Genomic DNA, 72,089 nt, shown 5'->3' with positions numbered 1-72,089 from the left:
GCCTGAGACCTGTCTGACGGAGACCCGCAGCCGCGTACGACCCAGGCCGTCACCCCCTCACCACCGCGTATGACCCGACCGCCCCCTCTGAAATTTTTTTGGGTTTTTTTGTTTTCAATTTTTCAGGGCTTAAGGGTCGGGTCCGATGGGGCCCAATGCCCGCCCGATGCCCATCCGATGGGGCAATTTTTGGGGTTTTGAAGTCGGGTCCGATAGGCCCGATACAATTTTTTTGGGGTTTTAAGGTCGGGTCCAAGAGCCCCGTCCGATGGGGCCCGATGCCCCGTCCGATGGGCCCATTGGACCCGACCTTAAAACCCAAAAAATTTGAAATTTTTGCGGCTTTGGGTCTCCGTCGGCGTCTCGGTCGGAGTGGTGCGGCTATGGGTCTCCGTCGAACTGGTCTCGGTCGGAAGTGGGGCTCGACTCATGGTGGGCGGTGGGGGGTTCGGTTCGTGCGAAGTGGGCAGAGAGAATGGTGAGGGTTCGGTTGAGAGAGAAGCTAGAGAGATAGAGGAAGAGAGAGAGTTGGGGTGTTGTTATGTGAGGGTTATTCTTGGATTTTTGATAAAAGTGTCATATATTTTTTATTTTGAAATGTATTGATTTAAGCATAAAATATTAGGGTTTTTAATGTATAGTTTTTCAAATTTCCCTTATGTATAGCTTATTTATATATTTTCATAAAAATTAAGTATTTTTAAGATATATTTTTTTTAATTAAGCGTTTTATATATTACAATGCATAATCTGGGACTCGAACCAGGACCTCCAATGCACACGCACCCTCCTATGGCCACTTGAGCTAGCCTAGATTTAGGAATTTTTTTATCCTATTTTATTAAAAAAAAAATGTATTAAATTTGCGTTAAGTGAATTGTGTCGTGTTTGATTTGTTTTAATTTTATAATAATTGTGTCGACCCATTTTCCACTCAAACATAATTCTTCTGACTCTAATCCAGAAAAAATTGTATAATAATTGATAAGTAGTAGCTTTTTATTACTCGTTTATTAAGGATAGAATGTGTTTGATTATTTCATATCATTACATAAAATGTATGTGTGGGAATATTACAACTAATATGCAGAATCAAATCAACTAAAACTTAATCAACAAATAATTAACAATAATACGAGTAACAATTCACAAATGCTAATTGGAGATAAAAACAGGGATGAGCAGAGTATCTAAAACCAGAAATGATAAAGCGATTAACTCATTTAAATCAACACCAAGATATATATTGGTTCAAGTCTTATAAATCGATGTGATCTATGACTCTACTTTAGTTCTGGAACACCACCGAAATCTTCTTTATTGAATGAGCAAGAACAAAGTACATTAGAGTCAAGATCGATTCTCTGTTGGATCCTCTCAAAGTGTTTAATTATCTCTCACACTCTTACCCAAGAAACTTCTTCATCTATAGAAGCTTCTTCAAACAAAACCCAAACCCAAACTCTCTCTACCTCTCAATCTCTCTCTTCGAAATCACCTCTCAAAACTCGTATGTTTATCACTTACTATAAATGATAAGTATTGGTGGTATTTATAAATAAGGGATATGGATTCCAAATTCGGTGGCTGAAACTGTTAAGTTGTTAAGTTAGTTACGACATAACAAACTTATCGTAACAGAGTCTCCACAAAAACTTAAGTTAGAGCGCTTCTGGATGAGACATACGCTTCTTGAAAGGAAGACCAGAGCATACGCTGAAAGGACTTCCCAAATAGGAAAGATGACAACTGGAGTCAACTATCCGGAACTCCCTTTCAGGAGAAACAAATATCCATCAAAAACTCTTTTTCGGAAGAAGACTAGCTTTCCTTGGAAACTCCTTCTAGAGTGGACAAGATAGACTTTCAGGAACAGCCTTCCGAATGACTTCTAACTTTCCATAAGAAGAACAACTTTTGGAGACCTTTACATTTGGAGGAATTATACCACAAATTTAACCTAGTTTCTTCAAATTAAAAAATTATCGGCATGAAGAAAGAATAAAGCCATCATGGTTGGTGTTCCAAAAATCTCAGTATACTAACTTCTGATATTGATCAAGTCCAAGTAATGCTTGAACTTGTTTAATGTTAAGACCTTAGTCCCAACATCAGGAGGATTATCTTCTGATCTGACATTCTCTAATTCAACCAGTCCTTCTTTTATCTTTTCTCTAATCCAATAGAGTCTTATATCTATATGTTTGCTCTTTTCACGATAAATCGGGTTCTTGCAAAGATGGACGGTGATGAGTCCATATTTATCTTATAAATATGATTAATTTGCGTATTAATATTCTTAAATTGATTCTTTAAATTATTAATTAGTGTAATTTTAATTTTTTAGGTTATTTTAAAGACTATTCATGCATTTAGAGTCTTTTGGAGGGATTTTAGCATATTTTGGTAGAAAGTAGTGGAAGTTGGCGAGCTCGATTGTACAAGGCGGAACTTAATTACAAATTAGGACGAACTTAAAGGCAGAATTGGACTAAGAGCTTGACATGAAAGTTTTATATTTCGTTCTTAGCTTTCCAGAACATCTTGAATCGTCTGATTCCGAGTAATATCGAGAGAGTTATGGCTAAAATACTATCAGTCATCGCAGCAGGAAATTTCTGGAAAACAAAGATAGCGAAAATAAAGATCGCTTTTCAGGTAGAGTTGCGATTTTTTTATCTCTTTTTCAAAAGATGAGTTATCTTTTCTTTTAGTGAGATATTTCCTAGTACTATTATAAATAGAATCCTAATTCTAAGATGATTTATCTATCCACTATAAATAGAATCATAATTCTAATAGGATTCAACTAATTTTCTCATTACTATAAATAAGACATCTTAGACTACAAATAGAGAGAAATCCAAAACTACAAATTAAAATATTATGATTTTTGTTAATGTCTAGTTCTGAGTAGTATTCTTTTAGTTAAGGCTTATTTCAAAACCCAAAACATGAATTCTTAATTTTATTATTGAATGTTAATTTTTAGTTTCCATTATATCAAATTGCTTCTATTCTTCTATGTTCAATGTTATGATTATTGTTTTAATCAGTTTTACTTTAATCTACCGTCATCTTAGGATTACTATTCACCTAATAGTCTAGGATTCTAAGTGTTTGTGACAAATTGCATTTTTATTTGTGATGAAGAATAGAACCTAGGTTAAATGAATTGTATGCTTCATTGATTTGTTGCCTAGATTAGTCTATCTCCATAAATCTCAATGCTTTATCTAAGTTAAATAAATTGCATGCTTCATGGATTTACTGCTTTAGGTAAAAGAGTTAATTATTGAGCGCTTCGCATTGATTACATACAATAGGGAGATTGAGATAATTGACTGCTTCAGCGTTATCTGCGGGATTAATAGTTTGATTGGAAACTGAAAATTACATTCCTTAATAGGAATTAGGAATGATTGTTGAGGGTGGCGAATAACCTTTAACTAGTTTCTCGTATCGTATTCTTTATTTAAATTTGTTCTTTTCTTTAATTTTTAATATTGCAATTTTTATTCTAATCTTCAAAACTCCCCTTTTTCTAATTCTTGTTACTAATTTGTGAATAATTAAATAAACATAGTCCTCGAGGGATCGACCCTTACTTACGATTATACTAAAATAATTGGAAGTATTGGAATTAAAAAAAAAAAGTAAATTTGTTGTGGCTTACGACACACATCAGATGGATAACTGGCTATCTAAGTACACAATCACTCCTCCTCTTAGTTGTTTCAATTCAAACAAAATTCCACGAAGCCATAAAGTTTCCTTGAACGCTTCCGTAGTGGCCATAAATTCTGCTTATGTGGTGGAAAGAGCAACCACGAACTGTAACTAGGCTTCATGTAGAATTATTCAAGCTTGTTCCAAATCCCTTTAGTCGTCTTTTATGCAACAAGTTTTCTTCTCACATTGTTGGACAGATACATGATGATCGTGTAATAAGTCATCTCCTCCATTTCACTATCTCATCTAGTTTCTTCTTAGCCAATAATTTCTCATCTCCAAGAATTTTAGAGACTTTCTAGTGCACTAGGATTCCTTTCAAGCTTTATCTCCATAGCGTGAAGTCTCCTGTTCCATCGAATTTCTCTATTCAAATCTTGCCATTAACAACGTTAATTGTTTTTTCTAGAAATGCAAAGAAAAGAATCTTGATTCTGTGTTCTTGATCGATGACCAAGTTCTGATTTGTGAGAAAATTACAACTAATGTACGGAATCAAATCAACTAAAATTTAGTCAACAAAATATTAGCAATGACACGATTAATCATTCACAAACTATAATCATAGATAAAAATAAAGATGAACAAAGTATCTAAAATCAGAGAAGATAGAGCAATAAAATAATAAAATCAACACCTAGATATATACTGGTTCAAGTCCTATAGATTGAATTGATATATGGCTCTTGTAACGCCCGTATTTTATAATAATAATAATAAACTCGAAAAATTAATTTTTTTAATAATTTATATATTAATAATCACATGGATCGGGATCCCGAGTAACAAAATACTAGTTAAAAGTATTTTAATAATATGTACATATATATATATATATTTTTTTTAAACTTTAGCGGACAAGCATCCTCAAAATACAGACTCCAATATGCTAATAAACCGAAACCCTCCAGGTTGCACTGCCGCAATATGTACAATCATGCCGAGTTCCACCTCACTGTTCCTCCAGCTTTGCTTTTCCTTTACCTACACAAGGTAGCAAACTGATGAGTCAACAGACTCAGTAAGATATGCAAGAAATATATAAAAGTAGCACGCTGCCAGCTTTATGATCAAGCTGCCCTGAGCTTAACAACGAAGCTCACCAAATGGTTAAGAACGTTCTTAAGGGTAGTACGACTACTATACCAAATGCACTAAAGTACCAACTCTGTACTTGTGTTGGTAGAGCCCTAACTGTACTCCCAGGAATTACTAAGTGTTGTACCACGAACACGACGTACCCTGGGTACTCGTGTTGGTAACACTGTAACCACATTAATATTCAAAACAAGCATAAACATTCATATATATATATTCTTACGCTATCTTACCTCGTTCCTTGCTCAAGTGTGCCGGTCAGCCTGAGTGGAAGTGCAGCTCGACGTTTTACAGGGCCCTAAACCATAATGTTTAAAATCCGATGAGAGACTCGCTAAAACACTTATCGGGGATTTAAAATAGAAACTAAACTTAACCCTATCGATAAAAAGGATGCCAACACTCTAATTTACTTAAAAACGGGAAAAACTAGGGCTCGGGAAAAAGCCCCAACCGGCAGGCCGGTTCCCAACCGGAAGTCCGGTTCCTGGGACCAACCGGTCGGCCAGGTTGCAATAGGGCCCCAGAACCGAATTAGGTTACAGCTGGGAACCCAAAAATTCTTCCCCTTAATTCAAAACAACCCCAAACTTCACAATAACTTCCAGAACACCTGTAAACATCATACTAGATCAATCCCAATCAATAAAACTCAGCAATTCACACAGATTTTCAATCTACCATTAGAGAGCTAGGTTTGAGTTCTTAAACTCAAACTTTGCCCAAACCTCAATTCAACCCATAAATTCAGTTCAAATTAACTCAACCAACCTCAAACAACCTCCAGAATACCAAATCAAACCATCTTAGTTCATACAGCAACATAAAACCTAAATTCACATAGAGAACCTAACTTAAGCTAAGAAAATTTAAGAAAAGAAAAGTTACCTTGGATCAAAGCTTGAGGATTCCTACTAACTATCCTTGAATCAAGAGCAATTAACACAACCCTAGCTGCTCCCCAAGAGAATCGAAAGAGAGAGGGAGAATGAAGAGAGGAATGAACACTTTTCTCTAATTTCTTTCTATTCCCTCTAACCTAAGTAATATATGATTTTCTTTTAAAATTATTAACTTATATTCAGCATTAATAAAACCCAAATAAGACAAAAGAAGCCTTAGCCAAAAGACCTTCTTGCCCCCCATCCAATAATAAAAATAACTAAACATCTCAAGGGTAAATTAGTCATTTACCACACCCCGAAAATACCAACTCCGCTAAAACTTAGCAATGATATCCCGAAAAATATTCTAAAACATATAATACAATTCTCTAAAGGCCCCAACGCCGCTTTCCACCGCTTCCGAACACAAACACAGAAATTGGATAATTAAACATAAAATAGCATAAAAACATATATGATATATAAAATATATTTCTAAAATATGCATTCCATAATTATTAATACATAAACCTTAAATAATTAATAATACAAAGTATTATTCATAGGCGGTCTTTACAGCTCTACTCTAGTTTTGAAACACCACCAAAATTTTCTTTATTCATTGAGCAAGAACATAGTACATTACAGTCGAGATCAATTTTTTATTGGATCCTCTCAAAGTGTTTATCTCTCACACTCTTACCTAACAATCTTCTTCATCTACAAAAGATTCTCCATACAAAACTCAAACCCAATCTCTCTCTTTTCTCTCCACCTCTCAATCTCTCCCTTCGAATTCACCTCTCGAAACTCGTCTGTTTATCATCACTTACTATAAATGATAAGTGTTAGTGCTATTTATAGATAAAGAATAAGGATATGAAATAGGGATGGCAATTATACCCGCAGGTACCCGCCCTAAATGGGACGGGTACGGGGGTTGAATTTCGGGGGCGGGGGCGGGTATGGGTTTAAGGATTCATACCCGAGTCAGAAACGGGGCAGGGGCGGGGGAATAGATACCCGTCCCGATATGATATATGTAATATTTAAGTTTTAAAATCATAATTACTACAATTAAAATACCTTCATGCTTTAGGCTTTTTATCTATTATACTTTTTTTTTACTATACACACTATTCCACTTAATTTTATTGTTTTATTAAGTTTTTATGATTATTTTTTTTTAATTCTCTTTGAGACATCATTTTTTTTCAAAAATATATGTGTAATGGGTACCCGATGGGAATCCTTCCCCTGTCGGGTAATTCCCGTCCCGCCCCCGCTTTAATTTAAACGGGTATTGGGGCTGGTATGGGGGTGAATTTAAGAAGCGGGTATGGGGTGGGGGAGCAATCCCCGCACCCGCCCCGCCCCGTTTACATCCCTAATCTGAAAGTCGGTGGCTACAAAGGCTAAGTTGTTAAGTTAGTTACGACATAACAAACTTAACAAAATCCTTGTAACATAATCTCCACGACAACTTAAGTTAGAGCGCTTCTGGATGAGACATACGCTTCCTGGAAGGAAGACCAGAGCGTACGCTGAAGGGACTTCTGGGATAAGAAAGACGAAAATTAGAGTCGACTATCTGGATTTCTCTTCCAAGTGGGAATAACTAGTCATGCATCCGAAAATCCTTTCTGGAAGAAGACTAATTTTCCCTAAAAACACCTTCCAGAGTGGACAAGATAGACTTACAAGAACACATTTCCGGATGACTTCTAACCTCCATAACAAGAACAACTTTTAAAGACATTTATATTTAGAGAAACTATATCACAGTATGCTTATATATGTTTGTGGCAAAATACAATATTATTAAAAATATTATTGAAATTGAATAATTTAGGAGGATAAAAATAAAATGTAAAAATTGAAAGTGTACTTGTAAGTTTTTTTTGGCACAATAGTATTGTGATCGGTCGAGTTCAACTATATGACTTTAATACCAACTTAAACATATAAAAAATAAAAATAATTAAAGAGAGAAAAAAAAAACCGATTGGTAACCATTTAACATTTAACAAATTAGAGTACTGTATTTGAAAAATAAAAGAAGGATATTAATATATATTAACATAAAAATATTTACATGAAGCATGACAGTTGGTTAGGTTGGCTCTAAGAAAATAAATATTTTATTATTGTAAAGGTCATAATCTAGCACTTTTTGACATAAAGAAAATTTGTTTGAAACTTTCGCAATTAGTATCTTCATATTAATTTTTTGTATAATGACAAAGAGAATAATACGATAAAATAAAATTAAATATAATATAAATACAACATATATATACCAAATCAATTAATTATAATATTTCTTTAATACTTTTCAAAAAAAAATAATAATATTTCTTTAATAGATAAATGTATATTATAAAAACCACTCCAATATTGTAAAGGATAATTCCATGATGAGAAATCATACTTGAGGCCAGCTGTTTTTTGTTATATTGTTTATTATTCTCAAGTTTATTTATCACTAGATTCTATTCTATATTCACGAGTGGAGTGACTATTTGTATTTGCATTTGAATATAAACCATATATATTTTTATTTCTTTTGATTAATAAGTTTTGAGAATAATTGATCACATTATATGAAATGTTTATTGTGTAAAAGATTACTTTGTAACAACATATCATATTTTATTGGTTACAACTTACAACCAACATATAAGGGATTTTTTTTTTTTTTTTTTTTGAATTTATTACTTCATCAATAATTAAATTCCAATCAAAAAATAAATAAAAATTGAGCTTAATAATTAAACTAGATTTTATTTTAGATTTCCAAAATGATAAGTCTTTTCATAATTTTTTTCAGTTATGTATATAGTCTTTGAACATCTTATTTTCTTTTTAAACAAAGAAAGAATCTTTTATTTCAACGACCGCAAATCAAAACAACCAAAATTTAAATCAGAAAGTCAAAAACAGAGATATAATAGGAAAGACAACCAGAAAATAAGGGATGAATGCTCAGCTAAAATCATTGCTGAGATTGTGTATTGAATTTATAGAAAATGATTATTACAATGAGAATATTCTAGAGCATGTACACGTCACAGAAATGACAGCTCATAGTTTGTTACATGGTTACAAAAAGAGAGAGAGAGAGAGAGAGAGAGAGAGAGAGAGAGAGAGAGAGAGAGAGAGAGAGAGAGAGAGAGAGAGAGAGAGAGAGAGAGAAATGATTTCCTAATCATTGCATTCCAACGGATCTTCCCTACTTTCGTGGATAGCAGGCTTTGCTGCAGCTGATTGGGCCTCCTTGTATTGGGCTGCTGTAGAGTAAATATTTCCAACATCCCCTCTCAAACTGAGTGGGGTGGATACCACTCCAAGTTTGTCAATTAAGAACCTGAATTGTCCATGTGAGAGGCTTTTAGTTAAACAGTCAGCCACCTGTTCATTTGAAGGGATGTATCTGATTTCCAAGGTCTTCTCCAGGACTTTATCTCTCACAAAGTGAACATCTAACTCTATATGTTTGGTTCGAGCATGATAGACGGGATTGGAGGCTAAGGCGCTGGCTCCCATATTGTCGCACCACGTAATTGGAGTTGAAGGCAGAGGAAATTCAAGTTCAGTCAGCAGCCCTTGTATCCATGAGATTTCAGCGGCGACATGTGCCAATGCTCTATACTCCAATTCTGTACTAGAGCGAGAGACCACATGTTGTTTCTTTGAGGACCACGAGACAAGAGTGTCTCCGAAATAGACCCACACACTAGCAACAGATTTACGATCGTCTAGACAGCAAGCCCAGTCGGCGTCCGAAAAGCCAGTCAAGGGAATTCTCTCTGAGTATCTGATGTGTAAGTCGTGATGAGGGGTTCCTTTCAAATATCTAAGTATGCGTTTTGCAGCGTTCCAGTGAACATTTGTTGGTGCTTTCAAAAATTGGCTAAGTTTGTTCACCGCAAAGCTTATGACCGGACGAGTATTGGTTAGATATTGCAGGCCTCCAATGACACTTCTATACTCAGTAGGATTCTTCATAGGTTCACCATCAAAGAGGGACAAAACTTTTCCTGTAGCCATGGGAGTGGGACATGGTTTGACATTCAACATGTTCATCTTTTTGAGAAGTTCTTCAATGTAGTTGGGTTGACTGAGGTATATTCCAGTCGCATCACGGTGAGCTTCGATTCCCAAAAAATAGTGAAGAGGTCCGAGGTCTTTGAGGGCAAAGTTTAGATTAAGTTTTTCGATGAACTTCTGAAGCTTCAATGGACTGTTTCCTGTAACAATAATGTCGTCAACATATATCAGAACAAGTATTATGTCAGAGGCAGTTTTGAGGAAGAATAATGAGGAGTCTGCCTTTGAGTTTCTAAACTTCCAGCCAACCAATGTTTCTTTCAATTTGTCGAACCATGCCCTTGGAGCTTGCCTCAAACCATATATAGATTTGATCAACTTGCACACATGATTCGGCTTGTCTTTGTCTTCAAAACCTGGGGGTTGATTCATGTACACATCCTCAACAATGTGTCCATTAAGAAACGCATTGTTAATGTCGAGTTGTCGCACTTCCCATGATCTTGACACTGCTATGGTGAGGACTATTCGGACAGTTGAGGCCTTTATAACGGGGCTGAACGTCTCACCAAAGTCAAAACCAGGTCGCTGATTAAAGCCTTTGGCGACGAGTCTCGCTTTGAACCTTTGAAAAGATCCATCTGCATTTTTCTTCTCCTTATAAACCCACTTGTTTCCAACAACATTCATATGAGGTGTTCGTGGTACCAAGATCCATGTTTTGTTTTTTATTAGAGCAGTATTTTCAGTGTCCATTGCACCCTCCAACCTTTGTGTTACAAAGCTTCTTCAACACTACTTGGTATTTTGCTGGTGCTTGACCACTTGGTGTGTCCCAAGTATGTTTTTGGTTTGAAGATTTTTGCTTTAGATCTTGTCACCATAGGGTGAGTTGGTTGTAGAGATTTGGGGCTGCTGGTGTCATCTGTAATTGAAGTCTCAGTGCCAGCAGATATATCAGGCTGGGATGCATTGAGATTTTGTTGGGCAGCAGTATCTGTTGTTCTTTCAGACATGTCAATATCGATAGGAATAGGATCTGTGTTACTTACCTCACGCACATGGCCTCTCGCAAGGGATTCAACAGTTGGCATTCTGTTTGGTGAGCCAAGATGGATACCATCAGTTTGACTTTGAGTTGACACGGGTTGAGGTTCATCTCGAGATAAGGGAGAAGTGGAGGAAGCTGACCAAAAGGGCACAAGGACAGATACTGGTGTTTCTGTTTTGTGTGTATTTAAGAAGCCGTGTTTGAAGGGAAAATCTTCCTCATTGAAGATGACATCCCGAGATATGTAAAGTCTACCTGTGCTTGACAAGCACTTGTATCTTTTGTGGCTTTCACTATAACCAAGATTGACACACTTGGTTGAGTGAAATTGGAATTTGTGATTTTGATATTTCCTTAAGCAAGGGAAGCAAGAAACACCAAATATTTTCAAAAACATGTAATCTGGTTGTTTCTTGTAAAGGACTTCAAAGGGTGTTTTCATGTTGAGGACCGGGGTCGGCAACCTATTTATTAAGTATACGGATGTTTGGAAAGCGTCCCACCAGAATTTTTGTGGAACATTGGCTTGAGCGAGAAGAGTGAGGCCCATTTCAACAATGTGGCGATGTTTACGCTCGGCTCTCCCATTCTGAGCCGAGGTGTGAGGACATGAATGAGTAAACTCAATGCCATGATCACTAGCAAACCGAGTGAAGGCTTGATATTCTCCCCCCCCACCCAATCGGTTTGTAGACGTTTGATATGGCAGTTGAATTGTTTTTCAGCCAAGGCCTTGAACTGAGTGAAGGCAGCGTCTTTGGATCTTAGTGGGTCGATCCAAGGGTACCTGCTGTAGTCATCGATAAAGTGTATGTAGTATCTAAAATTTGTGTTGGACATAATAGGAGATGGCCCCCAAATGTCAGTGTGTACAAGAGCAAGCGGTGAGGTTGCTCTATTTGAGTTAGTTTTGAATGGAAGTGAGTGAGATTTGCCCAGTTGACAGGCATCACAGAAACTAGTTTTATGAGGAACATTTCTTATATTGATTTTGTTTAGAACTACATCAAGAACACGAGTAGACGGATGGCCTAATCTCCTATGCCATCGATCTTTGATTGAACACACAGAGTGAGTAGCCGTAGGCTGTATTACATTGGAATTAGAAGACACTACAAGACCAGAAAAACAGGAAAAACTTGGTTGAAGTTTGGTGTGGTGAGATGTAGCAGCAGAGGGATGCGGAGTGTTAAACTGATAGAGTCCGTCTTTAAGCTTCCCCTTGAGAACCACTTGCTTTGTCCCCTTGTCCTTTATGAAACACAAATCAGAGAAAAACTCAACATAAACATCATTATCCGAAGTAAGTTTTGAGATGCTGAGCAAATTCTTAGAGATTTGAGGGACATGTAAAATTTCTTTTAGAATCAATGGTGAGGCAGATAGAGTGTGGAAAGAGCCAATACCAACATGGTGAATGGGAAGCTTATTACCATCAGCCACAGTTACAGTTTCCTTACCATTGTAGTCCTCCTTCAGTTTCATCTTGTTGATTTCAGCAGTGATGTGATGGCTCGCACCGCTGTCGGCAAACCAGGCATCATGATCCAAACACTCAGATGAGACTGTAAGAGCAGCAGCGTTAGTCTGAGATTTGTTTTGATTGACACCAGTACCACCAGGTGGATTTCCCATATAAGTCTCATCATATCTGTTGTAGCAGTAGGCAGCGGAGTGTCCGTATTTCCCACAGACTTGACAGGTTGGTCGCGGTCCACCATTTCTTCCTCCACGGCCTCTACTTCTAGGATTAGATCCTCTGTTGTTGTTTGAACCACCTCTGTTGTTAGTTCCCCTGCTGGATCCAGGAAAGGTATTTTTGTTAGCAAAGTTTGCTGTAGGAGCATTGATTTTAGTGGTACCTGAGTATGAATGTAGTCTCTCCATTTTGCTGTCATAGCTAAGGAGCATGTCTTGAAGTTGTTGCCAAGTGGTGGATCCTTTGGATTCTATAAGAATAACCATGGGAAGATAGTCAATGTCTAAACCAGAGAGAACATTAGCCACTAGCTGGTTTTCTGGGTACGGCTCCCCAGCAAGGGCAAGAACGTCTGCCCATTGTCGTTTTTGGCGAAGGTAATCTGGCATAGATAGAGCCCCTTTCCTTCTTGTCTGAATCTTGGTGCGATATTCGTCCATTTTTGCTTTTGAATGAGCACCGAAAAGGTCTTCAAGAGCTTTCCACAAGGATGCGGAACAGTCACAGCCCATCACTTCGGAAGCTATTCCTTCTGTCATGGACCCATACAACCAGCCGAGAAGGAGCTGGTCATTAACGATCCATTGTTCAAATGCCGAATTGACCTGCACAATAGAACTAGTAGTGTCGTCAGGCTCAGTGGTTGGTGGTAAGAACTCAAGGGGTTTAGAGAGGGTTCCTTTGAGGTAACCGTCTAAACGGTGTCCGCGAACAATGGCAGAAACCATTGTTTTCCATAGGGAGAAATTGTTACGGTCCAGCTTTAGTGCAAATGGCTGGTTCAGGGTGCTCCCAAATTGAGGCACGATTATATTCGGAGCTGAGTTTTGGTTTGTGGACTGTGGTGTCGTTGTTTCAACGCTGGTTGCAGAGTTTCCATCGCCCTCCATGTCGTACGGCACGCTCCGAGAAACCCGCTCTGATACCAAGTCAAAAACAGAGATATAATAGGAAAGACAACCAGAAAATAAGGGATGAATGCTCAGCTAAAATCATTGCTGAGATTGTGTATTGAATTTATAGAAAAGGATTATTACAATGAGAATATTCTAGAGCATGTACACGTCACAGAAATGACAGCTCATAGTTTGTTACAGGGGTACAAAAAGAGAGAGAGAGAGAGAAATGATCTCCTAATCATTGCATTCCAACGGCTCTTCCCTACTTTCGTGGATAGCAGGCTTTGCTGCAGCTGATTGGGCCTCCTTGTATTGGGCTGCTGTAGAGTAAATATTTCCAACAAAGAAAGAATCTTTTACTTCATCAATAATTATTTCCAACAGAGAAATGATTATTTTTTTTTTTTTGAATTTATTACTTCATCAATAATTAAATTCCAATAAAAAAATAAATAAAAATTGAGCTTAATAATTAAACTAGATTTTATTTTAGATTCCAAAATGATAAGTCTTTCCATAATTTTTTTTTTTTTCAGTTATGTATATGGTCTTTGAGCATCTTATTTTCTTTTTAAACAAAGAAAGAATCTTTTATTTCAACGACCGCAAATCAAAACAACCAAAATTTAAATCAGAAAGAGTTAATCAAACTGATTTCATAAGCCTCTCACCTGTTACAATTGGAAAAACAAAGCACCTTTCAGGCTTTCACTCTAACTTTAATGGCTAAATTAACATTAGCACTAATGACCTTGGCTACACTGTGAGATCAAAGCTACATATCTATGTGGATTTAGTTAAACTTAGTCAAACGAATTAGTTTTTTCAGTTAAAATAACAAGTCAGCTCTTTTAAGCTTCAATCTCGACAATTAAAAATTAATTAGAGACTGTTTATTTGGTCCCTCTAATATTCTTGGACAAAGCCTATATATACCATCTATGTATTCACTATTGAGTCCTCTCAAGTCTAATTTCAATACTCAAAATCTCATGTAAAGACTCTTAAAATCATAGAACTCGAACTGTTATTGTAAGGTTATAGGTGTTTATTACCATTGTAGCACTAAGTGTGAATCAATAAAGATTAAAACCAAAGGTTGTTCCATCCAAAGATAGTAGATAATTGCCACTACCATGCAACTGATCGAACCTTGTTAAATTAGTGTGATTTGATTTCTATTGCTATAGTAGACAGTTGCCTCACACTAATGATTTACCAAGTGATGAACCGATATTTTGGGATACAAAACCTATTCCACAAACCTTAGTATAGCAAACTTTAGCGATAACCGAAGGCATATTGTTTAGCAAAGTGAAATTTAGCAATAACCGAAGGGATATTTTTTAGGCTAAATACAATTTATTATCTTGTATATTATAAAATTTACTTATTGAACTCTATTTATTAAGTGACAATTCAAGCTAATCGGTATTCTTTTCAAAAAAGTGCAAAATTAACCATAAACTCAATTTTCATAAAAATAGAACATAACAATAATCTAATCTACATGTGTTATAGCATAACTATATATATACATATATATATATATACTAAGTTGATGTTACGTGCATTGCACGTATAATTAGTTTTCTTTTTTATTAGATTTAATTAACTAATGTTAATTGCAATACATTTAAGTTCAAATTTTTTTTCATTAGGTAATGTATTTTATTTTTAAATTTTTAAAATAGAATTTGAGATTTTGATCTTTGAGATTTTTTTTTAGCTATTGCGGCTACATTATTGTGCGCTTTAGATGTGATTATATATATGTATTTTATATGTACAATAAAAGAATAAATTTCATTGTTATACGTATTTTATATTGATCGTTTTATATATAAGGATTTTATTAGAAAATATTTTGACAAAATTTGAGTTTAATTAGAGAATTAACTATACTTTTAAAATACATTTTATATATTATGTCCAAATATATATTTTAAAAGAATAATGATAGTGATAGATACATTCTTATAATTTGTAATTAGGAGAGTGTGGTTATAATAAATTGTACAAATTATTAGCAGGACCGGCCCAAGGCATAGGCAGGCTAGGCCTGAGCCTAGGGCCAGCCCTAGGCATAGGTAGGCTAGGTCTGGGCCTAGGGCCGGCCCTAGGCATAGGCAGGCTAGGCCTGGGCCTAGGGCCCACTCATTTTAGGGCCCAAATAAAAAAATACATTTTAAAATATATATATATTAATAATTTTTAAACATATCATTTATCTTTATAGTAAGGGTCCAATATTCTTTTTTTTTTAGCCTATGACCCATTTCAACTTTGGACTGACCTTGATTATAAGAAGTATATATCATTAATCAATTTTTTTTTAACAATATCATTATTTATTTTTAAAACAAAAAGTTTGCGGTGAAATTAAGATTTATATATATATTATATAGATGTAATTTTTATGATTAAATATATATTAAAATTAATTTTTTTTATATAAAATATCTACGATGTTTGTTTTTAAATATATATAATAATTTTATAAAATTAATAAAAAAAAATATACTGTTAAGTAATTGAGATATTTTGCTAAAGTTAACGTAAAAAATCTAAAAACATTGTTAAACCAATAATTCTGTTACATAACCACATTTGATATATAATTGATATACAGTAGAACCTCTATCCAAGAATACACTTGGGACTAAGAAAATTATATTCTAATTGAGAGGTTATAATTATATAGAGGTACACTAGGAAAAAAAATTAAAACACCAATAAATATCAATGTAACAATAATAACATTAAACAATCCTTAATACTATATAATAATAGAATTATTTTTGAGTAAATATAATATTTATACATGTATTACAATTTAGAATAAAATTATTAATTCTACGTAAATAATTTTAAAAAATATATGTATATTTTCTATTAATATGTGATTATTCTTATATAGAGGTATACTTTGTTAATACGGGACTTAAAAAATGTATAACTAATTACAATTTAGAGGTTATTCTTATTTATAATTGGCCCAAATTGGGACTTAATTTTTTTATAACAAATTAGAAGTTACTTGAATAGAGTATTCTTAGATAGAGGTTCTACTTATCTATATATTATCTCTTAGCACAACGAATTAGCTTGAGATTGGTTATAAAGAAAAAAAAAATTGACAAAAATTGAACTCGTGATATTATTTTGTACTATTTTAAAAAATAGAGTCCGAGCTGTCATTAATAAAAGTCCAATAAATAATTTTTTTAAAACACAAATCCAAAATTATATTTATATTAATATTAAAAGAATATGAGTACACACAATTTGATATTTAATTTCCTAATATTTTCCCTTAATTTTTGCTCGATATTCATTAACTTATTTAATAATACTTGACTACTTGTTCCCATAGATTTGTGTTAAATATTTGTTAGTAGTTGCATTAAGGCTTAAGCTATGTGATTTCCCATTAGGTCTAGATTTCTTTATTGGGTAATTGCTCAACCACTATATATATTATATATTTTTATGTATATATTACTAATTGAATAAAATTGCATGTATGTATGCATGAGGCCGTGTGGACTATTCCATATATATTGTCTTAATTTCTTTATTATGACATATAATGAAAACTACATAACCTATAATTGGCTTAAAAAACTCAGCAACGTGTGGTCCCTCCCCTTTGATTAATTTGTATTTCACTATTTTTATTTTAAAAAAAAATTATTGGACAAGGTTTGATTTTTTATTAGAAACAATCAAGAGAAAATTAATTAACTTCTAATTGAATTGCTTTATATCATATGTAAAAAGCAATTATTAAAATATACTTCCCTCAAAAAAAAAAGTAATTAAAATATATATGAGTGACGATTTACCATATAAATTAAATTTAAAAGTATTAAGCTATATATAAGAACATGTGTTATTCTATTCATTACCAATTAGTTTTAAGATAGAACCCCATGATTCTTAACATGGCATCAGAGCCATATTCCTAGCGAGCTTTCAATCCACACATATCCAAATGGTTAGCCAGCCGCACGAGATCCAGATGGTGTAAAGACGCTTGAGATCCGAACAAAAATAAGCGAGCAAATGGTGACTTGTGATAAGGTGATTCAAGATTGGTGAGCAAAAATAGCCATCATCTTGAATGGAGATATTGGAGAGAGAATATTGTCCCACATGAATTAAATGTAAAAGTATTGAGTCATATATAAAAACATGCGCTACTCCATTCATTATCAATTGATTTTGAGATAAAACTTAATAATTTTTAATACAATATATATAAATACAGTGATCGTTTTATTAGAGATTATTAGAGCAATAACTTCAACTAATGATGAAGAAAATTATGAAAAATGAATATTTGATTGTGTACACATATATAGTTTATAGTAATACTATTTTTTTTTCTTTTTTCACAAACGTATGTTTTATATTTGAATCATTCTTGATATCTTTTCAACTATAATGTAAAAAAATCAAAAATATATTAATTGTTTATTCAAATTTTGACAATAGTAACATAGTAAGAATAACGACGCGTGTCACAAAAATATCGGGACTGAATTGATGAAAAATGTGTAATGTTATGATTGTTGGTGTAGACCGTTAGTCATGACTCGTTGGAAGAGAATTCTTACGATCACTTTTCCCCCTAGCTTGAGCAAGGTGGCTGCCTTTAGGGAGAATTTAGACTAACACCCTCATAAATAAACGATCACCACACACTTACGGGATCAAATCAGTCTACGGGGTAGATACCACTACCCCTACCTCAAATTTAATGATATACAAAGGGTGATGAAGTTAGTCTAGGGTGTACTCCTAAACCCCTACATCCTCATGGTCCAAGAAGTTCATTTTCCTACATAAGACACGGTGGATATGCCACATCTTCATGACGACAAGGCTACCCACAACGTCGAAGATCAAGTGGAAGGGGTTGATATCTCAAGGGTAACACCCCGAGATGGCAACTGTCACCCCCTTCACAATGGGTCGACACCCCTAATTAAATATTGGCTACTACCCCAGAGGAGGTTACCGGTCATACCACACTATAGAGGGACCCTCATCGTCAGTGACTAATTCAAATATTCAAACTCCACAAGAAGCTCAAAGATGGTTACGTATACAAACTCGCGAAAATAACAGGATATTATCATAAGAATCGGGTTTTAACTACCTCCAAAAATGAAGGAGACAATTGAAATATCTCCGCAATGGTTGCATCTCCTAAAGCGAGAAGCACCGACATTTTTCCTTATATAAGGGGTCACCTATGACCTAAAAAAGAGATCTAAAAATTTGAGTACTTAGAGAAAAAAGAATTCTGTCATTGTTATCCATTGCATTCAAGAGCATATTTTTGATTTTGTAATTTTGATTAATAAAATATAAAGAGAGTAGGCTATTACCGATATTTGGGGTTGATTTTTTTTTTTATTAAAATTCTAATGTCATTATTTATATCTATTATTATTTTTAGTTTAAATCTCATTTATTATAATTATGTGTCGGTTGATTCAGTTGATTGAAAATTTAGTCAATATATAATCCTAATAAGTGTATAATAAATCAGGTATACATATTGTAAAGAAAATATTGAGTGTTTCTTATATTGGAATCACCCCTAAATCTTATATCTGTTTTGCTTAATTACAACTCTTATTATATGTATAATTAATTTCTTCATTAATTAGAGATAAGCTACATATTCTACTTTATTATTAAGTCTTCATACGCCATTCTATGTAACGAATAAAAACAAAATCCTCATATACATACGTACGCCACATCGCACTAACTTGTACTATTCTATTATTAATTTTCTGATAATTAATTATATACATAGATATAATATAAGATATGATCAAGAATACCTTAATACATACCAGTTGTTAAGTAAGTTAAATTTGGTAATTTTCGTTTTGGCTAATTAGGATTTTTTTCTCCTTGAATTTTGACATATACTAAATCATGTCCTTAAATTTTTTTAGCTGTTAAAAATTCCTTAGAGTGTTAGATTTAAGGACTTTTGTCTAATTTCATTCAATTTTACGCAGTGATTGTTTATGTACTAAAATCATGCTCCCCGGACTTTGATATCTACCGAATCATGCATTTCAAATTTCAATATGTATTAAATCATGCCTCCTGAATTTTCATCAATGTTAGATTTCTTTTACTAAAATTAGATAAAAGTCCTTAAATTCAACAATTTTAATAGTTGAGGGGCATTTTTAACGACCTTACAAGTTCAGATGACATCATTTGGTACATGTCAAAGTTCAGGAGAAAAAAATCTTATTTTTAAGAATTGGGAAAGGTGATTCACTTGTTGAAAATTAATTAATAATACACTATTTTTTAAATATTATTATTAATGATATCATTATAGCATAATATTATTATTAATTTTCACTTTTAATTTTATATATATATATATATTCATTTTTATAAATATGTCTCTAAGATCTTTTAGATTAATATAAATTATATGCTAAACTTTAAGTAAAGAGTAATAGTATATCGAGCAACTCACTTAATATATAATACGATAATATTTTTGATTAATAGATAAAAACAAAAGCATTTTTCAACTTAAGCCAAAATATTAACCTTAACTCGATTCATCGTGACTGAGGACAGGGACACATATGTGGAGCATGCCCCACCTCATATTTACGTATGTTTAAGTTATATATAATTTTTTTCTTCTTTAATATTTACATAGGATCATGTCCATCATACTTTATATAAATATAAATATAATAAAAAAAATCAAATTGGAAAAGAGAAAATTTGAAAGAAAAGATACATATAAAAATTATATTATTAAAATAATAAATAATATATAAAGAATTGATTTAACTAAACTACTCCTTACCATTTTTTTTTTACTTTTTTATATATATATATATAGGGTAATACTATAGTAGGACCTAGCAAAAGTTCTCTACCGGTGGGGAACTTTTTTTCTAACCGTTGATTTTAGATCTTGTGGTTATTATGAAGTAAGGTATATACTCTTACTATAGGACTGCTTGTATACAATTAAAACTTTATACATATTATAATAATATTTTAATAATATATTCATTTTAAAAAATAAAATAATATTAATAATTAAAAAATTATTAATTTTTATTTTTTAATTATTATTATTATTTTTTTCTAAAATTAATTTAAATTATTTTTATATAGATATTTATTTTTAAAAATTCTTCTGATATCGGATCGCTTGAATGATTTTATATGCTCTTTAATTGGAACCGTACCAACTTGTTTCTCTTAAACTCAATTTTTTTGGCAGAAAAAATAATATCAAACCGAATTAATTAATTTTTTTTATAAGTGGCGTCTCAAAAGAGCAGCCAAATAACAAAATAAAAACCACTGAAAAAACAGTCAATAACACCAGAATCACACAGCCTAAAAGAAAAACAAAGAAAAGACTAGGTGTAAACCAAAAAAAAAAAAAAAACCATCAGTAAATTATGAAAAGTCAAAAAAATAAGAAGCCAAAAAAATGAGTTTAGAAAAAATAATTCTTTTTTGAAAATAAATACCAATATAAAAGTAATTCAAAATAACTTTTAAAAAAAAATAATTCAAAATAACTTTTAAAAAAATAATTCAAAATAAAAATTAATAAATTTTTTAATTATTAATATTATTTTTTAAAAAAATAAATATAATTAAATATTATTATAATATGTATAAAGTTTTAATCGTATACAAGCAGTCCTATCGTAAGAGTATATACCTTACATTATAATAACCACACGATCTAAAATCAATGGTAAAAAAAAGTTCCCTACCGGTAGGGAACTTTTGCTAAGTCCTACCATAATCTTGCCCTATATATATATCTTTATATATTAAAAGTGTCTATCTAACGGTATTTCTTGGTTTAACATTCTTGGTTTAACAGAATATACTTAAAAATAAAAGAATATTCTGTTAAATTTAACGATTAAGTTTGATCTCCCGTTAAAAAATAAACCCAATAATTAAACCAAAAAATTAAACAATCTTTTAAATATTAATAATCTCTTTTTTAATTAAAAAAATCATCTTAGCCACATATCTCTCTAACAAACATATCTTGGAGAATATTAATAATTTTTTTATTTATTTTTTAAAAAAGAAAAATATAGATAAAATATCTAAAAAAGATAATATAAAAGAAGATTGATTGTGTTGGCTTAGAGATTTTTGTGCTTACCTTATATGTTTGTGCTTATTTACCTTATATGTTTGTGCTTATTTTTAGTTTTATTTTTAATTTTACCACCAAGAGGAGAAGGTTGAAAAATATTAGAATATGAAAATATTATTGGTGCTTATTAGTAATTTGCAAAGAATGTGAAAGTCTATAAATATATAGTTGTGTAGCTGTTATTAGATATGAAATGAGATAATAGAACTTTTTTCAATTAGAAGATTAATGTACATTTTACTATTAATAACATACATTATTATAACACAACTATGTTTTACTTACTAAATATACTGACACATATTTTATTTTTATAAAACAAATCGTTCAAATAATTATACTATTTTAATTATTAATTAAAATAAAAAACTATAAAATACTAAATAAAACTAACACTACGTGGCTTGGCACGTAACAATCACCTAGTATATTGTATAGATATCAATTTGTTTGTGAATAATAAACTTTCAAAATTGATGAATTAGTAATTTATCATAAATTAAATATTTAATACTACAGTGAACAAAATTCTAACTAATATCAATTAATTAATTGTGTTAAAGTGTTAATAAACTATGTAATATTAATCGCCTTTAAAAAATATGTATTACTCCTTTTTAAAGATTTTTTTTTATAATTTCGATTTATTTTCATATAAGAAATAAATAATATTTAAACTATAAATTAATAATTATAATAATATGCAGAATATATACAGATCATAATTCCTTATTAATTTTGTCTTATAACACATGCTAACTCTAGTATAATTCATAAAATTATCATGTATTATTTGAATTTGATTCAATTTTGATCTGTACGTATTTTTCTTAGACACTAATCACAAATTCGTATATATATAGTTTTTTTATTATTAATTAACTACAAATTCGTACAATTGTTATGTAATAATATTTAACTCTACATGTTGATTTTAAAAAAAATAAAATTCTACATGTTGAAATTTAAATGATCGTATACCATGTGAGTCTCACATATATCAAATCAAAATGAAAATGTATACCAGATCGAGTCCTCTCTCTTTATATAGTCTATACTATATATACTGTACCCACCAAGAAAAATATCCATATATATATTATCCCCATATTTTATATTTGTGGTTGACATCGAGTCAAAAAAGCTATATAGTTTCCATCAAAACCATTTAACCCCCCCCAAAAAAAAAAAAAGAAAAAAAAAACAGAGAAGCTTTCTATTCACTTGTGCTGTAAGAAATGATCAAAAACCCTAAAATAAACATCCTTATATTAGTAATTACATTGACTTATATTATTATATTGTGTCTTGACCAACGAAGCATGACATAAGGGGCATGATAATGTTGTGTAGTGGTGTTATATTATAAATATATGTATATGTGAGATGATGAGACACATGCCTTATATTTCAATCCTTACATAATCTTAAAGCAAATATGATTATATAAAAACATAATTAATTGGTTCTTTTTCTTTTCTTTTGTTGCATAAGTACTCTTTTTTTTTTTTTTGAGGAAATATTTTGTTGCATAAGTACTAGTTCACCATGGTGTAAAAATTAAAATCAAAATTTTCAGAAACTTTCTTTAATTGATTTTACTTTTTAATGGAAAATTAATTTTATTAATCAAATAAATTCGCTACTTATGTGCCACAACAAATTAATTGGAACATTTCCCAAAGTGAAAAGATGGACATAATAAAATAGAGACTCTAACAAATTTATTTGCCACCATATTATTTCACTCTTTAAGAGTACTCTTTTGTTGAGTTAATAGCTCAAATTTCATAATATAACTCAAAAGTGTTAAAAAATCATTTTTATCAAGTGCACTATTTTAGGTTTTTTGTTTAAAAAGATGAATAGTAGCTTCTTTACATCTGGCATGTTTACTTAAAGGGAATGAGAATGAATTGTATGGTATGGTATTGATTTCCATACAATTGTTTACTAAATTTTGGAAAGGAGAAAACAAATTAGGGAGAAAACAAAGGTAAATGTTCTCTCTCCATTTGTATGGAGAATGTCTTTCCCTTTCCTTACTTAATTTATTTTAATTTTAATTTTATTAATTAAAAATGAAAAAGACAAATATACTCCTTAAAATTCTATAAACAGAAAATAATTACATGTTCTAATAATCGCAATTTTGTCAAATTAAAGCATTCCGATTACCTTTCCTAGCTATGTAAACAAAATAATATGATTATGGTTTTCTTTCCAGACAGTTTAGTAAACATCATAATAAAATATTGTTTCCGATTATTTTCTATTTTAAACCGATACATTTCTCACATTGATTATTCTGATGTTAATAGTATATATATATATATCAAAGTAATGAATATTTATTAGAAATATAATATTTAAATTATATAGAGAAAAAAAATAAAAAAATTAATACACATTGTAATGTAAATATTTGAAGTAAAATAAAAAAAATAAAATTTTAATGAAATGAAATAAAAATACTGTTGTGAGTGCCCTAAAACATAGAAACACATTTTAATTTTTTTTTGTTTTTTTAAGGCAAAGAAACTTTTATTAGCCAGCAAATTCAGCTACTAAATAAGGTAGCAAATCAGTTGGGATATCCCCAAACTGAAACTATGATCAGGATGTAAGATGGAAGCTCTTGCAAGACTATGAGCTACTATATTAACTGACCGCTTAACAAAACAAATTGAAATATTTTTTAACTCCGAAATAACAATACCACCGTAAACACTTACAGTCTGAAATAACAATACCAAATAATGAAATCATCTTCACCTGACTCTGAAGTGCTTGTACCACCGTAAGACAATCAGTTTCAACAAAAACTTGCTGCCTTGGTCTTCTCTTCAACCAACTAAAGTACTAAAGTTAAACGTGCTTGAAACACATTTTAATTTTAGTTAAACGTGTAAAAGATAAATTAATGAATTTAGTACTAGAGTTTACACTTTTTAAAAAAATGAAAATAAATAATCTAATTAATTCTGCACTTATACACATCATTAACTAAATGGTAAGCTGTATATGTAAACTGAACTGATTGTTACAACCGATGTTTGAGCAAACGTTGTACTCCATTTATTTTACTTACAAGAAAAGAATGGATGTCAATGTATACACAACAATTATATTATATTATATATTAAGATATATCAAAGCATAATTAGGTCAAAATTTGCTTTAATGGATCACCTTTTTTTTTTACATGTTAAATATCAATAATTACTTTACTATAAATATTTTATATAAAATTGAATTCTTAATAATCATAGAATTATATTTATTGAGTTTTATTGCAGTGTCCAATAATATAATCAATTTTAATGATTAACTCTCATTGTGTCGATTCGCAATTAGTTTTAATTAAATTACTATTTTACCCTTCTAATTACTTCTTTATCCTTAAGTACTGTTTATTCACTAGTGAAAATATAATTTAGATTTCATCTAAATTTATGCACAACTTTTCAGTTCCAGAATTAACACTTAAAGGGAACCAACATTTGATCTGTTAAGAAAGTCAAGATTCTATAATTGTAGATCATGTTCCCAGCCATCCACATTATTTGAATCATAAAACAGAAATTGTAAGAATCATCTTCTCTTAGAAACTTTAACGAGTGAATCAAAGAAATTAATAATATGAACAAGAGTATATAGTTACTCAAGATTTAGACCGATCTATTGATCATCGTTATGATATAAATTAGGTCTTTATAGTAAATGTCATATTTGATAAAGACAATTTTATTCATATCGGTCCTCGTCATATGTAATCTCTATTATATACAACACATTTCACTTAGATGTCATACTACGTCAGTAATCCAAACTAAGATTACTTGCACCGAAGGACAAACATCAATGAACTGTACTAGCAACCATTGATTAAAGATTCTATAGCTTTAATATGCTGCTAACTGTTTTATTCATAGCTAAGTGATCTTAGTTCTATAAAGCAACAAGTCACATCCTCATATATGAATAAGATATTTTTTTTTTATATATTTATATAAATTATTCAATAATAAATATTAATAATTTAATATTCATGTACATATCAAAATGTTCAACTCTTTATTAATAATCATAAAATTTCTTTATATGCTTTTCAAGGCATAAACCCTAACAAGATTTGGGGTCCAGGTCTGGATTCGGGTCTGGGGTCCGGGTCCAAGTCCGGATTCGGATCTTTGGATCTAGGTATTGGTCCTAGTCCGGGCTGGGGTCCGAGGTCTGGGTCTAGAGTCTAGATCCGGGTTTGGACTGGGGTCGGGGTCCAGGTCTGAGACCAGGGTTCGGGTCCGGGGTCTAAGTCGTTGTCCTGGTCTAGGTCTAGGTCCTAGTTCGCGATCCAAGTTTAGTATGTGAGCAAAAAAGTAAAAAGAATATGTTAGATTTTTTAAAAAAATAGAAAATAACACTTTAATGTTTTTTATTTTCTTATTTTATAAAACTCAATTTTTTAAAAAAGTATTCTTAAAAAATTGGATGAAACACCTTCTATTAGTTTTTAAAAGTTATTTTTTTTTGTTTAAAAATAGAAAACAATTCTTAGATTATGAAGCTAAACAACCCACATTATACATCGGAGAAAGAAACATGTGAAAATTATTATACGAGAGTTTTCTTAAACCTTTTTTTTAGGAAAGTTTTCTTAAACTATTAGCGTGCGTTTGGAAAGCCACAATGTAATTAGATTTGTGTGTAATTGGAGGTAATTACACAATTTATCATGTTTGTCTGACCATGTAATTACACTGTAACTGTGTAATTTGAAGTAATTGAGGGGTTCCAATTACACTCGCCAATTCTCCCCTCATGAGAATTGAATGTAATTGTAATTACAAAAAACTTTCCATTTAAACATTAGCTAGCTACTAAAAAATATTATTTTCCCATGTAATTACTAACTATTTTGTCAAACAAGATATTAAAAATTCATATGTAATTACACTACCTAGTAATTACACAGTTACTTCCAAACGCACCCTTAATCCTCATGTAAACCAAAAACACAAACATATTTTTGTTTAACCAAAGGTACAATTTAATTTAATAACGACCATACACATTTATTCAATGAGAATCTTGACAATATATATTTTTTATTATTTTAAATATACCTGGAAAAAAAATTAAATGCCACTTTAATTATAAGTTTTTTTTTTTTAATTTTTAAATTGAATATAAAAAAATGGACAAGATCCTTATTCGTAAAGGAATTTTTTCTTCTTGGTATTAAAAACTAAGCACTAAATATCATTTAATTGAGATGTCATGCCAGTACGTACTCCACATAATGGAACAATTAAATTCCTGTTGTAACTATAATTATACCACACTAATTAATCAGTTGCTAAAATTGATAAACATATATATATAAACAAGGATTGTGTATTACACCCACACCATTACTAAATATGGTTAAAATTAACAAACTAGTTTAATCCATCACCAACCTCTCCAATTACTCAATTACAATTTTTTTTAAAAAAAACGAGAAAGAATATAAATATATACACGAAAAAATCATCAAGTAATTTGTAGTAAGAAGAAAAGTGTGGAAATAAAATATCAAGTTTAATTTTATTTTTGTACGGAAATCAAATTTAAAATTTCAAAATAAGAAACATTTAAATGATTTTAGTTCATTATAAATTTAAAATCATTAACATCTTTAACTTCTCGTGTTTTCAATTAATTGAATTTTAAAAGTATATTAAAAAAAATAATTTTATTAATTTGTTGGAAATCAACTACGTATATATATACTAGATAAAAGTTACGTGCCGAGCCACGTAAAATTAGATTTTTTGATTTTTTTTTAGATTTCAATAACTAAAAATATTTGGTTAGTAATCTTTGTGTAACTAAAAGTATTTTATTTAATGAATAATTTATTTTATTAAAATAATTTTTGTGTCATTGTATTTAGTTAGTAAAATATAGTTATGTATATATAATTATGTTATGTCAAGAGAATAAAGGTACAAATTTTTATAAGAAAGACAATAAATTAACATTCCATTAAACTTTCTGTTTTACATTGCTTAATACAAATAGTCTTTTGGAGCTTAAGATGTTTCTAAATTAAAAAACAAATATTAATTGGAAGAACTTGGTAAGTAAAAGAAGAACCATAAATTGTTACTCCAAAAATGACAACACACCAGAAAATGCCAATATGAACGAAAGCTGCTTAATAGTTAAGGTGGCTTAATTTGATCAATATCCTATAAAAATAAACATTATCCAATTAATCTAAGCGAAATTGAATTTAGGAGTCTCTACAATAAAAGTATATGAAAAAGGTAAATAATTTCTCTTTGTATGAATCAATGAAAACTCTAAACGTAAACGACAAATAAAAGAGATATAAGGACAATAATAATAAAAAAAAAATCAACACCCTCAATTGACTCCTTAGAGAAAAAAAAAATGTACATTTATAAATTCTTAATGGATTCTTACATATAATCAACAATCTCCATCTTGTCTCTGAATCCCCAATCACCCACAACACGATGTAGCACCATCTCCTATTTGTGGACACATCTTAACCCCCATAATTATCAAAACAACAAATAGTTCAAATTTTTAACATAAATTAAAATATAGTTTGGAATACAGTACTTGTTAGAATCTGAAGAAAAAACTCCAATTGATTTTATCTCTCCGACCCTTAAATTGTTTGAATCGTACGCCATTTTCTTAAATAGAAGAAGAGTGATTATAGATTAAACAAGCATTTAAAGTAGAAAATGATATGAGATAATTCAGTGTCAAGATGCCTAACCATAGAGCAAAATTGATATGTACAGAGAATGTCAAAACCGTAAGGATCACAATCTACCAAACACAGAATTTGGCTGCTCGGTTCGGTGAATATTGATGCCGTCAAGTAATGCGTTATTGAAATCTCTGAAAGCTGACCCAAAGATATTCACACACAAAAATTAAAATGAAAGCAATGAAGAAAAATACACAAAAATAAAACTGTGCTTGAAACTCACCACCGCCACAATTAGGGTAGAAAAAGCCGCAAATATAACATGGTCTTTAGAAACCAGCTCTCACATTCGTATAAGTGGCCGAGTCACAGTCATCGGCCTCAGCCAAAATCCTAATTTTGACATCTTCATCATCCAACCTCCACCAGTTTCCACCAGATTCTGGAAGAGGCCATTATTGTTGCAGTCCGATTTTGATTCCTTCAAAAGAAGAGAGTATCGCTCGATTGGAAGAGGCCATTGTTTTTTGAGAGGCTTCATGGGCATCCACCAATCAATCGCTCGATTGGGATTGGGATGAATGGGTTAATCGTAAAGATTGTTTAATTTTTTTTTACATTATTGAGTTTATTTTTTAGAGAATATGTGAATGAAGCGATGTAAAAAAATTTCAAAAATTGTAGTTTGTTAGAGAGATGTAAAATCGATTGTTTGATTTTTTGGATTTAATTATTGAGTTTATTTATTAACGGGAGATCAAACCTATTAACATCGTTAAACTTAACAGAATATTCTTTTATTTTTAAGGTATATTTTGTTAAACCAAGAAATGCCGTTAGATAGGCACTTTTAATATATAAAGATATATATTTTTTTTATATATTATTAACTTTAATTTGTTTTCAATTTTTCCTTTTTATATTATTATTATTATTATTATTACTAGTTGATGTTAATTGTACAAAACATTTAATAGCTACTTTATTTTATCCAGCCTTTTTTTTTTAGAAAAATGCTTAACTTCTAGTATTAAATTTTACATTTTTTTTAAAAAAGTAACTAAAAAAAGTAAGGTTGCATTAATTAAATAAATCAACCGTTATAGTGGAACTTAAAAATGGAGAATAAACACGTGGCTAAATACATTATTTTAGAGCTAGTTTGGTACACCGTATTGTATTAGATTGTGTTGTATTATTTAAATACAATACTATATTTGATATTGACTTGTATTTAATAGATTGTGTAAAGTTATATTATACTTTTAATACACTCGATCCCAACATCAACTATGGGTCTGGGTCTCGGGTCTAGGGTTCAGGTCGCGGGTCTGGGTCCAGGTTCGGGTCACGAGTCCGAGTTTGGGTCACGGGTCCGGGTCTAGATTTGGATCCTAGGTCTGGGTTTAAGTCCCGGGTCTGGGTCCGGGTCCCGGGTCCCGATTCCGGGTTCGGGTCCCGGGTCCAAGTGTGAGTACAAGTCCCGAGTTTGGGTCTCAGGTCCCGAGTATGGGTCCAGGTTTGGGTCTCGAGTCCGAGTTTGGGTCCAGGTCTGAGTCTGGGTCTGGGGTATTAGTCTGGGGTCTGGGTCTGAGTCCCATGTCCGGGTCTGTGGTCTGGGTCCTAGGTCCTGGGTCCTAGGTCCTGGGTCCAGGTCCTAGGTTTGGGTTCCGGTTCGGGTCCAAATCTTAGATTTAGGTTCGGGTTCAAGTCTCAGGTCCGGATCAAATATTGGTGTTGACCACGAATTATTTGTAAATATTATACACAATTTATTATAAATTAAATAATACAACATACATTGTATTAAAAATTTTAATCATAATAATTAATGCAATACATTACTTTATCTGTTATTTATTATTTAATATAATACTACCGTACCAAACCAATCCTAAAGAACTAGTAAATTTTATTTGTTGCTTTTTAACAGGCAATATTTTGTACGTGTCAATAAATCGCAGTGTCATTAAATTTTTAAATGTTTATATTAATTTTCATAAAGTGCACTGGCTTATAAATATTTTTCTCGCTCTTTAATTATAGCCCAGAAAAAATCTCATCCACATCAATAATATTTAGAAACCTTTTATAATTGTTTATTTATTTATATATGTTTTTTTAATTTTAAGAAAAAACGAGGTCAACTTCAAGGTTTCTACGCCGTTTGATATGGGAAAAGATCCACGTAATACCCTTCACCGTCCGATGTGGCATAATCATCGTCATCCTCCGACGACTTTCGTTTTCTCACAAAAAGAAAATAATAGTAATTATTATTATTATTATTTTTAAGGAAAAATAAATAATTAAAAAGAAAGTTTTTCATTTTTAATTTCCACGAAAAAACATAAATAAATATTAATAAAATAATAAAAACCTTAACCCAAGGCCAAGGGTTGGGAGAGAGTGGAGGACCAAAGTAAAGTCATTTAAACCAAACATACCTATCTAACCCTCTCTCTCTCTCTCTCTCTCTATGTTTTCAACAGTTTCTGTTTTCTCTCTCTTAAATTTCGACTTCTTCTTTCTCTCTCTAAGTTTTTATTCATACCAAAAACAATAACGGCATATTCCTGCCCATTTCTTCATCTCTCTCTCTCTTTTTCTATACCTGTTCCAAGCTTTTCTCGGGATAAATACTAGACAAACGCAAAGAGTACAATTTTCCCATACAAAATCATTCTTGGGATTTATCATTTTCATTTTCTCGAGTAGATTTCATCTGGGCATTTGAGGTTTTTGGCTTCCGAGGTTGTCGTTGTTATTTAATTTTTTTTAATCTGGTTCTGGGTTTTTAGCGAGAATGGTGGTGAAGATGATGAAGTGGCGTCCATGGCCACCGCTGCCGGCGAAGAAATACGAGGTGAGGCTTGTGGTTCGGCGGTTGGAGGGTTGCGATCTGGTGCGGGAGGGCTCTGGTGGGGAACCGGGAAAGTTGACCTTAGAGATTCGGTGGAAAGGACCCAAGATGGCCCTCAGCTCTCTCCGGCGACCGGCCGTTAAAAGAAACTTTACTAGGGAAGTTGATGCTTCTTCCATTGAAAACGGCGTCGTCGACTGGGATGAAGAGTTTCAAAGCATCTGCTCTTTCTCACCCTATAAGGACAATGTGTTTCATCCTTGGGAGATCGCCTTTACTGTTTTCAATGTTAGTTTCTTTTTCTCTCTACCTTTCTTATTCTGGGTTTTTTTTTTTTTTTTGAATTTGGTGGGTTTTCATTTTCTATGGAGAAAATTCGAGATTTTCTTTACGGGTTTTTTGATTAGGTGAATTGAAATATGGGTGTTTTATTTTTTTTTATTTTAGGTTTTGAAATCTTGAAAATTCTCGACTAACAATTCTAGTATATTTGTACAGGGTCCTATTAGTGTCTTTTCTGAAATCAAAGAGTCAATTCAACTTAAAATGGACTGATGTTAGGTTTGAAAATGGATTATTGTGATGAGTAGATCCGATTGCTGTTATTTTACTTTTCTAACGACGATTTCTTCATTGATTTATGGATGGAGAAGGAAATAAATTTAGTAGTGTGGGTTATGGAGATTTTGTTTTCTGGGGTGTTTGACTTTTGACTGTTAGGAGTGACTAAAGGGTTTTGAATGGGAAGTATTTGTCTTCTATTTTTATGCCAAGTTCAAATTTTATGTATCTAAATCGTTTCTGATTTTAAGAAGATTTATTTGGTATGATATAAAAATTACTGACTTGATTTTCATCATATAAATCAGGGTTTGAACCAAGGATCTAAGAACAAGATTCCTGTGGTTGGAACAGCATTGGTAAACATTGCTGAGTTTGTTTCAGCTGCTGAAGAGAAGGAGCTTGAATTAAACATCCCCCTTACACCTTGTGGGGGTTCATCTGAGCCTTGTCCCACACTTTGTGTATGTTCTTTCTCTTTGTAGACTTTTAGTCCTTATGGTTGCCTCGGTTTTATTACCCCATGAAATTTGACATTTTCTGATCTTAGAATTCCTTAAATCTTGCAGTTAACGCTGAGCTTATTGGAGCTGAGAACTTCACATGAAACTGCAGAGCCCGTAGAAAGATCAATTGTTCCTGCTCCATCACCAACTCGATCGGTGGAAGCTGTTTCAACAGAAAAAGACGAACTCTCTGCTCTTAAAGCTGGTCTTAGAAAAGTTAAACTTTTTACGGGCTATGTTTCTTCCAGGAAAGCTAAAAAGGCATGTCGTGAAGAAGATGGTAGTGAGGGCAGGGGCTCTGCCAAAAGCGATGGGGAGTATAACTATCCATTTGACTCAGATTCACTCGATGATTTTGAGGAAGGAGAATCGGATGAGGGAAAAGAGGATGCTACAGTTAGGAAGTCATTTAGCTATGGAACTCTGGCCAATGCAAATTATGCTGGAGTATCATTTTACTCAAGTGCAAGGATGAATACGGAAGATGAGGATTGGGTGTACTATAGCAACCGCAAATCAGATGTGGGATGCTCAAAGGTTGAGGATTCATCTACATCAGTCTCTGAAACACCCTTAATTTTAGGCTCAAAGCGTAGCTTGCTGTCATGGAGGAAGAGAAAGCTTAGCTTCAGGTCCCCTAAAGCCAAGGGAGAACCCTTACTAAAAAAGGGTAATGGAGAAGAAGGTGGTGATGATATTGATTTTGATCGTCGACAACTTAGCTCTGATGAATCTCTTTCTCTAGGGGTGAGAATTCATTACCATTTGCTTTCTTTATTTGATGCACTTCTTCTAGTGCTCTTAAAGTGAGTTATGTTAGATTCTAAATTCTTGTGCTTATTTTAAGAAATAGAATGTTCTAACATAGCATTGGCATTGGCAACTATTTATACAGCGGCATAAAATTGAGGAGGATTCATTAGCAAACAGATCATCAGTTTCTGACTTTGGGGATGACAGTTTTGCCATTGGCAGTTGGGAGTATAAAGAAGTAACAAGCCGTGATGGAAACATGAGGCTTCAAACCCAGGTCTTCTTTGCTTCCATTGATCAGCGAAGTGAGCGGGCAGCAGGTGAGAGTGCATGTACTGCACTAGTTGCTGTTATTGCTGATTGGTTCCAAAACAACCAAAACCACTTGCCCATCAAGTCTCAGTTTGACAGTCTAATCCGAGAAGGTTCTTTGGAATGGAGGAATCTCTGTCAAAATGAGACATACAAGGAGTTATTTCCTGACAAGCACTTTGATCTTGATACAGTCCTACAAGCCAAAATACGCCCCCTTTCTGTCGTTTCACAGAAATCGTTTATTGGGTTTTTCCATCCTGAAGGAATAATAGATGAGGATCGGTTTGACTTTCTACATGGTGCCATGTCCTTTGATAACATTTGGGATGAAATTAGTCGCGTGGGTTCTGAATGTGTAAGCAGTGGTGAACCGCAAGTTTTCATTGTCAGTTGGAATGACCATTTCTTCATTCTCAAGGTGGAACCAGAGGCATACTACATTGTTGACACCTTGGGGGAGAGGCTATATGAAGGCTGCAACCAGGCCTACATCTTGAAATTTGACTGTAACACTGTAATTCACAAGATGTCAAATGTGACACAAGGATCGGAAGATAAAACAACCAGCGAACAGCAGATTGTGGCTACAGCAGCAGAAACCAAGAGCCAGGTGCTTGATGTGAACGTGTCCTCCCCAGTAGTTGAGGCACTGGAAACCAAGCCAGAAGAACCAATGAAGGAAGAGGAGGTTGTTTGTAAGGGAAAGGAGTCTTGCAAAGAGTACATAAAGAACTTCTTGGCTGCAATTCCTCTAAGGGAATTGCAGGCTGATATGAAGAAAGGATTAATGGCATCCCTTCCTCTTCATCAGCGGTTGCAGATTGAGTTCAACTACACCCAGTCTCTACAGCCATCACCTGATATTTCATTTGCCGAAGCGGTGTCAGTTACTCGACTAGCTGAAGTTCCCATAACTGAGTGTGCCACCTAAAATGTATATTGTTAGGAAGTGTGATTACTCTAACTTGTTTTTTCTTCACTCTTGTTTTAATCACATGTATGTTCTTATGTGAGTTGGATTAACTGAGAGGAAACTGTCTAAACCTTATTCAGTGTAATGAAGAGGGGTAATAGGGTTGAGTCTATCTTAAGTTAGAATGGAAATGAAAAAAAAAAACATGTTTTGTAATATTTCCAATTTTGAAGCTTTGTTCTTATCTGTATCTGCCTACTAAGTGTGGCAACTTCCTTCAATCTGTAAATGAACACCTTTTACTCCAATTTAAGCAATGCTTACTTCTGATATTTACTTTTGTTTGGTATTCTCACTCTCAAAAGATTCTCTTTTACTTTTGCAAGAGGGTCATGTGGATAATAAGTCCAAACCCATATTTTTGAAGCTCCAATTTCCCATGGCTCTTGGATTTGACACAAGGAATCTCAATTCTCAACAGGGCTTCCATTCCATTGGATTCTGGCTTATTTGAATTGATATTCCATCCACCATTTTTCTGTATCCTAAAAGCTGTAAAGGTAAACTAACTTTTCACTTTAAGTAATGAAAGAGAAAAGAGCAGCAATCTTTCCAAGTTTGGTGTACAAAGTATATAAATCAAAAGATTCTTTTACAATGCACACTTGTTTGGAAATTTTTTAAAAGCCTTGCACGTTCAGTATAACTTTGAATATATCTCAACATAAAAACGTTTCTATTAGGCTAATAAGATATCTCCAAGACGTTACTGATTTATTCCCATGAACATGCACTAGTCCACAATTGTGTTTGTTTGTTTGTTTTCACAAACCAAGTATGTCCAAAAAGTCCCAATTCATTTTCTTTGGCCTAATCTCCAAAATTGACAGCCAAAAACAGCTGTGGACAAATCATATTACCGGTTTTTTTTTTTTTTTTTTTTTTTTTTGTTGAAATAGTCTTTATTTGTTGGCTTTAGTGACTTGTTTTTAGGCTAATTAAGATTTTTGCCACCTGAATTTTGACATGTAACAAATTATGTTCCTTGAACTTTTAAGGTCGTTAAAAATGTCCCCTAAACTATTGAGATTGTTAGATTTAAGAACTTTTGTCTAATTGCATCCAATTTTACTATTCCAGTGATTGTTTATATACTAAACCATACTCTCTAAACTTTGATATCTACCAAATCACTCTCGAACTTTGATATGTAATAAATCATGGTCCCTGAATTTTCATCTATGTTAGACTTTTTCATTTAAAAAGTCCTTAAATCTAACAATCTCAATAGTTCAGGGAGTATTTTTAACGACTTTAAAAATTCAGGGAGCATGATTTGGTACATGTCAAAATTCAAAGGTAAAAATCCTAATTAGGATTGTTTTTATTTACTAACAAGTATTATGATCATTGTTAAGGGGGAGAAAAAAACTTACTTTGACCTCCTCAAAGTTTTAACTTTTAAGCTTAATCTAATCTATTTCAACATCTTAAGCTGACTTTCTAAAGTGGACCTGAAAAGGAAACTCCGTTTGTGTATATATATGAAAGTTATGTATGTATGTACATGTTATATGGATGGTGTTAAATCATGTCTTTAAGAACCCACCAAAAAGCTTTTAATTTGATTTTATTTTTTAATATAATAGTTTTTCATTCCTGTATTCTTATTATATAAACTAACAATAATAGTCAAAAATCTGAACTAAAGGGACCTTTACCATCATTTTAGTTTTGGCCGGGTTCCCTCCATTTGACTTTAAATGACTCGTATGAGTAATAATCAATTGAGATAAATGACAATTTGGTGATGTTTACTGAAAATTGATACTCGGCTTTGTGGGGCCCAAATTCAGTTATTATGTTGAAAAGCCCTAAAGTCTTATTAGGGGAGGCTAAATGAAGACTAAGCTTGCATAAGCCCAAAGGGTTTAATCCTTAAACAAAGATTTCAACCACTTCTTGAGTTTGGTATCTGAATTAATAGTGGATTTGGGTTCACTTAACCCTACAAAACAAGGAGATTTTTCATTTTTATGTTTTTTTAGCATAGTTTACACAAATATGATAATTTTCAAAAAAAAATTATTTTGTGGGGAAAACTTAAAAAAATGTTAAAAAAAAATATGGGAGAAATATTTTAGAGTAATTGTGACAAGATAATTCGAAATTAGAAAGATTGGAGGAAAAAAGAGTAAATTAATAAAAAGATAAATATACATATAAAAGATAAGAAGGTTCGACCAGGTAACTATCTTAGGGTAACAGGATGATTAGCCAATTACAGTAACCAATTAACTTAATATGTTGTTATTAAAGATAACTTATGGAAAAGAATGGGAGATTCTCCAACAAGTCAGCTTACTTGATTCAAGTCTTACAGAGGGTGGTTTATTGTGATGTTGCCCCCTCACTTTGAAATAAACTATGGAATAGTAAAATTCTAGAGCGACATAAAGTCTTGTGGTGGTGTATTTTGTCTCATGCGTTACCGATCTGCTCGATTCTTAATAAAAGATTCTGCTTAGTGGAGACAAAGTGTCCAATTTATGGGATGGAGGAAGAATTAATGGAACATCTTTTTCTCACTTGCAACTTGGCCTTCCATCCGTGGAGGTCGTCCCCTTAGGGAATTTATCCGATTGCACGCACTGTTAGTTGCATGTGGGACTAGGTAAAGTTTCTCTGGGGTTTAAAAGTTCAAGGCATCAACACTGATGAAGTTTTTTTTTTACGCTTCATCGATTGTCAACACCATATGGCAGGTTCGAAATGACAAGGTACACAATAATAAGTTGGATAATGCTAATTAGTGCATTAACTCTATTCATATATCTTTTACAGATTACCGTGCTTCACTGTTCCCTAATCTTGCTCCGATTTTGTTGGATGACTGGCACCTTTCTCTCCAAGAGTGACTCAAACTGAATTGTGATGTTAGGATAGGACTGAAAAGCATGTGTATTGCAGTAGTGACAATTAACCATTTTGGAGAGGTGCTCTGGGTGCATACTAAACAGTTGGATTTCGCTGATACTTTGTGTGGGGAAGCAGCGCCTATTGCTTAGCGTTGGATGTTGCTAAAGATAAAAGCCATAAGTTTGTAATTGTGGAGAACGACTCCAAGGTGGTTGTCAATACTCTCAAAGAAAAGGATACTTGTTGGAGGTTTGTTGATTATGCCTCATTTTGTAATAGGTTTTTTCCGTTGTATTATTTCCAATATTAGTAGAATAAGTAATTTTGCAGCTTATAATGTGGCTAATTTACGCTATAGGCTGTGTTAAGCATGCTTCTTTGACAGAAAACACACTCTTTTTCCATGACAACAGGACTGGACTATAAAGGGCGGGGCGGTAAGCTCTCTATCTTTAAGGATAATTATACTTGTAACTTATGGTATAAGTAAATTATTTTTGAAAAATATGCAAAATATAATTAATGAAAATATTTGTAATAATTTTTATATTATCGAAAAAATATTTACAATAAAAAAATTAAGAAAGATAAATGTTTTGGAATTTGGTAATTAATAATTAATAAGATTGGGTAATAATTTCTTTTAGGAAACAATAAAAACAAATAAATTTTTGAAAGGATTAATAATAATTCAAAAATAACCATTGTGAAATTATTATTATGATGTAATTATATGAAAAATAATAAATAAAGAAATAAGTCATAATAGTTGGCTTTTGATGCAAAAAAAGCGCATTGGCTTAGAAATGGTTAGAAAGAATGAAACAATTACAACAGAGAATATGGTTGTTTGTTAAGAGAAGAAAAAAGAAGAAGAACCAAAGAAGAAAGAAGAAGAAGAACCAGAGAAGAAAGAAGAAGAAGAAACATAGTCAGAGGAGTCAGGGGCAGGGGAAAGGGCTACCTAAGGCCACGGGCACGGGCACGGGCACGGGCACGGGCACCCAAGCGCCACATTTCCATTTTTCTCTCTATCTTTTCTAAAAAACAAAAAGAATAAAGATACAATTTTTAACAAAACACTCCTTTGATCTTGTATAATTCCCAATACCCATTACCCAAAACATCCTTAATCTTATGTTTATGGAATTTTTTTTAATCAGATTGAAAGTGGGTATTGGTGAATAAAGGAGAATTTTGTATTTGTTATTGTTATCAATTTTAATAATATAAATAATTGAAATTTAAATAATTAAAAAAAATGAGAAATAATAGGGAACAAGGTTGGAGATGCTCTTCCCATGGTAAGAATACAGCTATAGCTCCTCCAAAGCCCAATCTTCATCGCCTCTACCAAGTTTGGAAGGGTAACAATGTAATGTTCTTCTTCTTCTTCTTTCAAATGTTTTATAAAAATCTCATCTTTATTTGTATGATGATTTTGTTGTTTTGTTTGTTTTTGAGAAATGAAATGAGAAATGCATTCATTTCTCATAAACTTTGATCATATCTTATTTTGTCATTGCTTTTATTATTGTTGAATTGTGTAAATGTTGGAAATGATTGAAGCATGGATTTGTTTATGAAGCATTGAGCAAAATCTAGTACATTGTTAGGTAGATCCTCTTAAAGATTCAAATCCTTAACCACATTAAGCAAATTTTTCATAATGTTTCATTGAATGTATCTTCTAAAGGGATGTGTGCCTTTGTTTCTTCTTCAAAAATAGTTTCATTTCATGTTTCAAATTGACTTGTATGCGGAAAAACGAGTGCTAATGCCCCTAGATTTGTATTAGTATTGTGTGTTTCTTAGCATGATTCTTATTGCACCTAGGTTGCTTCTAATGACTGTTGAATGTGCTTGATTGTACATGTTAAGTTGCTCAATCTCTATTAAAACTGACATAACTTCTTTTCATGCTAGAAATTCATGTGTGGTGGAAGATTAGTCTTCGGCCACGATGCTGGATCATTGTTCTTAACAACATTCTTAATTGGAGGTCCTGCCATAACATTCTGCATAAGAATGATTGTGATGAGCAAAGGACAAAATCCATTCTTTTTCTACCCTGTACTAATTGGAGGGATTGTCCTCACTCTTTTGGTTGGTAAATTGGAACTCTTCTTCTACTATTCATTTAAGAAATAATTGCGGCATAAGTACCTAAAATTTTATATTTGTAACCGGTATAAACTCAATAAGTATCCAATGTTCGTCAAACTGTAATTTTTATTCAGTTTCGTCAATACAAACTCCATTTTGAGTTTATTAAAAGAAGATTTAGACGTAATTCATAACACATGTTTCCGTTTAGACCAATGATTTAGAATTTGGGCCTTACATGTTTCCTGTTTAAGATAATAACGAAGTTTGTACTAACAAAACTTGTGAAAAATTACACTTTTACTAATATTGAGTACTTATGTTGCTTATAAATTCAAAACTTTGGGTATTTATGTTGTTTACACTTTTACTAATATTGACTTGTCAATGGTTTTTATGCAGGTTTTTTGTTTTCTGTTCCTAACATCGGGTCGAGATCCAGGAATAATCCCAAGGAACACACAACCACCTGATTCAGAAGAGACATTTGAAAGTACCCCATCAATGGAATGGGTGAATGCTAGAGTCTCTAATCTAAAAATACCCCGAATAAAGGACATGAAAGTAAACGGTCAAACAATAAAGGTGAAATTCTGCGACACATGTTTGCTATATCGTCCACCACGAGCTTCTCATTGTTCAATTTGCAACAACTGTGTTCAGAAGTTTGATCATCACTGTCCATGGGTTGGCCAGTGCATTGGATTGGTAACTTATTCTTTAACTCTTCTATTTTAAACTGTTATGTTATTAAAGGTGTTATCCTTGATTGACTTTGCCATGAAACTAACTGCATTTTTTCACCATAATCTTGTCATTTCAGCGCAATTATCCTTACTTCATAATGTTCATATCAACATCAACCATTATGTGCATATATGTATTTGTGTTTTCCTGGATCAGCATTCTTCGAGAGCGATCCAACATTTGGGTTGTCATGTCTCGTGATATCTTATCGGTTATCCTCATAGTGTATTGCTTTATCGTCGTCTGGTTTGTTGGTGGACTTACATTTTTCCATTTCTATCTTATTTGCACTAATCAGGTAAACCTTCTCCTTCCCTTATTGGTCATGTTTTGTTGCATTGGCTCATTAGTTGGAGAAGTTCATTAGCAAGTTTACTTATTTTCTAAGAACTCAACTTGACTGATTAAGCTTGAAGATACATTTTAGTGTGATATTAGATTCTGATTGTTTACTTGTAGTTCAAGCCATTCGAAGTTCTGATAACTTCTTTTGTTAAATGTTTTGCAAATAAAGTTATCTTGTTATAATGCTAATCGTATTATTAGTAGGAGATGTCCCTATTGATGTTTTGCCTATTTTGTTGGGCGATTTCCATTAATGAAGTTGCTATAATATGATAGAGTAAACTAGTCCAAAAATTTCAACAGTTGTTACCATAGGATCATTCATCATCTTAGCCTTTACTCATTCACAAGATCATTTTGCTTTATCTATCTCTAATGACATTATTTATTTCATAATAACATGATACTCATAGAACCATGTTTTTGATAATGTAGCTTGAAAATTTCGGTTTCAAATGTACTGATTCTGTTACTATTCTTTTGCAGACAACATATGAGAATTTCAGGTATCGATATGATAAGAAGAAGAACCCTTTTAACAAGGGGATATTTGGTAACCTTAAAGAAGTCATGTGCACTAGGATCCCACCTTCAATGATAAATTTCCGAGCATGGGTGACAGAAGAGGATGATGCACTTTCAGAATCCGTTACCACAACAAGCGAGAGAGAGTTTACTGAATCGTTGAAAGACATAGAAACGGGAAATAAATTTAACAAGGATGATGGTAAAGAACTTCCATTTATTTTGCAGGATTTGGATTACAGTGCTCTACATGATAACATTAAGAAGAAGAAGTTGAATTCTGGTTCTATACCTATAATAGGTCAAGAACTACATCCACAGTGGAGTTCTGCTGTTGGAAGTAGTACTAGCTATAATTACAGGACAAAAGAAACCTCCATTAGCTAACATATTGCTGATTTTCAAGGGAAAAAAAAGGTAAGCTTTTTTCTTGTTTTCTTTGTTTCTCTTTTGTACTTTAGATTTATAGATATTTCTATACTTGTGAGTGAACCCTTTTCTATAATAGCTCAAATAGTCAGGCATATGGTTTATTCCTTCGAAGTCTGAAGTTCGAGTCATTTTTTTTGAGTACCTACATAACAATTGTTGTAGTGTTTTGGTCTACGAGTTTAGTAAAATGAAAAGAGAGAGCTTATAGACCTTCATAAATTACAACTCTAATAGACTCTTACAAAGTAAAAATACTTGTGAGTAAACTCTTTTCTCTCTTGGATAACTTAAATAGTCAGACATATGGTTTGTTCCTACAAAGTCTGAGATTTGAGTCCTTTCTAAGTACATACATAACAATTGCCTTAGTGTCTAGTCCCTGAGTTTAGTAAAACATGAAGAAAGAGCTTATAGACCTTTATAAATCACAACCCTTATAGACTTCTCCAAAGTAAAGATACTTGTAAGTGAACATTTTTCTCGCTTGGATAGCTCAGATAGTCAGGCATATGGTTTGTTCCTACAAAGTTTGAATTTCGAGTCCTTTCTGAGTACCTACGTAACAATTGCTTTAGTGTCTTGGTCACCGAATTCAGTAAACTCACAAATCACAACACCTAATAATAGACTTCTCCAAAGTAAAGATCTCCAACCCGCTTCATGGCTAAGAAAACTCCCTAAGAGACCTTAAGACTGTATAACAAAATTAGAACTTTTATGATTCTTTAACAAGAAGGCTTGGTTAAAATAGAGATATCTCTGAAATTTATTATTTCCTTGGCTTTTGGAAGACACAATTTGTCCCAAAAAATCCAATGAATGTAAACTAGGGATGATAAAATAACCTTAAACCAAATCTATTTGCATGGTGGCATGCATGAAAAAATGCTTATAAAAAAGCAGTGTCACGTCACTGTGTGTAATAAATAAGAGAATTGCTAAAGAGTACTATTGTGCGTAGCACTCTCTTTGATGTTATACCGCTATTGGTGTAAGTGGCGAATCCCATATAACTTTCCTGAAAAGATGTCATGTGAGTCAGGAAGACTACTTTGCAAAGAATTATCAAAACGAAAGTTATTACTTGCAAAACAATACTTGAATATGAATTGTTGATCGTTAGTGATATATTTTCAATTGTTTCAAATTATTGATTGGTTTTTATATATACTAATAAATGGTTTTAACAGAGGCTTAGTTCTTCAAAGAGGACATGTAATGCCATGTTAGACAGATTGAAAAACAACAGCTTTGATGGCTTGATGAACTGAAACTAAAGAGGAATTAATGCATTCAAGATGAAACTCATGTAATTATATGTATTTATATATGTATATGTATGTATATATTATATGTAGTGCATTAAAAAAATAATAGTTGAAAAATGATAAACAAGCACTATGTGTTCTACTCTTCTATTATTGTCTTCAAATTTTTTAATCTTATTTTCTACTTTAATATTCAATATTGAGAATGCTCATTGAATTGGAATAAGTTTGGCAGCAGATCACAAAATCTTGGTGATCTTCTCTATCTAATGAATGGGGATTCCGCTTTGAAATCGTCCGCCCTGCACCCACCCCCGAGTATATGCTTCAGCAGGAATCACACAAGGGTAGATCGATACAATAGAAAAAGATGGTAAAATGCCCAACCCAGCAGACAAAGTACATTACATAGTCCGTTTTAGGGATTGGCGACTTACCCATTTAGTGACTTTGGCGCTGGACGTTCCGAAAATAGGTACTATCAGGTCGAGTGAATTCAGTAATAGACGTCTGTTGGTATTCCAACTTCCCTTCTCCTTTCAGGGCCTATCCGAAAGAGATTCTTGGTCGTGAATATCTGAATAGGATGGTCAATTTTTTTTTTTTTGGTCAATTAAATTTGTGCCAAAGCTGAAATTAACAGATTCATGTAATATTTCGCCAACTAATAATTTTGTAGTATTTTTACCAAATAAGATTGTAGTATTCCACTTTGTTATATTTGGATAAGTTTGTTGGTTGTATAATATTTTCTTTAATTATTTACAACCCATAATTCCTATAAAATAACTAGGATTATTAACAAATGATTAATAATAGTTAAGAGGTATGATAAATATCTTTTGCCAATACAACTTTTTTAATAATATTATTTGTCCTTATAAAAGACAATTTCATAACAAAAATAATATTTTGCTCAAAAATAACAACAATAGTATTTATCATTTTTTTGGGGTCAATCTTATAATATTGTAAATGAAAAATTATATTAATACTTTGTTACAAAATACTTTTTAAAATTACAACAAAACTTTGTTGTTATTTAAAATTATCACAAAATGTTTTGACTTTTTATATATAAATATATATATTTAAATCATTACTCTCAATATATATATATATATAAACCCATTCATCAATTCTTTTTTGTCCACTAACACTTAAGATCATAATTGTTTATTAATGACAATATCTAACTAATTTAACTTTTTTTTATAAATAAAAAGGGATCACTTTGGTATAGATTTTTTCCCCACCCCTTCAGTTATTCTGACAATCTCAGAGACAATATGTTGATTATATGGGTTTCATACCTCAGTTTACCTTAATTAAGTTATCGTAGTCACTTTAAGAGTTTTTATCACATAAATGACACCACCTCCGGTAAAAATCAAACCTTTCTTTAATCCCTTTCAAGTAGAGATGGAAATTGGTCGGTTAATGTACGGGGAATGCAATCCCCGCCCCCATCCCCGCTACCTATTTATACCCCCATCCCCGCTCCATCCCCGTCTAATAACCAACGGATTCGGGGTAGGGGAATACCCATCGGTTATGGGGAACCCATCGGGTATCCATTAAGGTAAAATGAAAAAACAAATTAATTTAAAATAATTGAAAAAAATAAGTTAAACCAATATTCTCACAAATATTTATTATGCATTCATAATTCATAGAAGATAAAAAATAAACCTACTTAAAAAAAGCATAACCTAATAGAAAATAAAAACTAAATATGTGTCAAAGTTTGAAAAAAAAACAAAAAAAATTATATATATCTATATCGGGGTCGGATATGGTGCGGATAGTATTATCCACGCCCCCGCCCCATCCCCGCTTCGGGTATTGAAATTGTCCCCCACCACCGCCCCATTAACCATCAAGATGGGGAATCCCCACCCCATTAGGGGCGGATCCCCGCAGTTACCCATCCCGCGGTATAAATTTTCATCTCTACTTTCAAAAAGATCAGTTGGAGTGGGTTTCAAACCCTTGACTCAAATAAGGAAAGATGCCAGTAAAAGTAATTCCTATCACTACACCACACAATACGTGGTTAACTAATTTAAATTTAACACAAGAAAATTAACCTCACTCAAGTGGCATATACACAAAAATTAATAATTTTAAGAAATTTACCTGCAATGCAAAATCATGAATTCATGCAATAATAATGCAATAGGACCTTAAGGCATAAATAATTATTGGGAATTAGTTATCACATTGTTATTCTAGTTTTCAACATCAAAAACCAAAATTTGATATATGGTATAATGATAATAATATATATATATTTTTTTTATTTTTTGTAAATGGCATATAAGAAGCTGGCAAATGATAATGATGTGTTCATGATATATGGCTAATATTAATTTAATTAATAATTTAAATACTATAATAATTATAAAAACTTGATTAAGACAAAAGAGTTTAAATACTAATATTGATTAATTATTTGGAAAACAAAGGTCTCATTGACTATAAACAGATTTAAACAATGTGGGCTTCATTATGTGTACATATGAATATAAATTAATTTAACTTAATTAATCATCAATTGAATATATAATCTACATGGTCTCTTATATATAATGTTATTGAGAAATTCAACATCAAAAAAGTCTTTATTATGTGGGGTGATTTTCTATTTATGACACTTAAGAAAACTTATAACAATAATTATTTTTAGTGTATATTGTATTCATAATATACACATTTTAATTTTGCAACAGAGAGACCACTGGTTTGCAACAGAGAGACCACTGGAGACTGGAGGAGGAGAAGAGAAACTTTACTGCTGCGACTGGGAGATCGACTGAGCTTACTTTTAAAATCGGAGGCAGGAGGAGACGAGAAATGCCATTGCTAGCGACTGAGAGATCGACCTTTTCGTTGTAAATTTGAGGTGTTAGTTAAATACTAACGGGATGATTACTGTGTACACCTGTGCATACATAAAAGTAAAACTTCGAAACTAATACAGTAATAATCAAGTTGATATTTAACAGTGATATTTAGTAGGCATTCACCCACCAGTGGAATGGTAGTTTACTTATTTCTTCCATTCCTGTTAAACTCTTTTGTAATAACGATGAGATCTAATTTTTGTCTATAAATATAAGTTAAGTTTCAATCAAAGCTCTATAATTGGGTAATATGTATATTATTAGAATTTTTGTATTGAATAAATAAGATTTGTTAAATGTCCATGGTAAAGCATAATTTTTTCTTTCCATTTTGTAATTATGCTTTACTAGTTTGTTTATAGAGTTAGTATGGTCCTATAATTTTATTTAGAAGTATTTTATGAGTCAGTAATAATAACGTGTACCATACAACTATTACTCCTTAGCACTTTTCTTAATTTAGTGAGTAAAAAAACTTTGGTGTTTTTTCTTAATGGTAATGAGATTGTCTAAAACATTCTTGACTGGTACACAAGTACTATTCCTGTCTCTTAATGACTAAATTTAAGTAATTTGAAATGTTGAAATCTTTCTTTGCTTCTTCTAGTGTCCTCTTCCTTCTTTGCAGTCTTGACCATTATAAAATAGAAAATTCTTATAATTTGGAAAAAGATGCCTTGAGTGACCCTTTTAACATAAAAGCTGTGGTTGGATCATCATAAACCCCACAGCCCTTCTTCTCCTTTGGTACCTAAACCTTTTGTTATCATCAAATGATGACTTTCCCCAAACCAAAAGAAAATAGCCCATGTGCAACCTCTTCCCCACTTATCTTTGGAAAAACCATCAAAAAAGAAAAGAATAGAAAAGAAAGTTCAAGAAACATTATTGAAACTCTCTAGTATCTCAAGCATTGATACCTATATGATGAGCTAGACATTATATATTGTCACATAGTAAATAAATAATAAACATGAAAGCTTCTCTACTCTTTAACACAATCCTTACTTCACATTAAAACAACATAATGTTGTAGATTTTAACAAGTACATGATCATCCAAGAACACTAGAAGCAAATTGGGCATTTAACCAATCCATTTTCATTACACTCTGGACATCTAATGTAGTACAACTCTTCATGATCAGTTTGATCACCATTTGGCAAGACCTTCCGGCTCCCATTGCAGTTAAAGCACACAGAAAATCGCACGTTGGCACAACCAGGGCACGGGGAATTGGCTTGGACAAGTGGGATACCTTCCAAGAGTTTCCTTAGCTTGCCTTGCTCATGAAGTACTCCAACTACTTCTTCAGCTCCTCCAATATACCTTCCCTTTATGAAAAGCCTTGGAGGGACAACTCTACTTCCTAGTACACTCCATAGCTCTTCCCGAAATTCCTGGTGGAACGACACATCCCTTTCGCAAAAAGACACCTTTAAACTCTCCAACAAGAATTTTATAGCACTACAATCCTCAAACGTCTTTCTTACTCCTCTTAAGCTTGTTGTGTATAGAATAACCTTGTCATTCCCATCTGGTGGACATTTCTCTTCAAAATCTAGCAATGATGATTTTATTCCATCATCATGATCATCATAATCAACCTTATTAACAATATTATTGTTACCTACTAATTGATCATCTGACAAGTTTTTCTCCTCCATTGTGTCGTTTAACTTCATGGTGGACGAAAGAGTCTCCTCCTGATTGTCACCAACATCGAACTCATGAGCTTCCAAACTTTCATGGCTAAGATCTTTGAAAAGTTTAGGGGATAACCCAATACTTAGTAGCTCTGAGAGACTTTCCTTGTGGATATCTTCTTCTCCTTGAGTTAGTGTGGTTTGAGCAGTACACTTCCAAGTAGTAGAAAACTTTTCTGTTGTGGGATTTAATTGATGAAAGACTAGGCCTTGTCTAATAGTACCTATTGCTTGTATGGTTTTTAGTTTCTTAAGGAACTTTCCCTTCATTCCTTTCATGTTCTATTGTAAATGGTTTCTAGTGTTCTCAATTCTCAAGAATGTATGGAAGAAATGGATGAGAGAAATTAAAAGACATGACATTGGTGAGGGGTCTCTATTTGGGGTTCTGAAGTGGCTGGAAAGTGGAAGCAAGAAAGAAGTGTTAAGACTCCTTTATAAAGTTAGTGAATGCATGATGATCACTGCATACAGTGTGGGGTTTGGCAATTGACACCCTTTTTTCTTTCTCCATATTCTAATTCATTGACTCATCACCAACCATTTGGGGTCTCTCTCAATCATGGTTGATCATTAGGAGTGGTTTTTATCTTGATGTGGAAAAGCCATCCAGTGGCTGAGATTCACCCTCAATCACTAATCATGCTCTAATACTCAATGACATGGCACAATCTCATTGGTTAGTTGGCTTAACATAGTAGGACCATAGTTAGTTTAGAGGAGACAAGAGGGTGATGATTCAATTGCAATTTGTGCAAAAGTTACTTCTTTTTTTTTTCTTCATCAGTTGGAACTTCTCGGGATAACAAAGTAAAGGGAAAAACTTTTTGTAATGGGTTAAGATTGATTAATATATATGTTTGTGGGTCTTTCAACCGCAATCACATCCAGTTTTCACGCTCATAATATTACAAAAGAACAAGTTCATATATAAAAAGGATTATACTACTAACTACTAGTGGGATTGATATATATAGTTTTGGAGTGTCTTGTTCATATCTATATAATAAATAAGAAAGGTTGAAGATTCTATGAATAATATGCTTCACAATGTACCAAACCCTGTCGTGTTATTATGGAAAAGGATGTACGAGGTGATGCATCTAATCAAATAGAATGGATTGATGAGAGAGTGGATAAGGTCTATAATTAATCAGATGTTAACATCTTTCAATTCAAGCATACACAGTACTAACATTACCACCACACACACGTGTAAATCTGTGGTATTTGTGCTTGAATGAGTATGCAATTAAAAATAAAGAAAATTTTTCATTGAGTTCTCCTGATCTTAGAAGTCTGAATTTGTTGGTTACTACACTTCAATTTGTTGTTTTGGTCATGACTTTGTAGAATTGTCATAGTTGACATATAACAAACTCTAAGTCTAAAGCATGAATAATCCATACTAGTTGTGTCATTCGACCCTTAGCCAATTTTCTTTTAGTTCTTATTTAATTTTCTCTTTCTGGTGTTATCGACAAAAAAATGGAGCAAGTGTTTGTTATTTATTGATTTTTTGCGTATATGGTATTATAGGAACAAAAAATGCATGATAATGTCCTATCAGCTGAATTAATTGTCAAGATTTTTCTTTTTTGGAGTCCTTACCAAAAAACTAATACAGCAAACCAAACAAGGTGGCTCATCAATGTGTTAATGGTGCGGATTCAGATGAGATTATTCACTGGGTTAGGCCACTGATGGGATAGTCAAAGCTAATGTGAATGCGGTTTTGGCTTTGGAGTATAGGGACGCCGACCGTGCTGTATGGAGTGCGTCGAAATGGCACCAGCTTCTCTGAAATTATAGCTCGACTCTTCTTTGGGGCTTTGTGGTTAAAGATACTATTGATGTTAATTTCCTGTTTTGTTCTAGGAAAGTGAATGTTATTGCTGATCTCTACGAGTCCTTTCCTGGTGGAATTGGCTTTAGAGGTGTGTTTTTGAGGCTATCTTTTTCTCAAAAAAAGAAAGAAAAACAGCACTATTCTACCTTATTAAAAAGAATTTGATTTATGATCAACACACACACACACACGAGATTAGATATGTTATGAAAAGAAAAAAAAAAAAGAAATAAAAGGGTCTTAAAAACAGAAAAGAACAGACAATATAGTAAGTAGGGAATACCCGGGAATCAAGGCTGATTACCTGGGTGTGACAAGAGGAATATTTTGGTTGCTCCTTGAAAGAGCTGTGGTAACATATTATCGTTCAAAAGGGAAAGTAGTAGTTGGTACAATAGTAAATTACACATAATAAAAGTTTAAGCATGGTTTATGGAGCAACAGTGCTGAAGTTTTCTTTTTACACGTTTTTGGAAAGAGGGCAATGATGCACATAGATTAAACTATACAATTAATCTATGCTGCACCTCTAGCTATCTGCCACAGATGATCCAAGCCCAATGCTAAACTTGAAGGAAATGCATGTCAGTTCATGACCACTTTCATCGTGCATTCTCATTCTAAGTGTGTATGTACCCTGTACGAGGAAAATTTATCAGAAATACCATTGTATAGAGCAATTATGATAAGGACATTTGTTTAATATAAAGTTCGAATAGACTCCTCCATGAAAAAGAGAAGAAGATTTAAGGTTTTATTGCTAATATCATCTTAGTACATTGAAGATTCTTCAGCCTCAATAGGCGGAAAAAGAGAAGAAGATAACACTATTAGGAGGTTGACTCAACTATGTATCAGATTTTATTATAATTATCAAACTTATCTAATTTAAATGGTCAACATAAAAAATTTGATTCACTAAGAGTAGCCCAAGCACTTGTAAACTATATTAATCTTTCCTGTGTGTACACAGACCGACAAACATGACACTTTGTTGGCTCAGGACAACATTTGAATATCCTAAGTAGAAAATTCCTTCTATAAATAAAAATAGAAAATTCCTTTCATATACATGGACATGACCCCAGTGCATTATGTTATAAGATACGAAACTAAGAGCCACAAATGATCTTGGAATGACTATCTAAATGAATCAATGATATTAGAGGAGATACTATCAGTAAATTAGATGAAACATGAATGATTTAGATGGAATTTAGCATCTAACAAAAATGATTTAGCAGGAATTTGGCGATGACATGGCTCAGAACTAAGTACTTATATATATATCTAAAGCAAATTAAATTATTCAATGGACAGATGACTTACTGGAGGAGTAAATGCAGGTAAAGCTTGAGAGTGAGAAACCACGAAATCACCGGATGAGACAGGGCAAGATGTCTCAGTGCAAAGGTCAAGAAATTCTCGGTGGATTTGGATTCCAAACACCGAAACATCGATCTCTATCTTCCCTCCAGAGATTGGTGTATCTGTTGGCACATAAAAGGTCCCGAGTTCAGAATAGAAAAGGAAAGATCAAGGCAAATGGACAGGCTTCTCGCACCGTTTACTAATTATTAACATCAAACCTTTCGTAGTGAGTTTACATATACGTTTTGCTAAAGCTTATTTTCAGAACTTTTAGATTGAATCGTCATATATGATCGTGAAATTATAAAATGTCATACACCCTTGAAGAAAAAGAAAGGTAACCTGATGAAGAAAAAAATGAACATATTTTTACACTTAGATTTTGTACGAGCAAACTACTTTTCTGGGCCATTTGAAAAACCCATTTTGGTTTCTTTTTACACCAATATCAAACAAACCTAGAATAACATCGATAGAGAGATACTAACTCTAGTAAAAAGCATATTTTGATTTCAATTCTTACAGAAAAATAAATCAAATTTCATATTGTTTTCAACCATAAAATATCAAACAGCAGAGCAAAACCTTTACATGTCGAAAATCATAAGTTTAACTTCAGAAGAGTACCTGTAGTTGCAGCAATGGCGAAAGTTGCTGGCTCGCCTCTGACTATTGGATAAGGATTTATATCTACTTTACTAACCTTGACTTCATAAAGCTTCTTAGCTACATTATATGTCACACCACAAAAGATATCAGGTTATTGTTCATTAAATACCAACAACACAAGATAAGAATAAGAATAAATTGATATATCAGTCTGATTAATTACACATATACAGACATGATAAGCTTAAATGAAATTGTTGAAAGAACATAAAAATAATTGAGTATATGATCTATTGTTGGGCACCCTATCTTTACAAATCCATTTTCGTTGTTCAAATTAACACATATAACATTATACATCAATCAAGTGGCATAATAGATATCATCAAAACAAAATAAAATTCCCCAAAAAATAAAATAATAATCTTGGTAAGCCAATCAAACAGAGCATATAATACTTGGGAAAAAGAAATAATTTTCGTTTTGTTTTCAGTGGTAAGGAAAATCATGGCATTTATACTAAAGCTAAAACAAAAACCCAAATCTGAAAATCTATATGAAATCAAGCCTATAGCCAGAAACCCAAATTAAAATCAGAGAAAAAAAAAACTTGTTTTCTTTCCAAAAAAAAAAAAAATCAGAGAAAAATAAAAATTGGCGATAATAACGATGACACACGAAAAAAAAAAGTGAAGCAGAGAGAGAGAGAGAGAGATACTGCAGTAGTTGATGTCGGTGGCTTGAGCGAGGGGTGCAATAAGGACTAGGAGGAGTAAAAAGAGCTTCATTTCTGCCATGTAAACCCAGCAAAGTTGATCAATTGAGTGAGAGAGAAATAGCAAGTTTTGAGAAAATTGAGAAATGTTAGTTCTAGGGTTTATGATCGGAGTCAGAGACCACACCAGATAATATCAAAAATGGGTTGGAAGAGAGATGTGGAAGTCGATGACTTGAATGGAGACGAATATTAGGTGGAAGCTTTGAATGTTTGCTATTATTCATTTATTTATCATTTTCCTTAAATATAAAATTAATTCGCTGGATTTTTATAAATATATTACCCTCTTAGGTAGTTATAATACTATTTCCTTAAAGATAACAAAATGTTTACATGAACAAAGGAAACAAAAAATCCTCCAAATAAAAAATTAAAACATATGTCTTGACTTTTGTCATGGTTGAAAAGTTTGCTAAGTCTGTTCGTGTGCGTTAGTTTTTTCACGAGTAATCAGTGGTGTCCTACGGTGGTGTTTTACGGTGGTATTTTCCTTACGAATCCCAGCAGAAGTCCAAGCTGAGAGAATGAGTGATAACGAGAACGTGCTGTTCGAAGAAGATAACGACAGGTTGTTATTAGATGATGATGATGGTGATTTATCGGAGATCGATGATCGGTGGTGTTTGGTGGGGCGCTTCCTTACAAAACGCAGTATCGATTGCCAAGCCATGCAACACAAAAAGGCATCTCTGTGGCAACCGAACCGAGGTTTGTATGTTAAAGAACTTGATCCGAATCATTTTTTATTTCAATTTTATCATGAGATTGATATTACAAGAGTTATCGACGGTAGCCCATGGACTTTTGATCGTGTTCCATTGATTTTTGAGAGAGTGAAAGTGGGGGAGAATCCTAGACAGATTACTCTCACCCGATTGGACGTCTGGATCCAATGCCATGAGATGAAAACTGGTTTTATGTCTGAAAACACTCTGAAGCATATGGCAAATTATATTGGTACTTTTGTGAAATCAGACCCTAATAATTTCACAGGAGTTTGGAGAGATTATCTTAGAGTTCGTACCACTATTAATGTCGAAAAGCCATTGAAGAAGAAGATGACTTTGGAAAGGAAAAATGGGCAGACGTGCACAGTCCAATTTAAATATGAAGCCTTACCCACCTTCTGTTTTATTTGTGGAGTATTGGGGCACTCAGAGCGGTTCTGTGATCGTTTATTCGACACCCCGGCGGAGTTGATTAAGAAAATGTTCGATCTCTCACTAAAGGCAGCACCACGGAGGAGACAACATACCATCGGATCACCATGGCTGCGATCTGGTGCTAATTACAGAGGGCCCGTGACTGGTGGAGGAGAAAGCACACAGGCTGGCGTATCAAGGAATATTCATGGGGAAGAGAATAATCAGGGATTGATTGCCAATCTTCATAATATTGGCAATCCTCAACAGATTATACGTGGGGATGTTCCTCATTTTGTGGAAAAAGATCCTAAGGCTAAGGATAAGTCAATTCAAGGTGGGAATGATGTGGCATCTGAAGTTATTTTAAGTAATAATGCTTTATTGGTTGTGGAAAACAAAAGGAGAAGAACTGATGTGGCAAAGGAGTTAGGTGAGAGTGTGGATGGGCCGAATACTCCTTTAGTTGGGCTGGGCAATATTTCAAAAGATAATGGCATTTTTGAAATGCTAGATCAAGATGTTAGTATGCCAACAGTGGAGAGTGTGAGTCCAAAAAACGTGAATGGGGCGGGTTCTGGTTTCCAGGCCCGCCAAGCATTATGAATGTCTTGAGCTGGAATTGCCGGGGGCTTGGGAACCAACGGACCTTTCAATTCCTAAAAGAGATTATTTCTCATAAGAAACCTAATTTTGTTTTTTTGTGCGAAACCAAATGTCAAAAAGATCGTGTTAATTGGGTGGGACGGGCTTTGGGTTATGAAGGAGTTTTTGTTGTGGAAGCCCATGGGCTTAGTGGAGGCTTGGCTTTCCTTTGGAAGAATGAAGATGAGGGCTCTTTATTGGGTTTTTCTCAGAACCATATTGACATGAAAGTTGCTGCTCTTGATGGAAGTTGGTGGAGATTAACAGGGGTTTATGGAGAGCCCATCCGAAACCAAAGAGAGCAAACATGGACCCTTTTGAAGACTTTAAAAAGTAATTCAACCCTTCCATGGTGTGTAATTGGTGACTTGAACAATGTCCTTAGTCAAGAGGACAAAAAAGGGGGTCGGCCATATCCCCAATGGTTACTACAAGGTTTTCAAGTTTGTTTAGATGAATGTGGTTTGGAAGATTTAGAGCTCTTGGGCTACCCGTTCACATGGGAAAGAGGTAGAGGAACTAGAGATTGGATTGAGGTGTGTCTAGATTGAGCTTTGGTCACGAACTCTTGGCGTACTCTGTTCCCGGAAGCTTGTTTATCGAATTTGGAAGCTTCAACATCAGACCACTGCCCAATTTTTCTAGAGCCGACTGTAAGAGTCTCTTTTCGTACCCCGCGACGTTTTCGTTTTGAGAATGCTTGGCTTTCTGAGCCCATGTGTTATCAACTTGTTCAAGATTGTTGGGATACTCAATCTCATGAGAGCATCTCGGGTAAGATTAGCAAGTGTGCTGAGGTCCTAGCTCGATGGGGGAAAGAAGTAACTGGAGATTTCAAGGCTCGAATCAAACATTGCAAAACAACCATGTCTATTTTAAAGCCTAAGATGGATGCTGAGTCGGTCAAGCAATATGATGAAGCTAGAAACCGGTTGTTTGAAGTCCTTGAGCAGCGAGAGACTTTCTGGAAACAAAGAGCTAAGCAGTTTTGGTTAAAAGGTGGGGACAAGAATAGTAAGTATTTTCATAAAACAGCTAGTAGCCGTAAACAACATAATACTATTTTACAACTTAAGGATGATCATGGTACCTGGGTTGATTGGAATAATGGGCTAGCTAACATGATTAATGCTTATTATACATCTCTTTTTGCCACTGCTAATACACGTTGCCAGGAGGTAATAGATAGTGTTTCGGCCATGGTTTCGACTCAAGCGAATGAAGAGTTATCAAAGCCTGTTTCGGAGGAGGAGGTAAGGAAGGCAATTTTTCAAATGCATCCAGACAAAAGTCCAGGCCCTGATGGAATGACCCCTGCCTTCTATCAAAAATGTTGGCAAATAGTCAAGAGGGATGTTACTCGAACGGTGCAACACTTTTTTGAGCATGGTGTCCTTGAAGATGGATGTGGGGAAGCTAATATTGTCTTAATTCCGAAAAAGAAAAACCCGCAACATATGAAAGACCTTCGTCCGATAGCTCTGTGCAATGTTCTATACAAAGTGATCACCAAAGTCATGACCAACCGGATGAAGCCATTTATGAGTGAGATAATAGCTGATTCTCAAAGCGCCTTTGTGCCGGGTCGTTTAATATCGGATAATGTGTTGGTGTCTTTTGAAGTTCTCCACTACCTGAAGAGAAAGAGGAAAGGGAAGACGGGTTTCATGGCTCTTAAACTCGACATGAGTAAGGCGTATGATAGAATTGAATGGCCTTTCCTCGAAGCAATGTTGAGAAAGATGGGCTTTGTGGAAAATTGGATACGTCTAATCATGACTTGTGTTTCGACAGCCAGGTATAAAGTAATCCATGATGCTTATGAGGTTGGCCCGATATGCCCTTCTAGAGGTATAAGGCAAGGGGATCCCCTGTCTCCTTACTTGTTCATTATCTGTGCAGAAGGTTTATCTTCCCTTCTTTATAAGTATGAAAGAAATGGGTGGATACATGGTTGTAAAGTTGCTAATGGGGCACCAAGAATATCTCATATGCTCTTTGCGGGACGACGGCCTATCTTTATTGTAAAGCAACTCTTCAGGAAGCTCAACGTATCCAAGAATTGCTTCACAAGTTCGAGAGTGCTTCAGGTCAGCAAGTCAACTTTGCAAAATCCTCTATTTTCTTCAGTCTCAACACGGATCATCCTACCCAAATGCAGATTTGCAACTATCTCCATATGGCCGTGGCTGATGAAGGCAGTTTTTATCTGGGATTACCTAGTACAATGAGTAGAAACAAGACTTCAGTGCTGGGGTTCTTACGAGATAAGGTGAAAAAAAGATTGCAGAGTTGGGAAGGAAAATTTTTGTCTAAAGGAGGAAAAGAAGTTCTTATAAAATCAGTCGTTCAAGCGCTCCCTAGTTACGCTATGAATGTCTTTTTACTTCCTCTTGAGATTAGCAATGATATTGAAAGAGCAATGTGTAAGTTTTGGTGGAAATCTTCACAAGATGAAAACAAGGGCATTCACTGGATGGCTTGGGACAAACTTTGTTTACATAAAAGAGGAGGAGGCATGGGTTTTCGTAATCTGCGAGACTTTAATTTATCTCTTCTTGGCAAACAAGGGTGGCGTATGCTTACTCGTCCTCAGTCTTTAGCCTCTCGTTTGTTCAAAGCAAGGTACTTCCCTAATGGTAATTTCCTTAATGCTCAATTGGGTTCAAACCCGAGTTTTGTATGGAGAAGTATTTTGGAATCTCAATCGCTTTTGAAACATGGAATTCGATGGTGTGTGGGAGATGGTACCCGAATTCAGATCACTGGTGAGCCTTGGCTTCCACATGAAGAAAATCCCAACTAATGCTACTGTCAACTCCCTTATGAAATCAGGGGAGCTAACTTGGGATGATGAAATTTTGAATGACCTTTTTGAGGAAAGAGACCGTACTTTGATCAAAGCCATTCCACTAAACATTACTCAAACATTTGATCATTTAGTTTGGTCCAAAGAGAACTCGGGCACTTTCTCTGTTAAGAGTGCCTATGCTCTCTTACAAAAGTTGAAAGGTAACTGGTTTGATGATGCTGGAGATGCTTTTTGGCGTAAGCTGTGGCAGTTGAAGCTTCCTTCGAAGATGCAAAATCTGGTTTGGCGAGCTTGCAATAACTGCTTGCCAACGGTGGTGCAATTGCGAACTAAGCGTGTTGATGTAAGTCCCTTATGCCCGATCTGCCATATTGAACAAGAAACTATTCTCCACGCTTTAGTTACTTGTCGAGAGGTCAGCAAATGTTGGGACCGTGTTGGAATTGGTACATCTGTCGCTCCTTGTAGCCTCCAGTTTTTGGCGGCAAAGTACGGTGCGGTTTTCTGCAACAAGCCGGCTGCTGTAATTTGCAGAGTTGTGGCCGTGTGTTGGGCTGTGTGGGGAGCCAGGAACAACCTGGTGTGGAACAAGAAACCTTTCATTTTTGAAGACGTTGTTGCGTATGCGTTTCGCTATCTTGACCAATGGAAAGCTGCTCAAATATCTTCGGATTCATCGTGGCCGATTCTAACGGCTGCTGATGTGAGTGAGCAGTGGACACCTCCGAATGGTACTAGTGTCAAAATAAACGTAGATGCGGCAATGTTTAATGATGGAAGGAGTTTCGGTTTGGGTATGGTGGCTAGAAACTCCGATGGTTTGTTGATTGCGGGAAAGATGAAATACACAGCGGTTCAAGTAGAGGTGGCTGTTGCCGAAGCTATAGGCATTCGGAAGGTATTGAGTTGGTTGAAGGAGAATCGATGGCCTCAAGTCTATATTGAAACTGATTCTCTGTGTGTGGTGCAAGCTATTCATAGTTCCACTGATATGATTTCCTTGTTTGGTAGCGTCATTCAAGATTGTAAAACTATGCTTGCTTCTCTTAATAATGTTGTTATTTCTTTCGTTAAGCGATCAGTTAATGTAGTGGCTCATAGTTTTGCTAGAGCTGCTAGATTATATCCTGATTGTACTTGCAGTTTGGAGACTGTTCCAACTGAGTTGCTGCCTTGTTTGGTAGCGGATGTAAGGGTTTAATTTCAATAATAAGATGAAATTTCCATTCAAAAAAAAAAAAAAAGGTAGTTATAATACTAAGGGCCCGTTTGGTATGCAAGATTGGACTGGATTGGATTGAAAAGGATTGGATTGGACTGGACAAGATTGGATTATGCTGAAAGTAATCCTGTGTTTGGTTTAAGAATGGACTGAACTATTTTATTTATTTGCTTTTTAAAAAAAAAAACTTAAATTCAATAAAAATATATAATAATAAATTAAAATATATAATTATAAATAAATATAAATAAATCATTCGTCGCAAAAAAAAATAATATATCATATATAATTAAGAATATATCATAAATATATAATAAAATATTTTGTCATATTTTTTATTTAATAAATAATAAAAATAGTAAAATAAAAATACTTGAATAATATAAAATTGTTTATTTTAAACACTAATTTAATCACTAATTTAATATAACTATTAATTTTTTAAAATATTTATATAAATTTTTTAGTAATTTAAAAATAATATATAATTTTATTGTCATATTTTTTTTTTAGAATCAATTTAAGTAACTATTATTTAATTAATAATATTTTAAATTTTAAAAACTTATGTATAATAATTCAAAATTATACATTTTCACTAATTTTAATGAATAAGTTTTTGATAAAAAAAATGTATAAATAAATGTGTGATAATTATTTCCTTTAAATTCTTATTAAATTTAAAATATATTAATAAAATTTTAATTAAAAAAAACGATAAAAAAAAAATCTCACCTGCATGGGATTATTTATCCCACCCTGCTGGATGGGATAAATAATCCCAAACAGATGAGGTTAACTGGATTAGTTATCCAGACTTCTAACATGTCCAAACACTGGATTGGACAAATTAGCCTGTCTAATCCAATCCAGTCCTGCTTACCAAACGGGCCCTAAGAGAATAACATTCCAAGGCTAAAGACTCAAAACAAACAAGGTAATGTTTCACATTATCATTCCGTTAGCATTAACCCATTCCAAACATCCAAGGGATTTTTGTGGGGAGTTCTATTTGCACCCTATAAACTTATAAATACACCTTATTATTAAAAAAAATATAAACTTAAATATTTTTTAAAAATTACTCTTAATATTTTTTAAAAAAAATTTCTTCACATTATTTGATGTTAATTTCAATACTTATTTTGATTTCATTTTCATAATTTTTTCTAATTCATGTATATTTTTTTTTTCTAAGAAAATTTCATATAATTTTTTATTTTTTTTTTTCATAATATTTAAAATATACTTTATTTTTGTTTGATAGGTATATTTTTTAAGAATATAAATTGGAAGAAAAAAGTTAAAAAAAACTTAGTACAATTAAAGATATAAATTTTATATTAAATTAAAACTATTAAAATGGGGTGCCTTTAAAAAATTTTGGGGTGTAAATAAAATTTCCCTTTCTGTGAGTTCTCAAAATGCTACTCTCTATTTTGCAAAAGTTATAAATTGGACTCTGTTTTGTTAAATGACAAAATGAACCTTATATTTTTCAAAATGGTAAAATTAGGACCCTGAGATCAATTTTCAATAATTTTATTTTTTAATATAATCAACTTTTTTAACACGAACAGATGCTAAAAATGTAACCAATTTTATCATAACATCTCTAAATCAGATTATTCTTAAGTTTTATTTTGATAAAAATCAGTTCATGGTCCTATTTGTACAATTTTAGAAAATATAAGGTCCATTTTGTCATTTAACAAAATAGATGGTTGAATTTGTAACTTTTACAAAATACATGGTCTAAAATAGTATTTACCATTTTTTTAGTGTTAAAATGCAAAATCATATTACGGAATTTACAAAAAAAAAAAAAAATAGAAAAAAAGTTAGTTTATATTTTTACGAGATATTGGCGATAAAACTACACGAACTTTATGTTTTGTAACACTTAATCACATAAATTTAATTTTTGACGGCAAAATTTATTGAACCTTATTATATTTTATTCTTTACACTTTCGTTTAAAAATCTAAGTTAATTGTCACAGTAGACTGATTGTGTATTTATGGTAAATTTTTAGTGGTCCACATAATTTTAATTATTTTAATATTTTCAAAAATAATTTCAAAATTATATAAATAAAAAATAATTGAATCAATAAATTTTAAGAAAATTACCCCACATACTATTTTTTAATTTTTTTTAAAAAAATTTATGGTTTGAGTTTCTAAGGTAGTTTCTCCAATAATTTCTATGTGGATTGCTTTATGGATTTTAGTTGCGATTTAGGTTGTTCCGTTAGTTGCAATAGGGGTTTCCGTGTAGAATTTCCTAAAAGTACAAAAAAAAACTGTATTAAAGTGTAAAAATCAAAAAGCACTTAAATTTTATTTATTTATTTATTTTTCTTTCTTTTTATTTTTCTTCTTCTTTTCTTCTAGAACTATCGAGTAGGGTTGAATATTGGGCGAGTTGACTTGGTTTCGGGTTTTAAAAATTGTACTCGGACTCGACCCGTGATATGGTTCGGATTTGTGAATTTCGGGCTCGCAATTTGCGGGTTTGCGAGTTCGGGTTGACTGAGTTGGTCCGGTCAACGAGTTGACCGGGTTAGGTATATTTATCTTAATTGCGTATACTTACAATAAATTTACCGAACATAATTACTGTTAAATCTGTTAATGACACATCAGCAAAGGTTTGCTTAAAATGGCTGAACTAACACCACATTTTACAATTCTTATTATTTTCTAAGGGAGTGCAACAATTAATAGCACACAAAATAAGAACCTATAAAAGGATTGGCAAATCTTACATAATAGTAGATGAAAATGTAAAAATCATTTTAGTATTTTATAGAAAAACATAGAAAAGTACAATAATGACTTGTAACTTCTACTATCAGCCAAATATTTAACACTTGAACTCTACTAAAATATCTCACATAAAGTGGAATTCACATGTCAAACTATGAGATTAGTCTTTGTAATGAAAGGATGGTTTTAACAAAAGAAAGTTCAAAGTTGTGAACCTAAGAATGCCATATTGGCTAGATAATAATCCTATGAGATTTTTCTGATTTATGGTGCAACTTATGGCAAGTTCCAATATTAAACATACTTTGAACATAGTAGCCTAAAAAAACAAAAAAAGGAAAAGATAATGGGAATGAAATAATATAGAATATAAAAGTACTCTAGACAATTCTCTGTAATTCATATAGTTCTTATCCCTTTAAAAAACAAATGAAAAATGTATTGTTCTTTTTAATAATTAAATGATTTCTTGTTAGTTATACTATACTAATCTTTGACCTATCTGACTGAAATTTCATTCATCTTTAATTAATTACTTGCAAGAACAGAGAACATCCCAATTGCCTGGTATGGACCATATCCATTTATTGTGTGATAAAGCTGTCTTTTTACACTGTGGTGGGTACTACTTAACTAACTTGTTTTTAGATTTGTCTTTACTAATATGATTGGGTAGGTCTTAGGTTTTAAATCTACTATAGAACATTACCATAAGATCAAAAAATTATCTCAAAAATAAGTTTTCAAAGAAGAGATTTAAGTTCTTTCTTTACAAGATGCACAAACTTTTCAAAAGTTACTCCAAACATTTTGCCAATATACAAACATGTAAATCTAATCCTAAACTAGAAAAGAAAAAAAGGGAATTAATTTGAATAAAGTTTACTATGTGAAACAAAGCTGTATCAATATGTAGGAGATCCAAAAGAAAAGAATTATAGAAGCTAAATTAAACAAACACAACCATATTGCTTCTTCTTTCTTGTGTTGTGAAATGTTTACAATCTAGATCAGTCTCTCCTTGTAGCCAAAGGAACAACCTCAGCCAGGGGAGTTGAGAGGGGAGTCGGGATCGGCGATGTCCGGCACACCGGGCATGTGGGGTGCAGCCTAAGCCAAGGATCTACACACTTGACATGAAAGAGGTGGCTACAATCAGGCAACTGCCTTAGCATATCATTAGCCTTATAATCAGCCAAACATATGGAACAACAACATGAAGAAGTTGAATTAGTCTTCTTAAGCTTATTAGCCTCAGAGTATGGTAATTTGGGGTAACTCTTAATTGTGGCATCATCTAATCCAATATCAACAACAAAGCTATGCAAATCATGATGCAGCTGCTGCTGCTGCTGGGCCCGGCGGTTCCTCCCGCCTTGGGCCGCGCTATGACGGTCGGGCCCAGACACCTGATGTTGTTGTTGCTGCTGTTGGGAACGAGTACAGAAGTAAGAAGCAAGAGTTATGCTTGTGATGAGTAATAAAATCCCAACTGAAACTCCAATGCCATAACCAAAGCCACCAATGTCTTTTGAGCCAAAGAAACCACCACCGTAATCACCACTTGTTGTGGAGTTCATCTCTCCTACTAATAATAATTATGACAAAGCAAAACATCAGGGCTTGGGATTGAAGAAGCCCATGATCATGATCATAATTATAATTATTGGTTTGGTTTCTTTTTACACATTGGGGATTCAAATATTTGACAAAGTCAACGGTAATAAGATAGATAGAGAAGAAAGATGTATTTGGGTAGGTTTGAAGTAAAGGAAAGGGAAAATAGAGGCATTTACATGTGAAATATAATACATAAATGATTGGATGTATACGTTAGATTATGAGGTTAGCTGTCTTTTAGTTCTTAGAGGTCAACGGTCTTATTATTTATAGTGTTAAACCATTTGCATTATTTAAGCATCTTCAATATATATTCAATTCTTCTTTCTTTCAACTAAGCATTTCTCTCTCTCATTCTTTCTCTCTCCGTGCGTGCAATGCACGTTTTATATAATATATAGAGTTTATTATTATGAAGTGATAATCACATAGAGTAACTTGAGATACAAACACCACAATAATATATGCATTATATTATTCTTCTCTTTAACTCTAAATGTAGTTTAGTACCAATGTTTAAGAAAAGAAGTTTGGTATTAGAGGTTTAAGAATTAATGAAGTATATATAATTAATCAACTCCGGACCCCTTAGGTTTTTTATGATAAGAATCCTAATGCTTCCTCATAGGGAAAGTAATAAAAACCAATACATACACCAATTTTTATTTTTGTTTTTTTGGGATGATGCAAGCTGTTCTGTATCTAAATCCAGTTGTATCCTTTCTTGAAAATTGTTGGTTTTTATTTATTTATTTATTTTTTTCAATTTTTGAGGTGGGAGTTGGTTGGTTTGGTTGGTTGGTCCTTCATCAATAATAATGCAAGGGAAATTTGATTTTCTATGCTTAGAAAATCAAAAAATTTGATTTTTAAACCAAAAATTTAAAACCTAAAAAAACTATTCCTTTTTTTTCAAAACCCCAAAAATACCCCCCTCATTATTCTCAACCATCTCTCTCTCTTCCTCCTTTCTCTCTCAAAGCAATCCCACCCGAAACCCAACTAAGAAAGCACCAAATCCAACCGATCCACCTCCGGCGTTCCACCCAAAACGCCGATCGACCACCACCCACGGTGAACCACCGCACCCACGGTAGACCGCACCCACCCACCGACGGTAGACCGCACCCACCCACCCTAGATCGCACCCACCCACTCTTGACCGCCCCCACCCACTTCCTGCGATTTTCTCTGAAACTTTTTTTTTTTTTTTCCTGCGATTTGAGAGAGGGAAGAAGACAAAGGTCCGATGGTCGGACCTTGGGGGTCCGATGGTCGGACCCATCGGACCCCCAAGGTCCGACCATCGGACCTTTGAAATTTTTTTTTTTTTTTTTTTTTTGCGATTCTGGAGAGAGAGGAAGAAAGGGTCGATGGTCGGACCTTCGGGTCCGATGGGTCCGATGGTCGGACCCATCGGACTGAAGGTCCGACCGCTTTAATTTTTTTTTTTTTTTTTCCTACGATTTGAGAGAGAGGGAAGAGAGAGGTCCGATGGTCGGACCTTGGGGTCCGATGGGTCCGATTGGTCGGACCCCATCGGACCCCATGGTCCGACCATCGGACCTGGGGTGTGGGATTATTGGGACCGGCTAGATAGAGAGAGAAAGAGAGATAGTTTTAGTTTGGGGGTATTTTTGGGGTTTTGAAAAAAAAGGTATAGTTTTTTTAGGGTTTTAATTATTGGTTTAAAAATCAAATTTTTTGATTTTCTAAGCATAGAAAATCAAATTTCCCTAATACAATTGGAGTCATTTTGTTATGTTTTTGGGTACATAGGGTAGGATCTATGTATTATAGTTTTCCAAGTTGTGTATTATGTTTTTGGCATCAACAATAGTCATATATTATTTGAGCAAAAAATGAAAAATAGAAAATAATCATATATGTATATTATTAATTTTTCAAAGAACCACAAATTTCCACATCAAAGTAGGTGTGAATGTGATTAGTTGAAATCTTTGCAGTTTAACGGATATCTTCATGACTTAATTTCATTTTGATTATATTTTTTTTTAATGTAACTCTTCACGTGATCAAAATTATTTCCTTGTAGTGAAGTTCATGTACATCTTAACAAAAATTAATTTTTTGAAATAACTTTTTACTAATAATATTTTTAGAGCCCGAATAAATTTCTTTTTCAAAAAAATAAATAAATAAATAACATAACAGCAGCAATAGTAAATAATAATTTAATATAATATTGAACAATTCTTTCAAAAAATAATAACAATAATGATTCAATATAATGAAAAATATGTGTTTAGAAAAGCTTTCCTACTCCTAATTATAGCATTTGTAGATTTTTGCCACATAAATTATTTTACTTAGTAGAAATATTTCCTGAACTATAACACACTTGTAGATTTTTGCCCTTTCTATAAAAAAAAAAAACAATGATTTGCTGACATGGCAATTAAAAAAATTATTTATGATACTTTTGATTAATTAATAATTTTAAATTTAAAAAAAATAAGTAAAAATTATTTTAAAATTAAAAAATATTAAACAAACAGTAACTAATGAATTACTAGGGCTGAGCATCAGTTGGTTTAGTTGGTTTTCTTTAGAGGAAATTACATTGTATACCCACTTACTTTATTTGTTTTGATTTTTACCTCCATTTTTATTTTCTTTAAGATATACTCACTTTTATAAATGATGTTCCTATTATACCCCTTAAGTTAATATAAATAATATGCTAGACTTAAGTGGAAGGTAGGGGTATCTTTGGCAACTCACTCACAAAAGTGGGTATATTTCAATGAAATATAATATAAGGGTATTTTTGATTAATGGACACAAAAAAAGGGTATTCTTCAACTTATCCCTTTTTTATATATAAAAATCCAGAATTCGATTTTCGGTCTGGATTGGTGCAATCCGAAAACCGACCGACCAATCTAGAACCTATCTTAAAACCGACCGTTACCGAACTTTTTTTTTAAAAAAAAAAAGAAAAAGAAAAAATATGATTCAATTTATTCTATAAACACATTATTCTACATTTTACAACTACAAACTTACAAATTAATTGTTCAAAAACTAATTATCTTATTCTTTTAACTTTAATATTAATAAAATAATAATATATTATTATTATTATATATTATTAGTAACTACAATACATAAAGCAAGAAAAAAACTTGATAAATTAATATATATATATATGTATGACGGTCGGTTTCAGTTTTTTCAGTTGGTTTATTACCCAAAAAAAAAAAACGACCGTTCAATGGCAGTTTTAACTGTTAGCGGTTTTTTCGGTTTACAGTTATGTTGGTTTCAATTCCAACGGTGTTTGGTAGGTCGGTTTGAACGATTTTTTTGATTTTTGAATTTTATGCGCAGCCCTACTTATATTATAGAAGATTTGCTAATTAAAATTCCTGTTGCGCCATGCCACCACTTTTCTTGCCAATGCCAACAAAGACTTACATGAATCTCTTGGCCATATTGATTTCTCGTTCTTAAATTTTTATCTACTAGAGATTGTCTTTTTTTTTTTGTTTCAGCTAGGCCTGTCGGTCCTCCCTGGGTGTGACTTGGTCGAGGTTTGTGATTTTGCTACTGCGATCAGGTTATTGCGATTAAATTTTTGCTATTAATGGATATAGATTGGATTAAGGTCATTTGGAAGTGTTTACCAAATTTTTTAAAAACCAAGTTAAGAAATATTAAGCTAAAGAAAATGAGTTTAAAAAATAAATAAGATGAGATTTTTACGTAGTTGAGGCATTAATGAGTCTTAGTTTACGAGTCAATATTATTAACCTCTTAGTTATGGAGTATTTATTACTTTTCTCATACGACTGTATTTTGCCAAAATTTGTAACCCTTTGCATGAAGGGGTAGCCTTATTTATAGGCTTTTTGACTAATGGGGATCTGTTAGTGTTCATAATATGAAATAAAGCCACTACATTTGATACTAGTATACTTTGTCAATGCCCTGGAAAGGACATTCCACATATTAGTGTGTAAGTAAATTTTATCATTGATTATCACGTCAGTGTAAATCTAGTGTACTAATAAATTATGGGACTAAATAATTTGAAGCATATAATCACAATTACTTTCTAATGTGATAATGTCATTGTTATTGCGAATAACTATATGTTCGGGATTTAATAAAACTTTTATATTAAACATATAATCATGTATAAAACATGTGAACAAAACATATGACAAGGTGAAGATATGATTTCTGATCTTTATTGAAAGTAAATAAGATTAAAATAAAATTAGATTTTATTTAGGACATATAATTCCAATAGTTGATGGCCTTAACTAACAAACTCGTTATATGCATACTTGAATGAGAAGCTCTTCTCTACAGGGGTAAGGAAGTGCTTTTAAAAGCGGTAGTACAATCTATTCCTACCTATGCCATGAGCTATTTTCGGTTGTCGGTAACTTTCTGTAAAGAACTTGAATCTGTGATGTCAAACTTTTTGGTGAGGATCAAATGAAAATGGAACAAAGATACATTGGCACAATTGGAATCTACTCTTCAAATCTAAAGCTTCGGGTGGTATGGGTTTCCACTCCTTCATGCACTTTAATCAAGCTCTTTTTGGCTAAACAAGCTTGGAGGATTTTGCAAAATCTAGATTCTCTTCTTAGCAAGCTGTTACAAAGTCAATATCACCCCTACAACTCCTTTCTTGAAGCACAATCGGAACACTCTCCTTCTATGACTTGGCAAGGGATCTTGTGGGGTCGTGAGTTGTTGGAAAGTGATTTACAATGGAAGATTGGTGAGGGCAGATAGATATGTCAGAAGTGGTTCAGATCCATGAATTCCATGTCACATTTCTTTTCTTCCACTTTCAATTATGGAGGGCCTGCGAATGGGGTGATAGCGAACTTGATAACAAAAGAGCGTCAATGAAACATACACCTCCTGCAATAATATTTTTCACCACTTGATGTGGAAAAGATTCTTACTTTACTATTGAGTTTCTTCCCAAACCCAAATATGCTTATTTGGCATCATCACTACTCCAGCCACTACACGGTTAAATCAGGCTTTCATTTGGTAGATTCAATTGAAGATGCACATGCTTCCTCCACATCCGCTTCATCATCATCATGGCGGGGCTATTTTTGGTCTTTTAAATTGCCGCAAAAAGTCAAAACTTTTGCTTGGCGTGTGGTTCATGATGCTCTCCATGTGGCTACAAACCTTGTTAAAAGGAAGGTAATAACCGATGCTACTTTTTCGGTGTGTAGTTGGGATTGGGAGTCTATAAGACATGCCTTGTTTGGCTGTAAGTATGCTCGATCCATTTGGCATAGGTTGGGGTTGGTTTTCGATTGGAATCCTTCTTCTTCCATGACCAAATGAGACTATCTTGTTCATCTCTATACAGTTTATACGAAGGCTGAAATGGAATTTAGAATTGTACTATGTGGTGCATTTGGACTAAAAGGAACTTTGTTATTCATGGAGGGAAGCCAAGGCCGGCTGCTCACTTGCAGAGTTTGCTGCAACTTATCTCGACAACTTCAGATCTATTAGGCAAAAATAATGTCAGGTTGTTCTTGCAACTCAAGACAACAATCTCTCAGCAACAACTCAACTACCGGCTGCTTCACCTCCATGGTTGCCACCTGCTTTAGGCGACTATAAAGTGAACGTAAATGTTGCCTTGGATGCTAGAAGGGGTATAATTGGTGTTGGTGAAGTCGTTCGAGATGCTCATGGTCATGTTGTGACTGCCCTTTCTAAGCCGATTACAAGAAATTTGGAATCACATGAAATAGAGGCAAAGACTATTTTTTACCGTCTTGATTGGCTTCTTCAACTACAATTGTCTATTACATAAATAGAAACATATGCTTTGATGATAGAAAATGCTTTGAATAAACCACAAACTGAGATTTCATCTTTTCATGATTTGATTATAGACATTTTAGAGCATGTTTGCTTTGGTGTAATCAAGATTGGAATAGAATGGAAATTACAATTACAATGTTTGGTTGGGCCTTTTAACTTTTTGTAATCCTTTTACATTGTAATGAGTATTACACCACTTGCATGAATTCTCATTACATGAGTATGACTCATGAATGAGGATTACAATTATCAATACATTACAAAAAGACTTTTCTACCCTTCTCTCTCTTACCTCTTTATCAAATGTAGTTGACAATAAATAAAATGAGGACATTTTGGTCAATATATTAATTATTTAATTTTATTTTTATACTAAACTAAATAAAAAAAATTGATTACAATGTTCATTACAAAATAAACCAAACATGGTAATAGTAATCCCATTACTATTACCATTACATTCCATTACTATTGCTATTACCATTACAATTACATTACACTAAACCAAACACCTTAACTCTTTTATCCTTTTTTTCTAGAGCTATCATTGCTCATGTCAAATGTAGTGTCAATATAGCAGTTCAAGGATTGGCTCGGCGTATTCTAGAGTTCAATGAAAATTTGCTCTTAGTTGGAGACTATTTCTTTTTCCATTTACTCTATTATTGTAAATGACTTACAATTTAAGGGATATGATTTTGTCCCGTGATGTACTTTCACGGAATGTATTCCGTGGTACATTAGATGGGTCTCAGGGTACATTAAATGAGTGTCAGGGTACGTTTCTATTTTTTAACCCTAATTACCCCTAGATCAATCTCAGCCGTGAGATCAAATAACACCCTCATCTGACGGCTGACGTACATCACGGATTACAATCCGTGAAAGTACAATAACGGGACAAAATCACATCCCTACAATTTAATTCATCATAACAAAGTATTATCCAAAAAAAAAAAAATACTGGTTACATATATACTTTTTTTTTAATTCTTCAAAATATGAGGTCGCATTGTGTTGTGTTTTGAACAAAATTTCTAAAAGATATTTTGTTTGGAACAAAATTTTTAAACAGGAAATTTTATTAGGCCAGTTGGAAATATTTGGTTGATTTCATTTCATTTCATTTCATTTGACACTGCCTAATCTGCTGTCAAGGCCCGGAAACTAAAGAAAGTTTTTATCTTCCATTTTGAACGGTTTAGATCATACCACAACCAAATCTATTGACAGAATCAAAGAACAAAAGTGAAAACACAAAAAAGAAGCGGAGAGGTCTCTCAAATTCGGAATCAATCATGGCATCTCTTTCGATTTTGGTAACGACGATGATGATGATTCTAGGGTTAATTACAGCTAGCGACAACAACCATGTCTACTCTCCCTGCACCGACACTCAGGTACAGATCTCCGACGGTTTCACTTTTGGAATCGCTTTCGCTTCCTCCAATTTCTTTGGCAATGCAAACAAATCCCAGCTGTCTCCTTGCGATCGAAGGCTCGACCTTCCTAACAAAAATTCTCAGCTTGCCCTCTTCAGGCCCAAGGTCGATGAGATCTCTCTCCTTACCATCAACACTTCTTCCTTTTCTCCGGTTAGTTCTCTCTCTCTCTCTCTCTCTCTCTCTCTCTCTCTCTCTAACGTGCATAATCTCTATTCGATTCTGATTTCTATGATTTGGGATTTTTGTTTTTCGTACAAGTTTGAAGCTCTCATTTATCCTAATTTTGAATTGGACTTGGCTGTAGGATTCTTCTGAACTGTAAAGTCTTTGTCTTTGATGATTTTTTTATGAACATAGAAATTATAGTCAAAATTAGGGCTTTTTGCAATTGCAATTAGCTAGAGGTTTTTTTCCACTTAGTTTGAATATTACGATGAAGATTAGAGTTTTGGTTGATAAAAGTTGAACTATGTTACGGATTCTTGAGTGCAGAAACTTTAAAATTTTGGTCTTTGTAGCTTTGCTTGTCTTTAGTTAGTTTGATTAATCCATGGACTATTCAGATACATGGGAATCCATTTTTTAACACTGTTTTGAAGTTGTGTTTGGCTAAAATGTACCATGATTAAGCCATTCCTCCTTGGAGTTCAGCTTGTTATGTTTGGTTAGTTTTATCGTTAATTTTGCTCTTTAAGTTTCTCTTCGTAGCTTTGCTAAGTACACTAGGTCACTAGTAGCACCACCAAAGTGGTGGTATTTACTTGGTGCTTAATAATGATTGGCACATTTGAATCGTAGTCTAGTTACTGGTAATTTCATCAATTGGTTCATTGTGGGGTTGATGAATCTTTTTCAAAATTCTCTGCCAATCCTGATAAATCCATGGGAAAAACAACTTTTCCAACATTTTTAACGATTGAGCTTTTTGTTCTTTGGTAAATTTATGAACTTTTAGTATGTTTAGCTCAGAGTATTGTTTAATTTGCCAATTTTCTTTAATACTTGCTTACGCTTCCGAGTCTTTGTAATCATTTGTTTGTAACAGGATGCTTATGGTGGCTACATGGTCGCATTTGCTGGTCGAAAATATGCTGCAAGGTCCCCCCCTGCTTTTGTTGCAAATGGTTCCTATACTGTGACCAGCTTTACTCTTGTAAGAGTTAACTTTGGACTCCCCTCCAGTCACTGCTGCTAATCTTAATTTCATTATCATTGTAGAATCTAATGAATTTTGTCCGATTTAGGTGCTCGAGTTTAAGAAGGGAAGGCTTCAAAACTTGTATTGGAAAAGAGACGGTTGTTCCAAATGCTCCGGAAATTCCAACTTTGTCTGCCTCAACAAGCAGGATTGTGCTATTAAAACAAACAACTGTAAAAACCATCAAGGCACTGTAGATTGTAGCCTTGGAATACAAGTGGCATTCTCTGGCACAGATAAGCACCTTTCTTCTCTTAATTCTTGGTATGAAGTTGAGAACCTTCGCCAGTATTCACTCTATGGCCTGTACTCAAATCTCAAGGGTTCTCTCACTGGTCAATACAACAAGATATTCTAATTGTACTTCTGTAGCCATAGATGTATTTTCCTTTTCTATTTTTTTTTTTTGGCCGGCATGTTGTAATTCTTTGTCACATTTAGGTCTTTTTCACTTTGATTTCATTCTATATTGAGTTTTTTTTTTTCACCATGTGGGGACTTTAACCAGAAAAACTCATTGTGACTTGTGGTGTGTAAATTTTATGTGGAACAAGTACTCTTTGCTTACATATTGAGGAATTTTTGTGCTTATGTTATTGGCTGTGTCACTTGTAATTTTCTATTTAAACTTTGGGTGCAGTATGCCTATTGTATAGTGCACTTTTAACGGTAGCACTTCTCTCATGTCTTTTCAAGTTAGAATAATTAGTAATTTTGATTCCTAAACTTTCGATAATACTGATTTTGCTCGGTTTGTTAAGAATTTCTTGAATCTTTATATTTTCAGAAATTTAGTCTTTCTGTTATGTTTTGTTTCATTATTTTGTTTAAATGTTGACGTGTCTTTGTAAATTAGCAACTTTTCTTCCTAAATTTTAACAATTATTAAACCGCACTTCCTCAAAATAAGAATAAGAAAGATTCAATATTTTTTTAATAAATCTTAAAAAATTAATTTAGATCTTAAAAAAAATCATTTTGAATAATTAATAAAATTAAAAAAGAAATTAAAATCTTAAAACTAATTAAATGATTTAAAAAATTTATTTGTTTTTATTAAAAATTTATTTAGATATTTAAAATTTAATTTTTATAAAAACTGAATTTTACGGGAATAAACTTGAGTCCATTTTGTTTTTCTTAAGAAAAATGTAGATTTATTTAAGTAAACATAATATATTTTTAGTTTAATTTCTAACTTTTTTTCAAAATAATTTTATATTTTTATTGATTTTTTAATTATTTTTCTTTATTTGTTAAAATATGAGTTTATAATTATAAATAAGTTTAATTTTTTCTTCAAAAAATCTTAATTGATTTAAATTATTTATTAGATTCTTAATAATTTTGGTTTAATTTTTTAAGATACGTGTTTACAAATAAAATAAATTTTAAAAATATTTTTTTTAGGAATAATTTAAGTTTTTTTTTAAGTAAAATTAGTATTTTATTATTAATTTAATATTTCTATCAAATTTTTTTAATACTTTTTGTTATTTTTTCAGAACTAATAGAATATTATTGTTATCCCAATTTTTGCACTCTGACGTGGCATCGCATACTGGT

General features: G+C 32.9%; 6 protein-coding genes across 18 annotated transcripts; 3 read left to right on the top strand and 3 right to left on the bottom strand.

The window, feature by feature from the left end:
- The first annotated feature begins 30,670 nt into the window (after positions 1–30,670).
- On the top strand, positions 30,671–34,595 carry LOC115699084 (uncharacterized). Its single transcript, XM_030626305.2, has 4 exons — positions 30,671–31,503; positions 32,085–32,240; positions 32,346–33,029; positions 33,178–34,595. Exons 1-4 carry the CDS (start codon positions 31,159–31,161, stop codon positions 34,279–34,281), a joined length of 2,289 nt encoding a protein of 762 aa, XP_030482165.2. The 5' UTR covers positions 30,671–31,158; the 3' UTR covers positions 34,282–34,595.
- A 3,284-nt stretch (positions 34,596–37,879) lies between these two features.
- Positions 37,880–43,346, top strand: LOC115701512 (probable protein S-acyltransferase 1). Of its 12 annotated transcripts, none has more exons than XM_061102516.1 (7): positions 37,886–38,557; positions 39,109–39,288; positions 39,691–39,996; positions 40,112–40,333; positions 40,867–41,107; positions 41,207–41,322; positions 42,844–43,346. In XM_061102516.1, exons 1-6 carry the CDS (start codon positions 38,444–38,446, stop codon positions 41,290–41,292), a joined length of 1,149 nt encoding a protein of 382 aa, XP_060958499.1. In that variant the 5' UTR covers positions 37,886–38,443; the 3' UTR covers positions 41,293–41,322; positions 42,844–43,346. The 12 variants fall into 12 exon arrangements, 9 of the variants coding, with proteins under 9 accessions (XP_060958500.1, XP_060958499.1, XP_030485189.2 ...); XM_061102515.1 differs by lacking the exon at positions 42,844–43,346 and adding an exon at positions 42,528–42,789 and having other exon boundaries at positions 37,887–38,557; XR_004008561.2 differs by adding an exon at positions 42,528–42,646 and having other exon boundaries at positions 37,888–38,557; positions 40,867–41,322.
- Positions 43,347–46,374: 3,028 nt separating this feature from the next.
- On the bottom strand, positions 46,375–47,731 carry LOC115698539 (uncharacterized protein At5g39865). 2 transcript variants are annotated; one of them, XM_030625622.2, is made up of 2 exons: positions 47,142–47,731; positions 46,375–47,072 (listed from the first exon to the last, which is right to left on the bottom strand). In XM_030625622.2, exons 1-2 carry the CDS (start codon positions 47,494–47,496, stop codon positions 46,579–46,581), a joined length of 849 nt encoding a protein of 282 aa, XP_030481482.2. In that variant the 5' UTR covers positions 47,497–47,731; the 3' UTR covers positions 46,375–46,578. The 2 variants fall into 2 exon arrangements, with proteins under 2 accessions (XP_030481482.2, XP_060958496.1); XM_061102513.1 differs by having other exon boundaries at positions 46,375–47,728.
- A 1,660-nt stretch (positions 47,732–49,391) lies between these two features.
- LOC115700492 (uncharacterized) lies at positions 49,392–52,091 on the bottom strand. Its single transcript, XM_030628035.2, has 5 exons — positions 51,949–52,091; positions 51,765–51,836; positions 51,065–51,163; positions 50,396–50,556; positions 49,392–49,703 (listed from the first exon to the last, which is right to left on the bottom strand). The coding sequence occupies exons 1-5, from the start codon at positions 52,046–52,048 to the stop codon at positions 49,596–49,598; spliced, it is 540 nt and encodes a 179-aa protein (XP_030483895.1). The 5' UTR covers positions 52,049–52,091; the 3' UTR covers positions 49,392–49,595.
- Positions 52,092–61,148: 9,057 nt separating this feature from the next.
- On the bottom strand, positions 61,149–62,323 carry LOC115700767 (RING-H2 finger protein ATL70). The gene has a single exon (XM_030628408.2). The coding sequence runs from the start codon at positions 61,994–61,996 to the stop codon at positions 61,427–61,429; it is 570 nt and encodes a 189-aa protein (XP_030484268.2). The 5' UTR covers positions 61,997–62,323; the 3' UTR covers positions 61,149–61,426.
- Positions 62,324–68,815: 6,492 nt separating this feature from the next.
- LOC115700583 (uncharacterized) lies at positions 68,816–71,119 on the top strand. The gene is made up of 3 exons (XM_030628173.2): positions 68,816–69,475; positions 70,371–70,478; positions 70,570–71,119. The coding sequence occupies exons 1-3, from the start codon at positions 69,179–69,181 to the stop codon at positions 70,879–70,881; spliced, it is 717 nt and encodes a 238-aa protein (XP_030484033.1). The 5' UTR covers positions 68,816–69,178; the 3' UTR covers positions 70,882–71,119.
- The last annotated feature ends 970 nt before the right edge of the window (positions 71,120–72,089 follow it).

The sequence above is a fragment of the Cannabis sativa genome, chromosome 8 (genome assembly GCF_029168945.1).
Source record: "Cannabis sativa cultivar Pink pepper isolate KNU-18-1 chromosome 8, ASM2916894v1, whole genome shotgun sequence".
Taxonomy (NCBI): Eukaryota; Viridiplantae; Streptophyta; class Magnoliopsida; order Rosales; family Cannabaceae; genus Cannabis; species Cannabis sativa.
The sequence above is the reverse complement of the archived record's forward strand: the minus strand, read 5'-3'. Positions and strand labels throughout refer to the sequence as shown.

Coding starts and splice junctions, on each gene's coding strand:
- LOC115700583 (XM_030628173.2), top strand. CDS start 69,179: ATGGCATCTCTTTCGATTTTGGTAACGACGATGATGATGATTCTAGGG. Junction 69,476..70,370: donor ACACTTCTTCCTTTTCTCCG/GTTAGTTCTCTC, acceptor TGTTTGTAACAG/GATGCTTATGGTGGCTACAT. Junction 70,479..70,569: donor CTGTGACCAGCTTTACTCTT/GTAAGAGTTAAC, acceptor TGTCCGATTTAG/GTGCTCGAGTTTAAGAAGGG.
- LOC115700492 (XM_030628035.2), bottom strand. CDS start 52,048: ATGAATAATAGCAAACATTCAAAGCTTCCACCTAATATTCGTCTCCAT. Junction 51,164..51,764: donor CACCGACATCAACTACTGCA/GTATCTCTCTCT, acceptor CATATAATGTAG/CTAAGAAGCTTTATGAAGTC. Junction 50,557..51,064: donor CGCCATTGCTGCAACTACAG/GTACTCTTCTGA, acceptor ATGTGCCAACAG/ATACACCAATCTCTGGAGGG.
- LOC115699084 (XM_030626305.2), top strand. CDS start 31,159: ATGGTGGTGAAGATGATGAAGTGGCGTCCATGGCCACCGCTGCCGGCG. Junction 32,241..32,345: donor AGCCTTGTCCCACACTTTGT/GTATGTTCTTTC, acceptor TAAATCTTGCAG/TTAACGCTGAGCTTATTGGA. Junction 33,030..33,177: donor ATGAATCTCTTTCTCTAGGG/GTGAGAATTCAT, acceptor CTATTTATACAG/CGGCATAAAATTGAGGAGGA.
- LOC115701512 (XM_030629329.2), top strand. CDS start 38,444: ATGAGAAATAATAGGGAACAAGGTTGGAGATGCTCTTCCCATGGTAAG. Junction 39,289..39,690: donor GGATTGTCCTCACTCTTTTG/GTTGGTAAATTG, acceptor GTTTTTATGCAG/GTTTTTTGTTTTCTGTTCCT. Junction 40,334..40,866: donor ATCTTATTTGCACTAATCAG/GTAAACCTTCTC, acceptor ATTCTTTTGCAG/ACAACATATGAGAATTTCAG.
- LOC115698539 (XM_061102513.1), bottom strand. CDS start 47,496: ATGAAAGGAATGAAGGGAAAGTTCCTTAAGAAACTAAAAACCATACAA.
- LOC115700767 (XM_030628408.2), bottom strand. CDS start 61,996: ATGAACTCCACAACAAGTGGTGATTACGGTGGTGGTTTCTTTGGCTCA.